Genomic DNA, 60,948 nt, shown 5'->3' on the forward strand with positions numbered 1-60,948 from the left:
CCTAGGCTCTGTGGTTTAACCCACAGCGCCACCCGCGTCCCTTAGGATGCTTTTAAAAGGGGGGAACTGGAAACTCTGTAAAGGCACCTGGGGTCACACATCCCCAGAGCTCAAAAGCTCCCCAACTTCTGATCCCATTTCTGGAGCTGGGGTGCTTACTGCTAACTTCCGACCTCGAAACCAGTGACAGCCAGACGCGGCAGGCAGAAGAGGCAGAGTCCCACCTCACAGGAGCCTCTCTGGGTTCCCAGCACCCCGACTCTTCGCCAGCACGTGCAGGAGTTGGTCAGGATGCTCTGCATGTGACGGAGAGCCCTTCCCGCTGACTCACCAAGCCCTGTCTGGCTCCCTCACCCCACAACCCACCAGGAGTTTCCCTTCCATAGCAACCGGCTGCCAGTGGCAAACAAAACTGGAGAAGAAGCAGCAGGCGGGAGAGGCAGAGTCCACCTCACTGAGCCCTCTGTACCTGACACGCCTCAGAAAGGAATGTGCGCCGCATTCTTGGCCTGTGTGTACGGGAGGAGGAGGAAGTCAAGCAGGGAGAGAATGACAGCCTCCTCCTTGCCACTTCAGGGTTCCCGCTCCCCCCAGCGCTGCTTTTCTCCACATCAGACACCGGCATAATTTCACAGGGCAATGCAATAATTATCGAAAAGCAAACAACATTCTTTTTCCTCCTTTTTTGGAAGGAAAAAAGAAAGCTGAAAATACACCGGGGAGGGCAAAAAGGCCAATTTTTTGAGTTTGGAATAGCTTGCAAAAAAATTAAAATTTGCAGCTTTTTAAAGAAACAATAAAAACCTGACCCTAACCTCCAACAGGGTTGCTAACTCTTCCTGTCATGTCTTTAAGAGCCGAAATGTTTTTCACTTTTTATCTCCATGTTCCAGGAGGATAACTTTATTTCAGAGCTTGGAACATCCAAATTGCAAAGCGGGTTAAGGATTGCCTTCCTTGAAAATGGAAATGAAACTTCAGCCACATTATTATTATTATTATTATTATTATTATTATTATTAGTTTATTATTAGTAGTAGTATTAGTATTAGTATTATTCCACCACTTACCCAAAGGTCACAGGGTGGTTTACAATACAAAACAAAAAATATATACCATAATAACAAGCAAAAATGATAAACTCTCCTTCCTTCCCTGCTCCCACAGAGTTTAAAAGGCCATACAGTGGTACCTCAGGATGCAAATGGGATCCATTCCGGAGCCCCATTCACATCATGAAGCGAACGTAACAAGCGACAACGCATCTGTGCGTGCGTGGGTCGTGTTTTGCCGCTTCTGCGCATGCGTGTGACGTCATTTTGAGCGTCTGTGCATGCGTGAGCGGCGAAACCTGGAAGTAATGCGCTCTGTTACTTCTGGGTTGCCGCAGAGGGCAACTTGAACGCGCTCAACCCGAGGTATGACTGTAGATTGTTTACTCAGCCAAAGGCCTGGGAGAAGACGAACGTTTTCACTTGGCGCTGAAAGATATGCAATGAAGGCTCCAGGAGAGCCTTCCTGGGGAGAAGAAGAAGAAGAAGAAGAAGAAGAAGAAGAAGAAGAAGAAGAAGAAGAAGAAGAAGAAGAAGAAGAAGAAGAGTTTGGATTTGATATCCCGCCTTTCACTCCCCTTCAGGAGTCTCAACGCGGCTAACATTCTCCTTTCCCTTCCTCCCCCACAACAAACACTCTGTGAGGTGAGTGGGGCTGAGAGACTTCAGAGAAGTGTGACTGGCCCAAGGTCACCCAGCAGCTGCATGTGGAGGAGCGGAGACTCGAACCCGGTTCCCCAGATTACAAGACTACCGCTCTTAACCACTGCACCACACTGGCTCTCAACCACTGCTTGTGGAGAGCATTCCACAAGCAGCGAGCCACCACAGAAAAAGGCCCCGTTCTTGTGTTGCCACCCTCTGGACCTCTCGTGGAAGAGGCACCCGAAGAAAGACCTCAGATGGTGATTACAGAGTCTGGGTTGGTTTATGGAGAGAGGCAGTCCTTGAGGTATTGGGGTCCCTAGTTGTTTTAGGAGTTTGTAGGGCAAAACCAGCACTTTGAATTGGGCCTGGAAACTAATTGGCAGCCCATGCAGTTGGACCACGATTGGTCTGGAAGTTGTGGGAGGTGCAGGGGCAGCCAGACTGGGGGAAGAGAAAGTGGCCAAGCCTCTGCCAGACACCTGCTTCTACTGGTGAAGCCTGTGTGATTTCCCACATTGGCGGCACAGGAGAGCCCCTTGGAAGATCAAATGGCAACCCTAAAAGCCCAGCTGGAGTTAGCAACTGCCAGGGACTCTGTTACTGCACTGGGACTGCCTTCCCAAACCTGTTGTCCTCCCAATGCATTGGCCTCCAAGTTCCACCAGCTAGTTTCCTGCTAGCTCTGCGGGCCTCACCCTGCCCAGCTTGCATTCTTCTCTCTTGAGGTGTTTTGGGGCCACCTCTGGCAAGTCCGCAAGATGTTTTCTGTAGAGCCACGAAACAGAGTCTAGAAAGCAAAACCAGCCATGCCAGTTAAAATATCTATATTTCAATGCAAAAGTGTTCGATGTTTGTCCCCAGCAAGAAGAAGAAGAAGTTGCAAACACTTTATTTTTGTTTGCTTTAAACGTTCACAAGTGCACTCAGTTGTTGCAGTTGCCAACAAAAGCATGACACTCTTGAGCTAAGGTGAAGCCACATGGTCTCTTTTGCTGGTTTAGCAAAAACAGAATGAACAACAATTAGGCGTCTTGCCACACCCAGCCCTGGCAAAGAGCTTCTTCCTCCATCGTTCACAGAGCTCACTCTTGGGCAATAAAACCAGTTGCAGACTAGGAAGGCGATGAGACTAGGCAGCCGGTTCTTGCAGGATCACAACCTCCCCGGCACTGATTTTAGTGCTGAGGCCCAGCTCTGGAATAATAATGCACAGAGACCACTTGGATGAATGTACAAGGACCAGCCCCATAACTGGGCAGGCAGGGGCAGCTGCCTCAGGTTGCGGCTGCTATCAGATGGGCAGAAGCCTGCTCAGATATTCCTTCTGAATGGCAGAGTTGTGTGTGCCTTTGCTGCCCTACCAAGCCAGGTTTAAGGTTCTTGCATTGCTATAGGTAAAAGGACCCCTGACCATTTGGTCCAGTCGTGGCCGACTCTGGGGTTGCAGTGCTCATCTCACTTTATTGGCCGAGGGAGCCGGCGTACAGCTTCCGGGTCATGTGGCCAGCATGACTAAGCCACTTCTGGTGAACCAGAGCAGCGCACGGAAACGCCGTTTACCTTCCCGCCGGAGTGGTACCTATTTATCTACTTGCACTTTGACGTGCTTTTGAACTGCTAGGTTGGCAGGAGCAGGGACCGAGCAACGGGAGCTCACCCCGTCGCGGGGGATTCGAACCGCCGACCTTCTGATCGGCAAGTCCTAGGCTCTGTGGTTTGACCCACAGTGCCACCCGCGTCCAATTTGAGCCCTCCAGGATACCTTAAGGACCCAAACTGAACCCTCAGAACCCAGCCTGACCACTGCTAATTGCGCACGCATCCCCTCTACCCCAGCTTTGTTCCTGGGGTCGGGTGCTGACGTCTGCCAGCCGGTCTCAGGCTGCAGAGCCCTCTCCCAGCAGAGATTCAGCATGCCTTCTCCCAACCGACTTCCGGGAGTCTCTGACAAGGTTTTGTAGCTGCTTAATTTTCTAATTTTCTGATCAGTCAGTCACACTCGTGATTTTTGCATGTTTCGATGCTGCATGTTGCCCTGATACCTTATAATATAGAGGGGGGGGCGGTACAGAAATACTTCTATAAACAAATAAATGTCTTGCCCAGTCAGCTTCTGAGAATGCAGCAGGCCGGGAGCGCCGCCTGGTCCTTCAGATTGCAAAATATCCTGGGTTGACCTTGCCTGGGCTGCACTGTCCACCGAAGTAAACAAAGGCACAGCACACACTCCAGGGACTGGAGTCAAAGGTTCTGACTCCAGTCTGGCTACTCCTATTCCGAGGGAGCAATAGAGGCTGAAGGGAGCCCTTCCTCACCCACTCACTCCACCTTACCTCTTGAATTCATTCCTGGCTGAATTCCGGAGTGACTCCTGATTTAAAGACCAGGAGGCCAGTTCGGCTAGAAATCCCTCCAAAGTCGAAATCTGCGGGACCAGAGATTTATAGAAGATTGGAAGCAGTTTATGAATTATTTGAAGAGCAACTGTAACCAACAAATTACGCCAGTAGGACTTCAAGAAGTTTTGTAAGGAGAAATATACGAAGGGTTACAAAGTAGAAAAAGATTGAATAAGATGTAAAAGTATGTTTAATTTGTGTTGAAAATGATATGTTAAAAAACTAATTATATATATATATAATATATATATAAGAAATCCCTCCAAAGTCCCTAGTCTCATAAGCCCCTTATTTACATAAGTCGTCCCAGGTTCTGATTCGATCCCGGAATGTCCCGTTTTTTCCTTAGGATGTCCCTATTTTCATCAAATAAATGTTGGAGGCTTTGGAGTTATGCGACCCCCGAGCCAAGGAGATATGTAACTAGACAACCTTTAGAAGACATCTGAAGGCAGCCCTGTATAGGGAAGAGTTTTTTTTAATATTTTTATATATGTTAGAAGCTGCCCAGAGTGGTTGGAGCAACCCAGTCAGATGGATGGGGTATTATTATTATTATTATTATTATTAGATAGGATATCCCTATTTTCATCACTGAGATGTTGGAGGATATGCAATTGTTGCTCTAAGGAGCCAGCTACGGTTCTGGGGGAAGCCATGCATTCTTCTTTAAATGTACGGAGCCCATCTCCGAAGCCTGAGGATCCAGACCTGGGTTTGGAGGCCTTTCGCCTGCCGTCCAGGGGCTCGCGCCAGGGGCTCCGGCTGCGAGGCTGAGCTCCAACGCCTCCCGTCACCACCGATTAAGCCAGCCGGGCAAGATGCGGGCAAGCAGAGGCCTCTGCACCTGCCCCAGCCAGCCAGCTGCTCTCTTCCCCTTGCCCAAAGCTCTGGCTGAGCAGCCCTTAAAGAAACAGAGCAGCTCTAGTCCACAGCAGGCTTCCCAGCACCAGCACCAGCACCACCCCGCCCTGCTTTCTACTGTATCCCTTTTGTCAGGGAAGGAAATACAGGCAGCAAGAGCAGGAAGGGCTGGCAGGAGCCACAGGCAGAGCGCAGGCATCTCCCAGTTATTCGCCACCCAACTGCTCCAGCCTTGAGGATGTTTCTACTGCCCTAATAATAATATTAATATTTTATTTATACCGTGCCCTCCCCAGCCAGAGCCGGGCTCAGGGCGGCTAACACCAGTAAAATTACAATAAAAACATAAGGGGGGGGGAAGAAAAAAACAATTTAAAATATGGGTTAAAGTACAATTTAAAATGCAGCCTCATTTTAATAGTAGCCCATTCTGTGTGTGGAGGGCAGTGCCGGATTTACATATAAAATAAACAAGCTATAGCTTAGGGCCCCACTCTCTTGGGGGGCCCCCAAAAAAAATAAAAGAGGAAAAAACTTTATGCACATTTCCAAAATATAAGATAAACAACAAATCAAATAAAACCTACATACAGTTGTGTAGGCTCCTACGATGTAAGTAACGTCCCTAAAAGTCCCTAAAACAGGGGTGACCAAACTTTTTTCAAAGAGGGCCAGATTTGATGAAGTGAACATGCATGAGGGCCAACCAGAGTTGTTAACCTTTTATTTGGAATGAAAGCTTTTTTTTTTTTTTGCAATTTTACCCCAAAGCTTTTTTTTACGATTGAAGGAGATAAACTGCCACAGGAGCCAGGCCAGATTAGGCCCCCTAATCGGACATTAGACATGCCTGCCCTAAAATATCACTAGTCTGTTCATTTCTATATACAGTGGTACATCAGGTTAAGAACTTAATTCGCTCTGGAGGTCCGTTCTTAACATGAAACTGTTCTTAACCTGAGGAAACACTTTAGCTAATGGGGCCTCCCGCTGCCGCCATGCAATTTCTGTTCTCATCCTGAAGCAAAGTTCTTAACCCAAGGTACTATTTCTGAGTTAGCGGAGTCTGTAACCTGAAGCGTCTGTGACCTGAAGAGTCTGTAGTCCGAGGTACCACTGTATAGGGCGGCTACATTCTAGACTGGTTGCATGGCAACATGTGCAAATGGCTTTACGGTGGTACCTCTGGATACAAACGGGATCTGTTCCGGAGCCCCGTTTGCATCTAGAAGCAAACGTAACCAGCGACAACACGTCTGCGCAAGCACGCGTCACTTTTCGCCGCTTCTGCGCATGCGCGTGACATCATTTTGAGCGTCTGCGCATGCGCAAGCGGCAAAACCCAGAAGTATCGCACTCTGTTACTTCTGGGTTGCCGCGGAGCGCAACTCAAACATGCTCAACCTGAAGCACGTTCAACCCGAGGTATGACTGTAGATACCTATTAGGTCCATAAATGACCACATAGCATATATAAGTCCCCCAAGTGACCCCCCCCCCCGGGCTATAGCATTAGCATCAATTAAAACAGACAGAAGCCGCTGGAACAGTTGTAGACTTGGAAGGGACCCAAGGGTCATCTAGTCCAACCCCCTGCAATGCAGGAATCTCAACTACAGCATCCACAAGAGATGGCCATCCAACCTCTGCTTAAAGACCTCCAAGGAAGGAGAGTCCACTGTTCCCCTGCAAAACAAAACGCTTACTCTCTAAAAGTTCTTCCTGATGTTTAGCTGGCACCAAAGGAACCCAGGGAACGCTCCCCTCCCGGGGGGGGGGCTTCTCTTTCAGCATTTCATCTCTGCCCCCCACCCCACCCCCTCCGTCCTGGCACGCCAGGTCTCTTCCTTGGGGTGGGGAAATGAGGGCCAATCTTTTGCTTCGGCAGTAAAAAGCTGAGCTTTGAAATTCCTCTGCAGGATGGCGAGCCTGGGTGGTGAAGAGTTTTACAAGCCCAACTTCTTTCAAAAAAAAGAAGACGGCCGCGCCCCCCGCCCCCTTGTATAACCATTAAGGGCCCCCCTTTGACGGGAGGGAGGCCAGGAAGCATCCTTGCTAATGGCTGGGGGAACAAACAGGCCTTGGTTGGGGAGGTGGGCTGGCGTGTTGCAAACTGAGGGCTATTTCCTTGCTCATTAAACAACCACAAAGACGCAGCTCAGCTGGTGGGGGGGGGGAGGTGTGATGGGGAGGGGGGGCAGGGGGCTGGGGGAGGTGGTGTTTCTCCCCCCGCCCCGCTTTTCACATGCAGAAAGCCCCCTCCCACTCCTCCCTCCCCTGGCCAAAGAGATGGGGCTTGAATTGACATCTGGCTGCTACACCCCCCCCCCAATATGATATTTAGCATTTTCAGGTTAACTGGCCGCCCAATTTTTTTCCTGTGTTAATCTTTGTGCTTATAAAGCCAGGGCTGATGCAAATGTGTTACTTCCAACTTGAACGGGTTCAGGTGGGTGTCCCTCAGCTTACTGAAGGCTGTATGTATAACAGGGACTCCTTTTGGGCATGGGGGGAGGTGCACTTCCATGGTTCCCTATTATTGTATAGAGCTCATTTTATCATAAGGGAAAACTGCTCGGACCCGGGCACAAGTGGAAGTCTGCTCATGCTTTCTTTTGCTTAGTTGTGGGCTCATTGCGGAAGGAATTTGGCACCTCTTAGAGCAATGTTTAAGTGAGCTCCTTTTCACACAAGAAGTACCCCCAAACTGCAGGAGGTGGGAATGTGTTAAAAATTCCTTGTGAAGTGACAGACAGGATGGTGAGGGCCCTATGTTTTCCCTTCTATATGCCTTTCTCACCAATCTACTCCAGTCCACCTGCATTTTGGCAAACATTGCTTGGCCAGGGAAACTGCATGGCCAACTTTGAAGGATGGCTGTGTTTCAGATTGTGATAAGAATTTTAAAGTCTTGTTCTTGTTGTTTAGTCGTTTAGTCGTGTCCGACTCTTTGTGACCCCCTGGACCAGAGCACGCCAGGCACTCCTGTCTTCCACTGCCTCCCGCAGCTTGGTCATGTTTAGCTTCGAGAACACTGTCCAACCATCTCGTCCTCTGTCGCCCCCTTCTCCTTGTGCCCTCCATCTTTCCCAACATCAGGGTCTTTTCCAGGGAGTCTTCTCTTCTCCATTAAACGTGGATCTGAGTTCTGCCGCCTCCTTTCTTGGGAAAGCTCACCAGCTCTGGCCCCAAACTGATGCAAGCTCCCAGCAGCTCACGGCATCTACCCAGCACCCTTCCTGCTGGAGAGGGGAAAGGGGTGTAAAGGTTAACAAGCCCCTTAATTGCTAATTGCTGTGAAATGGGCAGGCTGCCTCTCCCGCTCTACACTGCCAGCCGTGAGCCCAGAGGGGAGCTTGCTGGCCTGCCAGGGCCTTGAGGGAGTGGTGGTCTCTAGCGTGTTGCCAGGTCTCTTGTTGGCACTTCGTTTTGGAAGCTGGCCCTGGGGTTTGAGGGATGCCAACTGTTGCACAGGCTACAACAGCTGGATCTGGGAATTCATCCCCTCAGGGCTGCTTTCCACAGGAGTATGCTTTTATTGTTTGTTTGCTTGCTTGCTTGCTTGCTTGCTTGCTTCTATTTATTATTACATTTATATTCCATCTTCCTTCCAAGGAGCTCAAGGTGGCAGTCACTATTCTCCCCTCCCCCATTTTATGCCCACAACAACCCTGCAAGGTAGGTCGGGCGCCAGCGCTGCAGTTCCCAGCACCACCATTGTCCATTCTCCAGCTAGAGCTCCTCTGCCTCTAACAATAATTTTAGTAGTAACAAGTGGTGCTTTCCCCAACGTGAAAATGTAGAGCAGGTGCTTCTCTCCCTTGTCCCAGGCACAGAGTGGGCTGCGGAAGGATCAGGTCCAAAGGGTCAGAAACTATCCAACGGAAGTGAGCCTGTTTTTATTCTACAGGCCTCTCTGGATTCAATCAACCTCCCCCAAGCTGGTGTCCCCCAGATGTTTTGGACCTAAAACTCTCACCAGCCTCCAATAACATAGTCCACTTGGAACCACAGTTTGGGGAAGGCTGGCCTTGAAGTCTGGCACATAGCTGTCAACTTACAGATTTGAAAATTAGGGACCAGCAGCCTTGAAAATAAGGAAGCAGCAGCCTTGAAAATAAGGGAGCAGCAGCCTTGAAAATAAGGGACCTGCAGCCTCGCCTGTTCCAGGCACTCCAGTTTTCCTGTCCTCCTGCAGTCTGGTCAAACTCATGCTGGTAGCTTCGAGAACACTGTCCAACCAACTTTGTAACCAGAGGCTCAACTGAATAGAATCTGAATCACATGCACCACAAGGCCTATGCAGCCTCAACTTAAGACGGCTCCCCGGCCTGGCTTTGCACTGCAAAGTTTGCAGCAGCACGTGCAACAAAATGGCTTCCAGCATTCAAAAACCTCCTCAGCTTGCATTAACTAGCCACACACAAGGCATGCAAGCTCCACCCCCCAGTTGTTCTTAGACTCCTTATTGGGTGAGCAACACAGCCAAGCAACACAGGGAGCCTCCCTCCTCCCTGGCCGGCAGGGAGGGAGGGAGAGGAGCTGCTTCCTTTGAAATTTAAGGAACATCATTTAAGGGACATCTATCAATAAGGGACAGCAGCAGGACATGGCGCTGAAATAAGGGACAGTCCCTTCAAATAAGGGACACTTGACAGCTATGGTCTGGCAGGGTTCATTGGGTTCATTCAAATTATAGGAACTAATTTGAAGAGCATTTGGGTTTGCTTTTTCGACTGTTGTTCGCCCTGCAAGATTTCTTTTCCCCTCCATAAAGCTTCTTCTGCCTGCTTCTCCCCAACTTCTTTCTCTGGATGAGAGATCCATTTTCATCCGGGCAGAAATCATCTTCCTTGGCCCACCTCCAAGGAGGAGAAGGGGGGGGGTAGAAGAGACAAAGCAACAGATTAAATTTGAGGGTTTGAGGCAGATGTGCAAGGAGTGTGATCTGCCCCTGACAAGTCCGGGTGTGGGGAGCAAGGAGGGGGTGGAACAAAAGGCGGAAAGAAGGGTTGAATGGGATTTTTAATCTTGGCAAAGATCCGGGGTGGGGTGGGGTAGGCGGGGGTGGGGTAGAGATTTGACTGCTAGAGGCAATCACATAAACGTGTGGGGCTCAAACCGTTAAGGGTCAAAATTATTCTGCCTGGGAAGCTAGACAGATCCACCACAGACCCTGTGGCAACCGAGAGATTCTGTGCACAAGTAGCCAGCTGGAATTGCAACCAGGTCGTTCTTTTCCTCCATGTGGGTCAAAGCTGGTTTTGGAGGGGAAAACACATCAAAATACATTATTTCCTTAAAAAAACAACAGGATACGGGTTGTGGGCCATTGCTTTTTTTCCCAAGAAAAATAGGTGCCTGAACTCACCACGAAGTTGTTACAGTAAGTCGCCGTGCGACTCGGGGCAGCCCTGAACAGATGCTGATTTGACAGCAGCTGTGTTCATCAGCCGTGGAGGTGCTAAAAACTATGGCAAGCTGTCTCCCTGGCTGGTTTGGGGGTTGCCCCTGGTTCTGGTGCAGGTCAAATAAATATGCCCCTGCCTCCCTTCAATGGCTAGGGTGGATGGCTGGGGAAGCTCGGAAGGGCCCTCGTGCAAACACGCCCACATGCGAATGGTAGAGGCCTGACTGGAAAGCTTAAAGCCCGCTGCCGCTACATGGGAGACGGATTGAAGAAAAGGAAATATGAATTGGCCCCATCCCATAGCTTGACCAAGGAGCTAGGTGGAGTCATAGATCTAAAAAAGCTGCAGACTTGCAGCTTCCGTTTTGACTCAAAATGTTCGTTTTGGGCTTCTCAGAAGTACATGAAGGGAAGAAGTGGCTGGAGGGGACACCAGACTGCAATGGGACCCACCTGAGAGGTGCCAGAACTATGCTCCGGCACACTCCAGCTGGAAAAAAAAAAAGCATTGGTTGTGGCTAAGACAAGCGGTGTGCAGCACACTGGATGCACAGCAACAGGTTTGTGAATGCAGCTGGAGGCTTCATTTATGTGCTCAACTTGCTGGGGCAGCCGTTGTTTCTGGACCCCAAGACGCTGTCCCTGTCCTTGCCTGTTGGAGAGGCCTTTTAAAAACATTGCCAGAGTTCACCAGGGAATGTTAAGAGAGTTCCCTGCTCCGTGTCAGCCCTTGAGAGTTAGACAATGGTCACACAGCCAGTCACAAGAGACAGGCAAGCCAGTCGGAGTGTGGGGTTCAAGGAAGGAAGGAAGAAACCTCTCATCCCAAGCAGGAGAAGGATCACATTTTTGTTGCTGGGGTGACAAACATTGCAAGGAATGCTCTGGAGGGTGAAGTTCCCCTGCATGGAGAACTTCCTCGCCTGGAGGGTAAATTCCACAGGATGACACCACCAGCCTGAACCCAGGAAGAGATGCCCCCCTCCCTCTCCTCCTCCCCCCTAGGGCTAGAAGCTGGGAGGTGACTGTGCAAGGGAAGGCAGGCAAAGGGAAGCTGCAAGCCATGGGTGGGACTAAAGAAGACTCCTCCAGTTCTTATCCCAGCTTCCCCACAAGGATGCCCAAAGTCCTGAGCCTTTGACTTTCCAACCTAGCCCATCTCCAAAGCCTTTTCTTGTTGGTGCCTCCAGTGAGCCCCCCATGGCGTTCCCAGTATTAGCAGGCACAGGGATGGAAGAAGACTTGGATCTCTGGCAACTGAGGGCAGGCAAGGAGGGGAGGAGAGAGCAGGAAATTCTAATTGGCCAAAAAGCCCAGCCATCTCTCGGATCTGCCAAGAATGGTGGTCACAGAGAGAGGCAGTCTTTGTGGAAACAAAATTTTTTTCCTTCCAGTAGCACCTTAAAGACCAACTAAGTTAGTTCTTGGTATGAGCTTTCATGTGCATGCACACTTCTTCAGAAGAAGTGTGCATGCACATGAAAGCTCATACCAAGAACTAACTTAGTTGGTCTTTAAGGTGCCACTGGAAGGAAAAAAAAATTGTTTTGACTATGGCAGACCAACAGGGCTACCTATCTGTAACTGAGTCTTTGTGGAGGCAGTGCATGGCCTCAGATTGTCTTTGGGTGGAAACACTGAGGGTTGTTTTTTTTTTTAATATGCCTGTTGTCTTTGTCCATGGAGTTTTCTTGGCAGGGATACAGGAGTGGCTTGCCGGTTCCTGCTCCAGGTGGATCACATTTGGTCGAAACTCTCCACTATGACCTGTCCATCTTGGGTGGCTCTGCACAGCATGGCTCATAGCTTCTCTGAGTTATTCAAGCCCCTTCGCCACAGCGTCTTAAAAAGCAGAGACATCACCTTGCCGACAAAGGTCTGTATAGTTAAAGCTATGGTTTTCCCAGTACTGATATATGGAAGTGAGAGCTGGACCATAAAGAAGGCTGATCGCCAAAGAATTGATGCTTTGGAATTCTGGTGCTGGAGGAGACTCTTGAGAGTCCCATGGACTGCAAGAAGATCAAACCTCTCCATTCTGAAGGAAATCAGCCCTGAGTGCTCACTGGAAGGACAGATTGTGAAGCTGAGGCTCCAAGACTTTGGCCACCTCATGAGAAGAGAAGACTCCCTGGAAAAGACCCTGATGTTGGGAAAGATGGAGGGCACAAGGAGAAGGGGATGACAGAGGACGAGATGGTTGGACAGTGTTCTCGAAGCTACCAGCATGAGTTTGACCAAACTGCGGCAATGGAAGACAGGAGTGCCTGGCGTGCTCTGGTCCAGGGGGTCACGAAGAGACTAAACGACTAAACAACAACAACTGAGGGGTTTGGGACACCGTTGGTGAGGTGCAAGGAACAGGTCAGTAATAATTCACTCAGTGTTAGGGGACACCGTTGGTGAGGTGGTAATAACTCACTCGGTGTCAGGGAAGTTAACTCTTTATTCAAAGAAACAAACAGCTCAGGCCTAGTGAGAACGGCAACTCTTCCCAGCTGCGTACCCTCCAAGTATCCTGATATTCCAGGGACAGTCCCAGAATTACAAAAGGCAGCCCAGCTTCTAATTTGATCCCAGACTGTCCCTTCCACCCACCCACCACGCCAGCACTGCCACCGAGCTCGGGGAGGAGGAGGAGGCAGCGCTTGTCCCAAGGAACACCAAGGACAGCTGCAGCTCTTTGCTGTAGGAAACTGCCCCAATCCCTGAACACAGAGGATCACATGCATTAAAACCAAGGATGGAGGTTTCCCAGGGCGGGTAATCCTCCCTCAAGCCGCAAACTGCCTTAGGCAGACCTCTCTGGCCTTGCTGTGAGAGAAGATGAAAACACTGGGAATTGTAAAGCGCTCTGTGCGCTGAGGAAAGCAGAAGGAGGAACACAAATGACACGTTTCTCCAAAGTCACCCCGGGGACCCAGAAACAAGATCTTTGTTCGACAGAAGAAACACGTGTGACCTCTTGGCCCGACCACAGAACTGACGTACAGCACGGTGCTCTCTTTGTGTGACAGGATCGGCCCCTGGGCACTTTTTCAAAACAGGCCAGGAAGATGCCCACATCTAAAAAGGAAACGCAGGTGTCTGATGACAGCAGGAACTAAATGGCCAGTCTACATACCGCAAGACTGACCCCAGAGAGAGGGAACAGAGAGAGGGGGACGGAAACCTGACCAATTGGTTTACAACCCCCGCCCCCAGCAGTATTTATTGAGATTGTACACCCAAGTCACTGCATTTTAAATGACAACGTTTTAAAGCCCATTTGTCCGTCTGGCTATAGTTGGCTAAACCCTGCAGAAACTGAAGGTGTCCATTTATTAATGCTAATAAATAGCCTAAACGTCATGTAACTGAAACCGCGGCCTCTTTCCTGCTGGGATCCCTCTTCCTCCTCTTCCAATCTACTGTCTCCTCTGTACTGATGTCTAGACTGCAAGCGCCTCAGGGCAGGGACCTCTCCCCATATAATTTGTAAAGTGCCACACACACACACACACACGGATTATTCCTGTCTCATTTTCTTTTGCACAAACTTAAATAGCTTTCTTGTTGGTTTTTGCCCATTCCCACGCTGTACCCAGCCATTCTTTAGCAGTCGGAATTGCCGTTTGCTTCCAATGTCTGACATAGGTATCTGCGCATAGCAATGTTTAGCTTTGGGGATAAAAAACGAAAACGGAGCTAGCTTTGCTTCTGAATACCAGTTGCTGGCAATCCCAAGTTACTGTGCTCTTTATGACCTGGGTGCCTGAACACGATTCGCCACAGCTCAAGCCTCAACGGAGTCTACTTGTCATTTGTGACGGCCAGTTTGGCCAGTTCACCCAGGCAAAGCAGGACAGTGCTGGGCACTCCCCTAGCTTAAAGCAAAACACATGTCCCTTTCTGTCTACTCAGGATCCACATCTGAATTGTAGCTGCTAAAAAAATGTTTAGGGGTACTCTCATTTTCCTATTCATATTGAAATACTGCCCCTCAATGAGGCCAAACTTAGATTCACAAAATGTTTAGGAGTATGTGTACCCCTGCATCCCCCCAGGAAAAAAGCACCGTTATAATTATAATTTTATTAAACTTTCTGTTTTACAATTTAAAATACTGATTTAAACATCCTTAAAATATCAATGACTTCCCTTCTTCTCTCTCCATGTTTCATTTTGCATATCATAAATCCCTGCATACTTTACAAAAACTAAACTATTCAGTATTCCATTATTGCATCCATCAAGACTTATTTACACTGCTGAATTTATCTTAATGCTGCCCACGTTTTCAGGTGTACGCATATATTCAATAAACGTTTTCCAATCTTCTCTAAACCTATATTCTTCTTGTTCGCTTATTTAATATGTTAAGTCTGTAAGATGGGTATATTCTGTTGGCTTAAGTTGCCATTCTTCTTTAGTTAGGACCTTGCTCTTTTTCCATTTTGGGGCTAACAAAACATAGGTCCGCTGTAGCAGCATACATAAATAACCTTTTTTGACACCTGGGAATTTCAAGAAGGGATTTCTCACAGCTTTTGCGAGGCTTGTTTGGGTGAAGGATAGGGCTGCTGTATATCCAGGGGGGGGGGGGGATTTCTGAAATGTGGCATTTTGTCTTGGATCAACAATTTTGGGGTCTTCTTTTAAAAAGCTCATTAACTTTCGGGGTGTCCTGGTTTTTACTTTTTGAAATATGGCAACCCTATGCAGGAGCCCCCAGTGAATCTTCCAAGCCTCTAAGGCAGAGGTAGGCAACCTAAGGCCCGTGGGCCTTCTCAATCCGGCCCATGGATGGTCCGGGAATCAGCATGTTTTTACATGAGTAGAATGTGTGCTTTTATTTAAAATGCATCTCTGGGTTATTTGTGAGGCATAGGAATTTGTTCATTTCCCACCCTCCAAAATATAGTCTGGCCCCCCACAAGGTCTGAGAGACAGTGGCCCACGGCTGAAAAAGTTTACTAACCCCTGACCTAAGGCTTAAGGTAAAGGTAAAGGGGCCCCTGACTGTTAGGTCCAATCGTGGCTGACTCTGGGGTTGCGGCGCTCATCTCGCTTTGTTGGCCGAGGGAGTCGGCGTACAGCTTCCAGGTCATGTGGCCAGCATGACTAAGCCGCTTCTGGCAAACCAGAGCAGTGCACGGAAACGCCATTTACCTTCCCGTCGGAGTGGTACCTATTTATCTACTTGCACTTTGACGTGCTTTCGAACTGCTAGGTTGGCAGGGGCAGGGACCGAGCAACGGGAGCTCACCCCGTTGCAGGGATTCCAACCGCCAGCCTTCTGATCAGCAATTCCTAGGCTCTGTGGTTTAACCCACAGCGCCACCCATGCCGTTCTAAGGCTTAAAGGTAAAGGTACCCCTGCCCATACGGGCCAGTCGTGTCCAACTCTAGGGTTGTGCGCTCATCTCACTTAAGAGGCTGGGAAACAGCGCTGTCCGGAGACACGTCCGGGTCACGTGGCCAGCGTGACGAAGCTGCTCTGGCGAGCCGGCACCAGCGCAGCACACGGAAACGCCGTTTACCTTCCCGCTATAAAGCGGTACCTATTTATCTACTTGCACTTTAGGGGTGCTTTCAAACTCCTAGGTGGGCAGGAGCTGGGACCGAACGACGGGAGCTCACCCCGCCACGGGGATTCGATCGGCAAGTCCTAGGCACTGAGGTTTTACCCACAGCGCTACCCGTGTCCTTCTAAGGCTTAGAAGGCAGCAAATCCAGGTTGTCACAGGCGAAACTGAAAATGAACAGCAAGGAGAGGGCTGTGGAAATGGGGCTGTCCAGGAGGCAAGGCAGGGAGCAGAAGGCAAAGAGTCAGCAGCACTCCTGTCTCGGCTGACGCCCAGCCAGGCCGTTCTCAGGCTTGGGAGCCATTTCTGTGCAGCCCAAGTGATTTATCACCCACTGCCAGGGCACACTCCTCTCCAGAGGCCTGCTTGTGACCAGTTAGACCTAAGCCGTCCCTGTTAGCTTTGCCTGTTTCAAACTGGGGAGACTCCACCCTCTCCTGGGAAAAAACTGGTTCCATCCCCTGGCAGTGGCTGTTTCTTCTTCTGGTTACAAAATCTCACCATCTCTGCCTCCTGACCTACTTTCATGGGTCATGGTAAGAGGGCAACATCTTCCCAGCTGCCTGTCACCTCTTGCCAATGCAGCAGCCTCCTTTGTACAAATATCCCTGGGGCAGCAGGAACCTCTGGGGGCTTAAAGGCAACAGTTCCACTACCAGAACATTCATCAATGAGTTTGTGCAAAAGTCTGCATGTTTGGATTCAGGGCCACACTCAGCCCATTTAGAGGGCTTGATGTGAGTTGTTGTTGTTGTTGTTGTTCTATATGCCACCCATCTGACTGGTTTGCCCCACCCAGCCACACTGGGCAGCTTCCAACAAAATATTTAAAAGGTCATGCAACGTTGATCGGCCACTATAAAAGAAGCTAATGAATAAGAAAACAGCAACCTGGAAATATGAAGATCTTAAACCACAGCAATCATGCTCTCTGCCCTGGTGTTTCGGTCCCCTACGCTGGCGGAAGGGCACACTGTCAGTGGCAACAGAGAGGGCACTCTGTATGTGCTCAGAGGCACCCTCTCTTTATTTTCATTTCAAATACCCCAGGGTTGAGTCCTCCTGACATTTTAAACAGGTTCTGGGACTGAGACCTGCCTCCGGGTAAGCCCTAAGAAACACACTTAACTGGCTTCTGATGTAAATTTCAGGAAATGCTTCTGTTCAGAAGGAAGAGGGACCTTAAAAACATAAGCAGAGAGGTCACTAAGGGTGTGTGTGTGTGTGTGTGTGTGTGTGTAGTTTTTGTTGTTTACATTTGCAAATACGACCTTTCTGAATTATGTCACTCCTTAGCATCTCATGTGCATAGTGGATAATGTAACACTCTGACAGTTTTGGGCTGATTCAAATCCCAGACAAGTCTTATTTTATTCAGTCTCCAATGAGGAGAAAAAGCACAACGCCCGCCCCCCCCCCAAACCCTGCACAGCTGAGGCACCAGGGAGCCACTGAGGTCAGGCTCAAAGCGCACTAGTCGTGAGTCAGCTCCTTCCAATCCTTCAGAAGTGCTGGGTTTCACTGTGCGAGCATCAACTCGCTCTAGCTCCTTCCAGGGAAGAATGTTCCACAACATCCCTGGGTAACTTGTTCTGAGGTTGCCCAACCATTCTGACTAGGAAGTACCTTGAGACAGGCGTACCTGGCTGGGTTGTTGCACCACACGTCTCTCCCTTGGAATTCTTTTCTAACGAGAGAGAAACCTTTTGCCAAAAATGCCCTGCCCTACATCAATCCTCCCATCTGTCACCCTGGAGGTACGAGGCCGAATGACCCGCCTTTCAGCTGGGACATTGGGGACCAGAGGCGGCATCATCCTGGTCACCCTTCAAAGGCTGGTAGATCTGATCTGTGAGGCTCAGTTAAACCATAGCGAACTGTGCATCACCTGCACGTTTCCAAGCATCTCGCGCAGGACAGTTTGCCAGCCACTGGAGCTGCAGGTTACCTTCTGCAGATTGCCAGCTGCACATTCCACCGTAAGGCACCGAAATGCTTTCGAAATGGCCTTGCTTGGGGATTAACCCACAACCGCTCAAGATGCATTTAGTGCAGTTTTAACCTCCCCGCCTTCACACACACAAGGCCTTGCCTGCGGACCCTGAGGCTGGCAGCTGCTGCTTTTTGCGGCAAAAGCCAACAGCTGGAAGGAAGGAGCTGCAGTGGCTTCCTGGCATCTGCACCTTGCGTGCCGGCTGCTCTCTTCAAAACAAATTGCTGTTACGGCTCTGGCTGAACCTTTACGATCCGTTTTCCTGCTTTCTTCTGCCTGGGATGGCGTTTCGCCTGCGGGCCTCACCTGAACTTTACAGGCTCGCTTTTCCGCCTCCGTTAATATTTATAGTGGCAGAATAAATGCCACACTGGTTTATATTTTTAGAAGGGTCACCTAGAACTGGAGGGGAGGGGTACAGAGGACAGAAGGGAAACAATAATTTCTCCAAAGGGTGCAAGAAAAGCAGGCAAAGTGGTCCTTGGGGAAGAGGGTGGCAACTAGGCTTGCTGTTAAATGCCTCTTTATAATGTGCACTTAAAAAAAAAAATGCAAATAGCAGCTGTTGTGGAGCGAGCAGAGGGGCTGTTAATTAAAGGCAAACTGTAAGAAGCCAAATGGTGAAATGAGAAAGGAAAAACGATCTATATCAAGAAGGAATTAAACAGAATGCCAGAGCATTGCAAGCAGATGACCAGGGGTTTGGAGCATGGAAAAGCCAATGTATTTGGGGGTTTTTTAGTTTTAGAAAAATAATAATACCTCCCAACTGGAACACTGAAGTTGCAAGGATGTAATTTTATGTCTCATAAATGCATCAATTTATTTCTGTAGATAATTAAATGATGTGCATTGCCAGATCTTTAAACTGTTTTATGATGCAATGTTAAATGTAGTTTGATATTTTGTTTTTAAGGAGAGAAAATGGTGACTGGCGGGGCGGGAAGGTTTATTAAAATTATGCTTGGCAAGGAGTAAGTGAGCTTCCCACTCGCATCCTATTAGACTAGATTGCAGTAAGTTTGGCAGCAGATTCAGGGCAGGCAACAGGAAGTAGTGCTTCTTCACATAACCCACAGTTCCATGTTTGCACCCTGCCCCCAAGCAGCACCAGCAGCAGCAGCAGCACTTACTGGCTGGGCTAGATTTCAGAGCTGACTGTTCTCATTTCCAGCATTTATGCCTCCACCTTTCTAACAAATATTCAACGCAACTCAACTGCACGGAAGTGGAGAGGCCTGCACGTGGGTATCGGGCAGGATGGCGAAACAGAGCCTGCATGTTCAGAGGCAGTCTACCTTTGAAAAAACAACCGCTGGGGCCAAGTGATGGCAGAGTGCTGTTGCCTTCATGCCCTGACCCAGACTTCCTGGGAGCATTTGGCTGGCCACTGCGAAAAGTTAGGTGGGCAAAATGAACCACGCCCTCAATCTAACCCAGCAGTGCTCTTAATGTGTTTTTAAATCAGCCCATGCACTTCCACAATATACGTTCTACCTCAGAAAGGGGGAAGCAAAACAGGTCTTCATTTGAGCTCGTTGAATTTTTTTGAAAAGTGTTTTGAATGCCAGGGGTCCATGGCCGCCTCTGAACATGTGCAGAGTTTATTTAGTGAAAGCAGGTGTAGTACAAACTTGGGAATATAACCAGTATATGTTTTAAGTTTGGCCATGAACTGAGGGGCTGCAAGCCTCATATCTGCAATGTCAGAGTTATCTCTCACTTGAACTACTGCAATGCACTCTATGTGGGGCTACCTTTGAAGGTGACCTGGAAACTACAACTAATCCAGAATGCGGCAGCTAGACTGGTGACTAGGAGCGGCCACCGAGACCATATAACACCGGTCCTGAAAGACTCCCAGTATGTTTCCGAGCACAATTCAAAGTGTCGGTGCTGACCTTTCAAGCCCTAAACGGCCTCGGTCCAGTATAACTGAAGGAGCGCCTCCACCTCCATCGTTCTGCCTGGACACTGAGGTCCAGCATCGAGGGCCTTCTGGCGGTTCCCTCGCCGCAAGAAGCCAAGTTAGAAGGAACCAGGCAGAGGGCCTTCTCAGTAGTGGCACCCGCCCTGTGGAACGCCCTCCCACCAGATGTCAAAGAGAAAAACAACTACCAGACTTTTAGAAGACATCTGAAGGCAGTCCTGTTTAGAAAAGCTTTTAATGTTTAATAGGTTATTGTATTTTAGCCGTATTTTAGCCACATAGACTGGCTGGAGAAACCCAGCCAGATGAGCGGGGTATAAATAATAAATTATAATGATATTGTTGTTGTTGTTATGAACAGTGGTCTGCCCTACAGAGCTCTTGGAATGATAGCCAAGGATTAAATGATGAGGCTCTTTAAAACAGAAGGTCGCAGTAGGCGATCTGAGCAGGCACCCTAGCATTTGATCAAACCACCAGCTTTCCCACCTCGCTCCCCGTTGGCAGTGCTCAAAAAAGTCTGTCCTCCAGAAGTGAGCTCACTTTTTACCTTGATAAAAGTGTAGAGTTGGGATGCCAAACTTCAGACGAAAATTGTGAAAAATTCTTCCCATACCTCCCTTTGGCAAAATTCTCTGGGGAAATGATTTCTGTATTAGGTCACCCAAGAGGAAGGCGAACAAAAGAGGTTCTTTTAGAGGTGAATTGACTGATGTCATCCTGCCCGCGTGTGCCTGTTTGTGAATGAGAGAGACAGGGAGAAAAGCTATTTCTGCAGAATCCACTTGCGTGGAGAGACTCATCACAATCTCTTAAAACAGCCATTACTTGCCTCATGTGCTCCATAAATTTCAGCCTGCAACGCCCCTCAGGTAGCAGCAAGTATGTCTTTCAAAACATCCAGAGAGCACCAGGTTGGGAATGCCTGTCTGAGATCCAGCAAAGAGGCCTCTTTCAATTCTTGCCTCCTGAGTGCCGAGTCTGGATACCAGAGGCATGGAGGGAACCTGTCCCATGGCTATGGAAGGCTGACAACAGGCCCAACTCAGGGCCCAAGCACCTGTCCTTTTGGTGGCCTTTTCAGAAGTGATGCTAAGATCACGCTCACTGACTCTTCGAGAGGGTTTTGTAAGAAAGATGATTTTGAACCAACCCTAAGCTCTATCCAATCAATAGTACAAGGCCCACCTTGGGGGTCTGCATTCCTCTGATGGGTGGGGCAGAGCAACGGACATGACTCTTACCTTTGTACAGGTAAGAGTCAGGGGAGCTACGCTAAAGCAGAGGCTTCCACCATCACAGCACAAGGCAAGTGTTTTTCTCTATCTTCTTTCCAGGCAAAGCAAAGGGGCATCGTCTCAGTTCAAGGACCCATCGCAGCCAGGCAAAAGCACTTGAGGAGGGCCAAGGACATAGCCAGGATTCTTGTTAGGAGGGGCAGGCTTTTGGTGAGGGAGCCAGAACCTCAGATTTCTATTGATTTGAATAGTGTTACCTCGGGTTAAGGACGCAGGTGGGGCTGTGGCCTATAGAGCGAGATGAACGCCGCAACCCCAGAGTCAGCCATGACTGGACCTAATGGTCAGGGGTTCCTTTACCTTTGGTTAAGAACTTAATTCATTCCAGAGGTCCGTTCTTAACCTGAAACTGTTCTTAACCTGAGGTACCACTTTAGCTAATGGGGCCTGCCGCCAGTGGCGTAGCGTGGGGGGTGCAGGGGGGGCCGGCCGCACCGGGCGCAACATCTGGGGGGGGGGCGCTCGCACTCGCAGCTCTCTGCCCCTACCTGGCTCACTCACTCTCTCTCACTGCAGTGCTGGCTGTGCGAATTCGATCCAGGTCGTCGCCCACTGTGGAGGGTGCCACGCATGCGGTGCGGAGAGAGAGCGAGGGACTATCTGGGGGAGGGACAGTGCAGCGGCCGCCCAGCACAGCGCTGAGCGTGGGAGAGAACCACACCAGACCAGACCAGGCAGCAGCAAGAAGAAGCTGGCAGCGGCGGCAGGTTAGGGGGCGTAAATTACTTGTCTTGCCCCAGGTTAGGGGGCGCAAATTTGGCAGCGGCGGCAGGTTAGGGGGCGTAAATTACTTGTCTTGCCCCGGGTTAGGGGGCGCAAATTACTTGCCTTGCCCCGGGTTAGGGGGCGCAAATTACTTGCCTTGCCCCGGGTGCTGACAACCCACGCTACGCCACTGCCTCCCGCTGCCGCCGCATGATTTCTGTTCTCATCCTGAAGCAAAGTTCTTAACCCGAGGTAATATTTCTGGGTTAGCGGAGTCTGTAACCTGAAGCGTCTGTAACCCGAGGTACCACTGTATTGATTTTGACTGATTTAAGGGGGGGCAGCTGCCCCCCTTGGCTATGCCGCTCTGGGAGGGGTGTGGTCTCAGAGATGTCCTGAGGGCCAGGCAGAGAGTTCTGGAGGGCACATTTGGCCCCCAGGCTGGAAGTTCCCAAATCCTGACAGCAAGAAAATCGAAAGATTAGCTACAAAATAATTTCAAATACATTGTACCCAGGCTCAATTCAAGGTATTAGTATTAGTGCGCCTGATTATCAAATCATTTGTTGTTGTTTTTATATTTATTTATACCCTTCCTTTTACCCTGATGCCACTCAAGGTGCTTTACAGATAAAACCAAAAATTGCTAAAAACATAGAAAAACAAACATAAAAAATAGAACACACACAGATCTATCTATCTATCTATCTATCTATCTATCTATCTATCTATCTATCTATCTATCATCTATCTATCTATCTATCTATCTATCTATCTATCATCTATGCTATTTTTCTGGAAAAAGCGGTGCCAGAACTCACCATGGACCCTGAGAGCTGCTGGAACTAAGCTCTGGCGAGTTCCAGCTCAAAAAAAGTCATATATATAAATAGAGAGAGAGAGAGTTTCTATAGCCCCTTTCATCCAAGAATCACAGGGCGGTTTACAATATAAAAACACCGTAACAAACGTAAGCAATGCCCCCACTTATTTTATACACATATAAAAGATCTATTAAAACCATACAGATAATTACAGCACATCATCAGCCTTCTCATTAAAAGCAGTCAGTTCCCCAAAGCCTGTTGGAATAAGGTCTTCACCTGCTGGCAGAACAGCAGGGAGGGAACCAGTCTGGGTTCCCTAGGCAGGGAGTTCCAGTGTTGTGTCTCTGGGAGCAGCTGGCGATCATCTTCCTACCTACCTTGGTTTTAAGTTCTTCTTGAGGTGCCCTTGGTGAGTGTGGTCTGCAGATCAACCGCACATAGCAGAGCCTTCTTGGTGGCCGCACCCCAGTTATGGAACTGCCTCTTTGTGGAGATCTGGCTGCCCTCCACGTTGCTTTCGTTAAATGCACACTTTTTCAATGCAGACCTTTGAACAGAAAAGGAAAGTCTGCTGTATCTGTTTACTGTGCTAGTAATACAGCATATTTCAAATATTGAGATTGACCTTGGGCCAGTCAGCACCTGTCTGCCTTAACTACCTCACAAGGTTGCTATCGCGGGGGTTGGGGGCGGGGAGAAGCAGGAATGCCACCTTAAGCTCCTAATAGAAAAAAGTGCACTTCTCGATGCAGATGCGTAAATAAAGAAACAATATCTTTAAGGAGGCCTTGCAAGGCTCAAACTCAATGCTGATGGCCGCAAACAATGGGCTGAGGTGCTGCGCTGTCATGGAACATCAACAAATATTCCAACCATTCAGGCTGAATGGTGGGAACTGAAGAATCAATATAATTGGGGGAAACCTCATAGGCTGAGGAACAGAAGGGCCTGTGTGTCATTCTGAAAAAGAGCCTCAACTGGCCAGGAAACTTTGGAATCTGGGTCAGAGGGGCTACAAAAATTGGGGAGGGGCCCCTAGAGTCCACATACCGCTTTGCAGTAACCAGGCAAATGCTTGCATGCTGATCTTTACAGGGCTAGCCAGTGGCGTGGCGTGGGTTGTCTGCACCCAGGGCAAGGCAAGTAATTTGTGCCCCCTAACCCATGGATTTGGGACGCAGGTGGCGCTGTGGGTTAAAGCCTCAGCGCCTAGGACTTGCCGATCGAAAGGTCGGTGGTTCGAATCCCTGCGGCGGGGTGCGCTCCCGCTGCTCGGTCCCAGCGCCTGCCAACCTAGCAGTTCGAAAGCACCTCCGGGTGCAAGTAGATAAATAGGGACCGCTTACCAGCGGGAAGGTAAACGGCGTTTCCGTGTGCGGCTCTGGCTCGCCAGAGCAGCGATGTCACGCTGGCCACGTGAACCGGAAGTGTCTCCGGATAGCGCTGGCCCCTGGCCTCTTGAGTGAGATGGGCGCACAACCCCAGAGTCTGTCAAGACTGGCCCGTACGGGCAGGGGTACCTTTACCTTTACCTTTAACCCATGGATTTTAGTAGGGGCAGAGAGCTGCGAGTGCGAGCGCACCCCCCCAGATGTTGCGCCCGGTGCGGCCGGCCCCCCTGCACTCCCCACGCTACGCCACTGGGGCCAGCAATACCGCATGCCTCACAACGATTTGCTACATTATTTTGGCCATCCTTGTGGCACGATCCTGTAAATTAGGTCCCAGTTATCATACAGCATGGGATGCGGGTGGTGCTGTGGGTTAAACCACAGAGCCTAGGACTTGCCGATCAGAAGGTCGGTAGTTCGAATCCCCGCAACGGGGTGAGCTCCCGTTGCTCGGTCCCTGCCCCTGCCAACCTAGCAGTTCGAAAGCACGCCTGTGCAAGTAGATAAATAGGTACCGCTCCGGCGGGAAGGTAAACGGCGTTTCCGTGTGCTGCTCTGCTTCGCCAGAAGCGGCTTAGTCATGCTGGCCACATGACCCGGAAGCTGTACGCCGGCTCCCTCGGCCAGTAAAGCAAGATGAGCGTCGCAACCCCAGAGTCGGCCACAACTGGACCTAATGGTCAGGGGTCCCTTTACCTTTATCCTACAGCATGAAGGATTCTTTAAACAAATATATCATATGGATTTTGATGTGGCTGTTCAGTGTGTATCCAGGGAGCACCTGAGCATCGCCATCCATAAGGAAGCTCTGCCTTTCCTTACTACCTCCTGGGAGCAGAGGAGCCTGGCATGGAGGGGGGAGCTAACTTTCCAGGGGACCCCCGGGTCGAGGGTGAGTCCCGGGCCGGGGTGCGCCGGAGCCATGGAGTGCGCCCGCCCTCGCCAGGCCGCCAGGGAATGCGATCAGAGCCGAGTGGGGCGCAAGGGGCCCCAGGGACCCTTTGCGCCGCGCCCCGTCGGGCAGGAAACCGGATCAGGCCTGCGCCTGCGCCTCCTGCATCCCTCTGTCCCGGGCCGGAGAGCAGCGCGGGAGCGAGGCGAGAGGCGCGCGGCCGGCTGGGGGGGCGTGGCTCGCGTGACGTCAGCATGGGCATGAATGAACAGGGCGAGAACTTTCCCACCGGCTCCCATTGAGCTTTCCGGAGCTGCGGAGGCGACACGGCTTCTGCCCAGGCGCTTCCTCGACGGCGGCAGCGAAGCGAGCAGCCAGCCAGCCAGGCAGGAAGGCGCTGCTCCGGGCACAGCATGGGCAGCCTCCGTGGGGCCGGCGCCCCTCTCCTCGTCCCCTTCTTCCTCCTGCTCCAGGCGGCGCTCCGGGGCGCCCAGACCCGCGAAGGTGAGAAGCTCCCCCTCCCGGCCCGGGACTCTCCTTCTCTCGCTCCCCCGACGCCGCGCTCCCACCAGCCGGCTTGAGAGCCGCGCCGGGGAAGGGGAAACGAGCACGGCTGCCTGCCCTTCCCGGACCCCGAGACGGAGCGGGACAGACTGCCTCTTGGGGGCTGGCGGGCTGGGGGTCGCTTCTGCTCACCGGCATGGCAAAAAAAGGAAAAGTTTTTTCTCGCTTTGGCGAACTCCGGTGCCCCCTGCCCTTCCCAAAGTCGGTGCGTAGACGGCGCGGGTCTTTCTGTGCGCGTATTTTAAACTCCAGGTGCGGATTTAAATCTCCAGCGAGGGACGGGCAAGAAGAAGAGGGGCGCGTCCGTTTGGGGGGGGAGCGAAGCGAGGGGGCGTTTGGAGAAGCGACGAGGCCGCCGCTGGGTTTCAGAGCGGCGCGGGGAAAAGAAACGTTTCGCGCCGCACAAAGCTAATGGATGGATTTCCTTACCAAAGGGGCTGTGTGGACCCGGCACCTTGTGGTAATGGAGGAGCGTAGGTCTAGCAAAGCAGAACCTCCCGGTTCGAAAGCAGTCTATCTGCAAGTTCTCCGTGCTGGGAAACTAGCAGTGGGAAAGGGTCTGTTGTGTCTTTATGTCCTGTTTGGGGGTTTTCTACCTGGCTGTCCTGCTCGGGAACAGGAAACTGGGTGAGGTGATCCTTGGATCGGTCTTTATCCGTTTGAGGAATGGGGCGCTGGCCCCTCTTTCCTCCACGGGTTCGAACGCCGTAAGCAGAATGCGGCCTTTGGGGTCTTGAATAGCTCCTTAAACAGGCGCAGATTGTTGCAGGACATTTTTTAAAATTCCTGAGTTGGATCAATAGATAGATCTTCTTTTTTTTAAAGAGTTCCGACTTATTCCTTGGCGTGTTAGGTATTAGCTTTGGGAAGGTGCTTATTTCTGACTTGGGAAATCAAGTAAGTGCACATGGATGGACAGGGAAGAGGCTTGTGTCTGAAGAAGAGTTCTGTGGAACGCAGAAGTTTGCATATGCCTCTGCTCCAGGCCTTTGGACTCTACTATTGTACTGCCCACTGGCTAGAAGGCAGGAGAGCGAGGTTCTGATCCTGGGCCCTGCTGGTAACATTCTGGGAAATGGGGTGATTCACACACCTTGCTTACACAACTGAACCTCCACTGCTCTGGCAGGGATGGTTCATGCCAGGTTGGGCAAGGGAGGGAAATATTCTGGTTGCCACAAGAGAAGGGTGGGTCAGGGAGGGGCGCTGAATCAACACCAGGAGATTGATCACCCACAATCTCCATTTTTTTTTCAGGGTGGTGTGGGAAGCAGGGGCAGATTTCCTCTTAGAGAGAGATTTGGGGTTGTGTCTATGGGAGGCCATTTCCATTTCCTTTACTCTGATTTCTGCCGTACTGGAAATTAGGCGAGAGCTTGGTGTCTTCACGGTCTCCGTGAACAGGATCTCAGCAGCTGGAGCCATTGCTCCAACTCTCTTATGCAGTCGGTAACTCTGAACTTGGCACCCTTTTGAGCAGAATCTGGGAATTCAGGAATATTTGAGCCTGGGACTATACATTTTTGATATTTGGAACTTCAGGTTTCAAGGGGCTAATCATTTCCAGATTATCCCCTTAAAACCTGAAGTTTCAAGGGGCTAATCTGGAACCTGGTGCTGGTGTGTTCCTGAAGGTCCTTGAATTGTGTTGGACCAGTCTTTGGGCCTATCCTGCACTTGACCCAGCACCACAGTGGGGGGCAAGTCAGCAGCAAAATTCCTTCCAGGTTAAGCCCTTCCGTGGAACAAGCCCAGACTTGCCCCCAGGTGTGTACTTTTTCTGCCTGAAAGCCAGGGTTTAAATATTTGGCCCCAGGGGATCACCCCAGAGCATATTTTCAGTGGTACGTCTTGTCTCTGGAATGTGTGGAGCCCTGTTAGTCCTTGGAGCATGTGCAGAAGGCTTTTGCTAATCTCTCTAGTCACTACAACCTGATCTGGTATTGTGGGGTTGAGCTACGGGGAAGCCATGGGGTTAACTGCCCCTAATCTGGTGCTCTCCTGCTGGCATGCGCTACAACTCCCAGCAGAACGGATGGGATCTGGAGGGCACCAGATGAGGGAAGGCTGCCCTGAGAAGCAAGAAGGGCTTCTGGGGCAGGGCTGGGGATGAACCTGTGGCTGTCTGGATACTGGTGGCCAGTGGTGAGGGATTGTGGGAGTTGTAGTCCAGGTACACGTGGCAGGGCACAGCAGGATCCCCAGCTTTGGCTTATATGACCAACCATTCCGGTCCTGGTCTTTGGATATATGTCACCCCTTTTCATGAAGGGACCACACAATTTTTGCTCTCCTTCCTAAACTGTTCTTCCCAGGGAAGGGTCATAGCTCAGTGGCTTGCAGAAGGCCCTGGGTTCCTGGCAGCATCTCCAGCTAGGGCTGAGCAAGAGTCCCGGCCTGAAACCCTAGGGGGCCATTGTCAGTGTAGACAACACTGAGCGAGATGGACCAGAATTACAGCCTCCTTTAAGGTAGCTTCCTGTGTTTTCTACAAACTCTTGTGTTTATCACCTGTTCCCCTTTTGAAAGACCTGGCAGCCTGCACTACCTTTCTTCACACCTGGGCAGAGCGAAGTGGGAGGAAGCAGCAACAGTGATAATTAGAGCAGAACTCTGGAGAATGTAGCACAGGGTACTTTTAAGTCCCCCAAATGCAACGTTCAGAACCAGAGTGGGTGGGAGCTGTGAAGAGTTTGGATTTGATATCCTGCTTTATCACTACCCTAAGGAGTCTCAATAGGGACGCAGGTGGTGCTGTGGGTTAAACCACTGAGCCTAGGGCTTGCCGATCAGAAGGTCGGCGGTTCGATTCCCTGCCACGGGGTGAGCTCCTGTTGCTCGCTCCTTGCTCCTGCCAACCTAGCAGTTCAAAAGCACATCAAAGTGCAAGTAGATAAATAGGTACCTCCGGTGGGAAGGAAAACGGTGTTTCTGTACGCTGCTCTGGTTCGCCAGAAGCAGCTTAGTCATTCTGGCCACATGATCCGGAAGCTGTACGCTGGCTCCCTCGGCCAATAAAGCGAGATGAGCGCCGCAACCCCAGAGTCGTCCGTGACTGGACCTAATAGTCAGGGGTCCCTTTACCTTTAAGGAGTCTCAAAGTGGCTCATGTCATGGAGCACTCCCTGTTTACTGGACAGATCCCTCCTAGACTCCCTCCCTGGAGTTATTAGAGTCCAGCTGGCCATCAATGGGGAACCCAGGCAGAATCCCTGGGGAGATGGAGAAGGGGAGCAGTTCCATTTGGCTTGGGCAGGGAGCACTTTGGAGCTTCTGCACAAGGTATTTTCCATGCTCCCTGGTGGACCTGCTCTTTAGTAAATGGTAAGAAGCCCCCCAGGGACGCAGGTGGCGCTGTGGGTTAAAGCCTCAGCGCCTAGGACTTGCCGATCGAAAGGTCGGCGGTTCGAATCCCTGTGGCGGGGTGCGCTCCCGCTGCTCGGTCCCAGCGCCTGCCAACCTAGCAGTTCGAAAGCACCTCCGGGTGCAAGTAGATAAATAGGGACCGCTTACCAGCGGGAAGGTAAACGGCGTTTCCGTGTGCGGCTCTGGCTCGCCAGAGCAGCGATGTCACGCTGGCCACGTGACCCGGAAGTGTCTCCGGACAGCGCTGGCCCCTGGCCTCTTGAGTGAGATGGGCGCACAACCCCAGAGTCTGTCAAGACTGGCCCGTACGGGCAGGGGTACCTTTACCTTTTACCTTTAAGAAGCCCCCCACCCAGCTGGAACATCTAAAAAGGAAGTACAGCATAACATGGCATGGGGTTGATGGGTGTGCGTGCAGGGGAGGGGGGAAATTGAATGGCATATGGCTTCAAAACCCAGCAGCATGTTTGGTCAACTACTTGGAGCCACATTTTTCCCATTCGGGCCCTGCTGGTTGGTACAGTGGAACCTTGGTTTTTGAACTTACCAGTAATCTGTTCCAGAAGACCGTTTGGCTTCCAAAAAGTTTGAAAACCGAGGATCCGTGGGCTGGCTGCAGAGTCATTGGGGGAAAATGAAAAACACAGCTCAGAAGCCATTTGGCGTCTGGAAATCATTCAAAAACCGGAACGGTTACGTCAGGGGTTTTGACGTTCGGGAGCCGAAGCGTTCCAAAACAGAGGCGTTTGGGAGCCAACTGTTTGACTGTCCTTGCAAAAACAGCTTGGGAGACTCACTTGAAGTGTCCCCAGAAAAGAAGGCCTGCTGTGTCCACTCCCAAACTCAGCCGCTGACGAGGAAGAAGAGGAGAAGCCAGAGTTGGCATAAGCAGCCAGCAGCCCCCATCCAGCCACTTTGAGACGGAAGCATTGCTGACCAGAGAAATGTGGATTATGGGTTTTGAGACACAGTCGCTCCAAGCCTTTAGCCTCAAAGGCGGCAGTAGCGCTGGCTTTGCGCTCTTTTTCTTTCTTTTTTTCGCACATTCATCAGCTTCTTTTGAAAAAGCCACTGGAGGGGGGGGAGCGTCTGGTGGCGCGGAGAGGCGCTAGTGGTGCTGGAGTGAGTCAGGTTCCCCATGGGAAGGGGGTGGGTGGTGGTCCTGCCTCTTCCAAACCTGAAGAGCCCACTGGCTTGCAGGAGAAGACAGGAATGTTAATGAAGAGGCTGGATGGCCGCCTGGGCTCTCTAATTACGCCAGGGAGGGAGCCTAGCAGGGATATGTCCAGTAAACAGTTCCTCTCCAGCCCTGGGCTGCTGTGTAGCCGTCTCTTGTCAGTCTCTGGAGCTGGGAGGGGGGGCAGCCAACCCTTGTAAGTTCAGGCTTCCAAAGCAGCGGCCTGAGACACACTGCGTTCTTTTTCTCCCAAGATGCTTAAAAGTAATTGGCCTTGAATGCAAAGGGTTAATTAAATCTGGTTGCAGCTCCCAGCTTGGAACTGATGGGGAGGGGATGTGTAAATTTTCGCTTCTCTTTTTTGTGCTGCTAAACTGAAACAGCAAAATTTCACCCTTATCCAGAACATTTTCTTCGGAGCCACTGGACTGCGCGCTCTCATTACCGCACTAGGACCACGGGAAGCCGCTTTAGACAGAGTCAGACACTTGATCCGTCTCGCTTGGTATTGTCTGCACTGGCTGGCAGAGGTTTCCTTCCTTCCTGGGACTCAGTAGGGTAGCCTTCCCTCTGCCACTAAGCTCTGTCCTTTCCAAAACAATTGGTTTGGGCCTGCAGCAACCCCCTGACTTACTGTTACTGTAGGAAATTCAGTACCTCCTCTCTGCTCCATCAGCACTTTCTCAAAAGCAAGAGGTGCTGGAGGTGACGTCCACCTGGGGCATCTTTTGCCCTTAAACCTTCCTTGCAGAGCCCCAATGTGCAGGTGCGGTTTGTGGCTCTGGGGAGTCGGGCAAACGCACTTTGTGCATGCCCAGAGAAACGTTGGCATCTTCGCGACTTGAATCCTGGCAGCCCCAGAGTTCCCCCCTTGCAGTCTTAGTGGTACCATGTAGTTGGCGCTGGGTTTTTAAAGGGGCAATTGGGAGGCAATTGAGGTGTAAGAGTTTTCAGTGCTTTCTGTGCTTACTGTGTTAAGTCCAGTCTGACTGGCGGTCAGTGCCAATGGGAGCCATGGACAAAAACAGCAGGAGGGCACCAGCTTGGACAATGCTGTTCTTGCAGATCACGTTGTAATCTTTGGCTTTGGGCTCTGTGTGGATCCTGTTGCGCTCCTGACTAGCAGATTCCTGTGTACCACTTGGTCATGGATCCTCTGTCATGTATAGAATTGTGGGGCGGTTTTTCTCTCCCTCCCTTCTTCCCCATTTCCATGTGGCTAAAATACAGGCAGTCAAAAAAAAAAAAAACCAAATCCACATACTGGGGAGGGAGGGGAGAGCAAAGTTTAAAATTAACTCTGGAAGTTGGTGGGAAAGAAAAGCTGTTCCAGATGCTGCCTGCCTATTTATTTATTTATTTTTATTTGAAGTGAAGAGTCCCGGGAAACCATGCAGGATGACAGGCAGGGCAGTTGGGGTGGGGGTTGCTTGTGGGGGGAGGGAAGAGAGCATTCTTTAGCAATAAATCAAAATAGCTGAATAGGTTCCGATTAGGGAAGGGAAGGGTCGCTGTTTTTTCCTGCTTTAAGGGGGCTGGGAAAGGAGAGGCAGTGCGGTATAGCGGTTGGAGGGCTGGATCAGGGCTGGGACCCCAAGTTACCCTGCAAGGTGGTTGTGAGGATAAATTGGGTGGTGGGTCTGTGTACATCGCTTTGAGCTGGTTGGAGGAAGGGATAGCTATAAATGTCCTAAATAAATACGTTGTATGTGGTTATTAGTCCTTGGGGCTTTTAAATAAATAAAGTAAGTTTCAGTCTGATTTGAAGGCAGCGTACACTGAATGCCAGTTCCTGGGGGACAAAGAGGGAAGGGAGAGTCGCTTTCATGCCTCGGTTGTGAGTTTCCCAGAAGCGTCTCTTTGGCCACAGGATGCCGGACTAAATGGGTCCAGCAAAGCTGGCTGTGGGTAGACAAGTATTAGAAGCCTCCATTTTCCAAAGGCCTGCGATAGCTTGGAAAAACATGAGACTCTTAATCTCAGGGTCATGAGTTCGAGTCGGGCTGAAGTTTCCTGCATTGCAGGGGGTTGGACTAGATGACCCTCGTGGTCCCTTCCAACTCTGTGGTTCTATGACCTGGTGCCTAAGGCAAGGGTGGGTTGTGGTGCTCAGTGTTTGCTGGGTGCAGGACGGGCCTTTTGACCCTGGAGGGTTGCATTCTGGTGGAGTGGCCGAAGGATCTTCAGGAGCCCCCCCCCCAAAAAAAACCCTTTAGCCTGCCATGCAATGCGAGGGATACCCTGCAACCCACAGCCCTGCTCCTTGGCTTGAGGGCAGCGCAAGGAGGCAAATCCCCACCATATCAGCCCTGCAGTCAGTGCAGCAGTGCCAGTCCTGGATAGCTCGGTTGGTTAGAGCATGGTGCTGCTAACGCCAAGGTAGCAGGTTTGATCCCTCTGCTTATTCCTGCATTGCAGGGGGTTGGACTAGATGGTCCTTGAGGTCCCTTCTATGCTGTGGTTGCTCAAGTCAGGGAAAGCCGGGAACTGCAGTTTTGGGTGCTTCCTGGGAGACTCAGCTCCAGCTCTTTGCTGCCGCAGATTCCTGGGGATAGATGCTTAGACTGGTTGCTCCTCCCTTTACTGCTGGTCCAAAGTCCGAGAATCAAACTGAGTGTCCGTGAGAGCAGTGGCGTAGCGTGGGGGGTGCAGGGGGGCCGGGCGCAACATCTGGGGGTTAGGGTTAGGGGGCGCAAATCCACGGGTTAGGGGGCGCAAATTACTTGCCTTGCCCCGGGTGCTGACAACCCACGCTACGCCACTGCGTGAGAGAAGGGAAGGAAGGGCAAGAGTCCAGGGCAAAAAGAGGCAGGCAGCTCCACCCATCTCTCCCTCTCGGAGATGCACCAGGCTAGTTTTCCATGCTGGGATATGACATTAATGAGAGGTTTAGAGCTCTGGCAACCAAACCGAAGCAGCCCATCCAAAGACTGCATCTGGAAGAGATTTGTGGGGGGAAAGAATCTCTGGAGAGCGGCAGGCGCACGAAACCCCAAAAGGCTGGCAGGGTTTCTGTCTGCGGAGAGACAAGCAAAGGGCCCTTGCAGAGAGGAGGGCCAGGTAGAGCCGATTGGGGGGGGGGGCATAATTCAGTAGATACAGCACCTGCTTTGTATGCGGAAATTCCCAGGCTGAGTCCTAGTTAGAAGGATTGCAGGCTGGAAAGGACCCTAGAGAGCTGCTGCCAGAGTAGACAGCACTGGGCCAGAGTTCGTGAAAAAGGCAGCTTTGGAAGGACGGGGCACATCTGCTTTGCTTGCAGAAGGTTCCTTGGTCCAGTCCCTGTGAAAGGGTTTTGGAAAACAGGAGCCAGGATAGCTGCTGCCGGTCAGAGCAGACCATCCTGAGCTATGTACAGCGGCAATCTGACTTGCGATTGCAAAAGCTTCCTGAGTGCATGTTTGTTGCTTCAGCAGAATCCCCCCCCCCCCGAAAAAAAACCCACCAGGCCCTATTTTGGCTTCTGCAGGCCCCTTCCTCCAGCTGAACATATTTGTGAAGACTTGGGGCTTTTGTTCAGTTGCAGGTGAAATACGGTTTCTGGACTGTGCCCAGGGACTGCTCTCTGGAGATGCCTTTTCCGCCTGGCCTTGGCCAGACTGGCCTTCCAATCACTGGGGGCCACCCACCTCCCTCCCTTTCTCTTGGGAGCTCTTTGCCCTTCTGTCACAGGGCCCCCACCCTGTTCCCAAACAACCAGCCTCTGCTTTACAGCCTGAGCCGGTTACTCAGCACCTTTCTCCCCGTCAACGGGGGAAATATAGAGGCAAACCAAAGAAGGAGCTTGACTACGAGATAAGAGTGAGATTATAGGGCTTCCGGATGTCCGAGGGCAGCTTCCTGCCAGCAGACCTGGCTCACAAAACTCTTGCCCAAGGAGGCACGACCGGTGGCTATCAGGGTTTAAGAGAGCAGCGTGTGGCAACTGTCTCCATCTTTCTGCCCTGCAAAGGAGGCAGGAGCAGAGCCAGTGCCTTGGGCAGGGGCACAGGCAGGCAGCTGAAGCAGAGAAGTCAACAAGATTTCCCATCCACGGAGACGTGAAGCATGCAGAGAGATAACAGGCACCCTCCTCTGAGCAGCACTTTTTCGACTTGCAGGAGACTTTGGGATTACTTCCCCCTGCCCAGTGCTCTCCAAAGCACTCAGTTGGAGAATTACAAATCTCCTATCTTTCTCTAATCAAAGAGTTAAGGTGATACCTGCTTGGGAGGGGCGGCTTCTGTTGATCTAGGGAGATGGCAGGATTTCATTTTATTTTAAGCGTTGCACAATGGTGGATTTAGACTGGACACAAAAGCATTTATCTGAATGCCGTGAAAAGCATGCTAGTATTAAAGACAATTAACCGGGGGGAGCGGGGAGCTGTTTTGCAACCCAAAACCAAAGGAAAGAGAAATAATAAATATATTATGTGTTTGCTGCAGGTAGAGGAGAATTAAGTGGCATTTATGGCCTGTTTTCTCACAGGCGCAATAATTTGATTAGTGTAACAAGCATGGCTGCAATAAAAACATGCTTTAAAACTAAGTGGATGTAAGCCCACCAAACTGAGCACGGCAGAGAGACCCACGCGTATCTGCCTCTGCAATGCGTGTAGTTTTCTGAACTGAAAATGAAGGAAAGCACCTGCCTTGTACCAGATGGACGCATGACGTATCTTCTCAATCAGCTCCCAAAAGGAAGAGGTTGACTCTCTCCTTGCAGCCACAGGGCAGGGCAGCGAAACCCCCTTCCCTCCTTCCCCTTAGTCAGGGACAAGGTGCTGTTTTCTGGCCAACGGGGCTGCACGAGCACTTCAGATGTAGCCCCAGTGCCGGATTTACATATAAGCTAAACAAGCTATAGCTTAGGGCCCCACTTTCTTGGGGGCCCCCCAAATTTTTTTTCCCAAGTGAATTTTTATTGTTTTCCTTACATATTCTTTTCCAACAAATTGTAATAGCACCATACATTCCCTTTGACTCTGCCGAGTCGCGACCCCCCTCCCTCCCCACAACTGGTATATTTATCCTCTTTCCATCACGCACATCATTCTCATATTAGTACTATTATACATTGGAGGTATTATGTCAATCCTGCTAGTGTCTTGACCTCTTTACAATTCTTCTTTAAATATTCAATAAATTTACTCCAGTTATTTTGGTATCTTTGATCTCCTTGTTCCCGGATCCTCCCTGACAGTTTGGCAAGTTCTGCATATTCTGTCAACTTCGCCTGCCACTCCTGAATAGTTGGTATATCTTGTACTTTCCATCTTTGGGCCAGAAGGGTCCTCGCGGCAGCTGTAGCATACATGAACAAATTTTGATCTTCTATTTTAATTTCTGTTCCTATTAAGCCTAATAGAGACGCTTCCGGTCTTTTGAGGAAAGTATATCTAAATATTTTTTTGAGTTCATTATAAATTGATTCCCAATTTTTTTTTACCTTATCGCAGGTCCACCACATATGGAAATAGTCCCCATCTTCCTTTTTACATTTCCACCATTTTTTTTCTTTTTTCCTATACATTTAGGAATGTATAGGGCCCCACTTTCTTGGGGGCCCAAAAAAATTTAAACAGAAAAAACCCTGGATGTACATTTCCAAAATATAAGGTAAAAAACAAAATAAAACCTACACACAGCAACAGTGTTTTGTGTTGTGTAGGCTCCTATGATGCAAGTAATGGGCCCCGCCTGCTAGCCTGCTCCCTAAAACATCACTGGTTTGCTTATTTCTGTATATAGGGTGCCTATGTTCTGCAAGGACTGGTTGCATGGCAACATGTGCAAATGGCTTTAGATACCTATTAGGTCCGTAAATGACCACAAAGCATATATTCAACACAAAAAACAGTGACAATTTGTTGTTGACAAAGGACAGCTGGACATAGAAAGGGCCCCATTACCTTCAGTAGCTTAGGGCCTCATCGAACCTAAATCCGGCCCTGTGTAGCACTAGTGGTGAAATGGCTGTGTGAACTACGCCACTGATCTTATTTTGGGAGCTGGGAGGGTGCAGGCTGCAGGGCCCTTCCCACAAGAGCAGTAGGTGCATCCAACAGCTCAATGTTGTCCAAAGGCACGCTTTTAGCATCCATCTGTGCTGGACCATCTCCTGCCCACTTCCCAGCCCGCTTAAACTCAGGCTAGGAGCCCTGTTGGGTGGCTGGCTTAGCTGTTCAAGTTGGGACACCACAGCCACAACCAGGAGATTAAGAAACCCCTTTGTGTTACTCAACTTGACTCAGGCTCCTTAAGCGCCCTGCGGCAAAGCTGGCCTGCTGACACTGCAGAGAGTTATGTGCACCTGGGCCTGATCTGGGTAACGAGGCAGGGCAAACCCCCCCCCCCCAAAGAAGGGCAGGGACTCCCAAGCTGGCTGCGAGAAAGGAGCTCTTTGCTGCTCCAGATTCACCAAGTGCCTGGGGTTCCACACCATGGTCTCCTAAGCATTACAGTGGTACCTCGGGTTAAGAACTTAATTCGTTCCGGAGGTCCGTTCTTAACCTGAAACTGTTCTTAACCTGAAGCACCACTTTAGCTAATGGGGCCTCCTGCTACCGCTGCACCGCCGGAGCACGATTTCTGTTCTCATCCTAAAGCAAAGTTCTTAACCCGAGGTAATATTTCTGGGTTAGCGGAGTCTGTAACCTGAAGCATATATAACCTGAGGTACCACTGTATTGGGAAAGGGTTTTTTTTTTTGTGGGCTTAGACTTTAAAGACATGGCCAGTGGTATTAAATAACAGCGTCCCTGAGCATGGGCAGAGTTGCTCCTGTCACCACTGAACATCCACAGCTAGGACTTAGAGGCAGGGTTTTCACCAGTGTAAGTTGGGAGCAGCTTGGTTCTCTGAGCCCTGGAGGGGGAAAACTACCTGCCCCTCTCCTTCCATCTCTCTTCCTTTTTTTTTAAAAAAATATATATTTATTAGGTTTTACAGAAAAGAAAAGAAAATACATAACCACCACAAAAATTTTAAAAAAGTAAAAAGAGGTAAAACATAATCAAAGATACACATAAAACAGATCAAAACATTAGAATACAGAATACAGTAAAGAAAAGTTCCACCCAACCAAATACTAAACATAAAAACTCCAACTTTTAAAATCATACTTAATTAACTTCCTTTCTTGACTTCCTCACGCCTCCCTTTTTTGTGTTCCTCTTTACCCAATCCGATACAGCAAATCCTTACCCTCTTTCAAATCTCATTTCTAATTATTAAGTTCATTCTATTATGTCACCAATCTTTCCTCCTTATACTTAAGCACCTTTAAAATATTATTTACTTTCGACATAATATAACTTTAGTCTTTCCTCCTTTTCTGTTACCTTTTGCATACTTTTTAAAGCTATATCACTAATGCTATATTATTTCCAAATCCAACATTATTTTAACATTCATAAACTTTGCAGTCTTTCTGCAAATAATCTTTAAACTTCTTCCAGTCCTCTTCCACTGATTCTTCTCCCATCTCTCTTCCTTCTACTTCTTCATAGCTTAATGTGGCAGGGACTTCATAAACCTCACAAGCTCCAGCTGTTCATTGCGTAGTTTGTGATGCCACAACCAGGGATGTTTATACCCCTCCCAAACTCTAATTTTATAGGATCCAACAACAAAAATTGGGGGGGGGGAGGAGTTGGTCATGTCTCCCTTGAGAGCATGAAGCTATCTGTGAGGTTGAGAGTCCTCCATGCGATAACCGTCTTTTCCTTCCTATCCCTTTTCTCCTTAGTTGTCGTACTGGACTTTGCCAAGGCACAAGGGGATCTGGGCTGGCTCACCAATCCCTACGGCGCGGGGGTAAGTCTTGTCAGGTTTCTCCTGCTTTAAGGAAACTGCTTTGTGCAAGCAATTTCCCTGCAAAACGCAAGAGTACGCTGCCCTTTGAATGGTACCCACCCCTGTCCTTAAGATGCCTGATGGTGAGAACATCCACATGTCCAATGGATTTGTTCACAGGGCAGTGGGTTGCTAGTGGAACTGAAGCTTGGGCGCTGCTGATTACCTCACATTATAAAAGGAGGAGGAAACAGGGGTAGGCGTCTTGGGAGAAATAAACGGCAGGTATAATGACTTGGGAAATGTAGATTGAATTCTTACATCTGCTTCAGATGCTCCTTTCAAAGCAGAGGCAATATGAGCATGGAAGGAAGAGAAGAATTCCTAAGCAAACTTTGCGTTAAAAAAAACACACACCCAAGAATATTTACTTGGGATTAACATGAGTGGCTTTTAAAGATTTACTTTTATTTAGTTATTCATTAAATTTCTATCCCTCCTTCCCATAGGAGCCCAGGACAGCAAACAGGATTTTAAAAATAAATAAATGAATGAATGAATAAAAGCCATCTAATATCCTCATAGCTAAACAATTTCAAGGTTGCCAGAAACAGTATATATTTGAGCCATCGAACACTTGGGTGAATCAAAACATTTCAAATGCCTATCTTGATGTTAGTGAGAGAGGCAGGGGCACCTCACTAGAGAGGACCTTTCATAAATGAGGAGCTGCTACCAAGAAGGCCCTGTAAAGGCTCCTTGATAGTGGGCAAAGGCCATCTCTGAGTATCTGATGCTTGGAACAGTCAGTAGGGGAAATCTGTGGCCTTCGTGTCTGACTTCCCAGGACAGCAGATTAGCCATAGTTGAAAATGAAGGCGTTACATTTGCATGGCACTTGAACCACAAGTAGTCTCTGCTTGAACCTATTGTTTCAAAATCGTTTTTTTGTGGTGTGCTGCTGTTTCCAGTGGCTGTCACTGCCACAGATTATTACTTGTGCAAGAAGAAACATTTCCTCTAACGGCAGCCATTTTCTCTTCCCACCCCCAGTGGGATCTTCTCCAGAACGTCATGAACGAGTCCCTCATCTACATCTACTCGGTCTGCAACGTGATGGAAGGGGAGCAGGACAACTGGCTGAGGACCAACTGGATCTACCGCGGCGAAGCTCAGCGCATCTTCGTTGAGCTCAAGTTCACCGTCCGAGACTGCAATAGCTTCCCCAGCGCCACCGGCACATGCAAGGAGACCTTCAACCTCTTCTACGCAGAGTCAGACGTGGATTACGGCATCAACTTCCAGAAGCGCCAGTTCCGCAAGATCGACACCATTGCCCCGGACGAGATCACGGTGCGGGAGGACTTTGAGACGCGCAACGTCAAGATCAACATGGAAGTGCGCTCGGTGGGTCCCCTCACCCGAAAGGGCTTCTACTTGGCCTTCCAGGACATTGGGGCTTGTGTGGCCCTCCTGTCTGTCCGGATCTATTACAAGAAATGCCCCAAAGTCTTCCGCAACATGGCGAGCTTCCCCGAGACCATTGCTGGCGCTGACTCGCAGGCCTTGGCGAAGGTGTCGGGCGAGTGCGTCAAGGATGCCTTGGCCAACGAGGACCTGTTCATGCATTGCAACTCGGACGGGGAGTGGCTGGTGCCCATTGGCGAATGCCGCTGCCGCGAGGGCTACGAAAAGGACGGGGATAGCTGCAGAGGTAACTAGGCTTTGCTTCTTGTTTTACTCCTGCGTCACTGAACTTCCCAGGCGGCATTAGGACAAATGCCGTAAGTAAGAGCCCAGTGAAGGGAACGGAGGGTACAATTGATGTCACAATGCCCCTACTTCATCCTAGTCACCCAAAGCCCACCTGAACAAAAATGGCGCTTCCATAAAGTGTCCAGGGCATGCTCTATGACTTCTACAGATGTGAGGCAGCTGTTGCTGCTGTTCCTTGTTGCCCTCAAGTTGCTGTTTCTCTTTGCCCTTAAGTTGAGAACTTGACTTCCGGGGGGGGGGGGGCATAGTCAGCATAGCACCCACAAGGACTCTGCCCCTTACGCTCCCAGTCTTTCCAGCTATCTGACTCTGGTCAGGTGCAAACAGGCAGGTTCCACTCTGAGAAGTGCTGGATCTGTCAGGTACCAGCGGTTTCTCTCTACTGGGGCCCATGGAAATGTCAGACTTCTAATCCTTTGTCAACTCACATGAGAGCCCCAGGAAATGTGTCTTCAAGTTTCTTATAGGATGGGCTGGCTGTTCTCTTTTTCTTTCATGCCCCCACTTCAAATCTGCCTTAGCAAGCCACAGGAGTGGGGAGACGACTAACAGGAAGCCAACCCATAATGTTCCTTTTTCTCTGCAGTTCTGTCTTGTCCTGCTGCATGGTCCCAGCAGATTATTACTATTTCTCAGCCAAAGCGTTAATGTTGCTTGTTAAGTATTTCACTGCTGCTACCCCTTGGTCCATTTGTTTGGTGAAGTTTGATATTGACAAAGGCTGAAGATAAGTATTCTACACTTCTCCAGTCTCCAGTCTAGCCAGAAATGTTATGCATTCAGCATTTCTTGCCGTGTGTATGAGAGAGAGAGAAAGAGACCCCCCTTCCCCACCCCCTCAGCCCCTGATCCTAAAAGATCTCTCAATTCCAAGTTCTGGAATAGTGGCCTTTGTGCATCAGGACTTTCTCTGTTAGGCAAAGAACCTAGGAAGCTACCTAATGGCAAGTCAGATCCTTGGACCATCCATCTCTCTCAGTACTGCTGTAGCCCCTGCACTGCCCTTCTGTTTTGGGGGATTCAAAATGTGGAGAGAATCGGTTAACAGGGGAGAGTGGATCAGTAGAGAATCAAGTGGCCTCGCAAGTCAGCTCATGTCAAAGCTCATGTACATCTTGTATATAGAAGTTTCCAGGGTTGATTCCATTTTACCAAACTCCTTTTTTATACTGCCATATAGAGGAAGTGAGAGCAGCAGCCAAGTCCCCTCCACTCACACCTGTCTTGCTCTTCTGTTCCCCACCAATCCAACTGAGTGAGCCCCCTTCTTGGAAGGTGGGGAGTCGTGGGGGGCGGCAGGAGGCGGCAGCCGCCAAGAGGCTTTGCTTCAGGAATGTGCCTGGGTTTTGCAAAGAGAGAGGGAGAAGGAGATAAGAAACCTTGAAGGTTATGGAGTAATGCAGGCATCTTGCGCAAGCATTCTCTCTCCCCCATATACACTATCAGGCTCACCTGATAGAGGCTGTTATCTCACTTCCCTCCTGCATGATATCGGAGGCCAAAGGGGGAGCCAAAACATGGGGAAGGGAGCTGCTGGCTGCTCAGTTTCTTCAGATGCCCTCTCTCCAACGTCAACGAGAAGGAATTCAATTTTTCGATGGAGTGGACAGACTCCATGACTGGAGAGAGCAATGTACCCCTCGGGGGAGACATGGCTGAACAAGCCTGCATTTAAAGGGGGTGCGATTTTACCTTCTTACTCATTTTTAGACACACATGGGGTGCAGTGGGGCTCAGAGAGGTGCTAAAGAGCAACTAATCTCCATTGAGAGTGATGCTGCTTGGCCTCTGGAGATTCAGAGATAGTTTTCTTGCTGCAGGGGACTGGACGGAGGAGCTGGGGTGGACGACTGGACATTGTGTCCACTCCCTCTGTGGTTGATAACCACCTCTTGCCGGAGTTTCAGTGCCTCTGAGCTTATGCAGAACACATTTATCTTGCTGCCGCTCGCCCTGCAACCATGTGCGGGATTTCATCAAAAGCCAAGTTCCTTCTTTTTCTTTCTTTCTTTTAAAGAAAGGTGAGAGTGTTGCCTGGAAACACTCGTTTGATTTCCCATCTAGTCTGGCAGGGCGGGGAGTAGGATGTGTTGGTTTGCATTTGGAACAGAATAGAGGATTTCTCTCCTTTCCTCGATGCCATTCTACAACGGCACCCAGCACCTGCCCCGCACCCCCACACCGCCAACAGTGCTGGTTTGCAGACCCAGCCTGGTTTCCACAGTGACAGCCAATGCCTTTGTCCCACCCTCTGCATTTGTCTGGTGCTAGGGGAGATGCCGTGGGGGGCTGGCTGCATCTGGGAATCAAAAAGAAGAAAGGGTGGCCTTGGCTCCAAGAGTTATGGCGGTGGGTGGAGAGGAATAACTGCTGTTGTTCCCCCCCCCCAACTCCTTTCTGCCTTGATCTCCCTTGTTACATCCCTGCCTCTCAGCCGCACAGCTAGGAGAAGTTCCCTCCATCAGTTGTCTCTTGGGGGGAGGAACGTAGAGCCATTTCCCTCCTTCGAGAGCCAGTGTGGTGTAGTGGTTAAGAACGGTAGTCTTGTAATCTGGTGAACTGGGTTCGCTTCCCCGCTCCTCCACCTGCAGCTGCTGGGTGACCTTGGGCTAGTCACACTTCTTTGAAGTCTCTCAGCCCCACTCACCTCACAGAGTGTTTGTTGTGGGGGAGGAAGGGAAAGGAGATTGTTAGCCGCTTTGAGACTCCTTCGGGTAGCGATAAAGTGGGATATCAAATCCAAACTCCTCCTCTTCTAAGCCATTTATTCCTTGAGCGTTTTGCAGAAGCCTACCTGCCTAACCCCAGCTCCTTGGTACTCTCTCATGATGGGATAAGCTGCTCCTCTGTGGGCCCCTCTCCCTCTTTTCCAGGCTGCCCTCCCTTGTTAGCTGCCCCAGCCATGGCACAGCCCCCCTCCAGATCTCCTAATCTGGGCCTCCTTTCTGAAAGGGGGAGCACCTTCCCACCTCCCCCCCCCCCATTCCCTTCTCCAATGGCATCTCCACCTCCAGTGAGCCTCCAGCCGGGCTCAAAACATCCTTAACAGCAGCAGCAGAAGTAGACGCAGCTTCCCATCTTCTCTCCAATCCATCTGGGGAGATGTGGCAATCATACGCAGACCAAGCACCCAGCCATCTCCCACCCCCAACTAAGCCCCAAGCCTTGGACCCTTAGCAGGGGTGTCTCCAAAGACACTGGTCCTCTGTCCTATGTGAATGGGGGCATTGTTTTCCCCTGAGAGAGAGAGAGAGAGAGAGTATGTGTGCATCTGTATATGAGGCTTGGGTAGGGGCCCCGCTGGCTTATAAACTCGCCCTCATTAAACCAGACTGGCTGTTGGTGCTGTGAATGGCAAGGGTTGACATGTCCCTTTGTCCCACTCCGCCTCGCTCTCCTTGCTGTCTCCTTGCTCCTCCAGCCTTGATTCATGGCTGCTTAAATGGCTTGCCGCGCTCTCCAGATTTATCTGGCTATCTCTTGGCATCAGCGTCTGCACGATTTCAGGCGACACCCACACGCGACTCTCAGATTTCACCTGCTAAGGAATCCTGTGTAACCCCCCCAAAAAACATTAGTGCCATGGGAAGGCCTGGCCTGCTTGGCATTCCTTCTTAACTGGGTCAAGTCACACAAATGAATTAGTGATTGGGTGGCGAGCTTCCCTTCTCCTCCAATAAAGGTAAAGGGTAAAGGGACCCCTGACCATTAGGTCCAGTCGTGGCTGACTCTGGGGTTGCAGCGCTCATCTCGCTTTACTGGCCGAGGGAGCCGGCGTTCAGCTTCTGGGTCATGTGGCCAGCATGACTAAGCCGCTTCTGGCGAACCAGAGCAGCGCACGGAAACGCCGTTTACCTTCCCGCCGGAGTGGTACCTATTTATCTACTTGCACTTTGATGTGCTTTCGAACTGCTAGGTTGGCAGGAGCAGGGACCGAGCAACGGGAGCTCACCCCGTCGCAGGGAATTGAACTGCCGACCTTCTGATCGGCAAGTCCTAGGCTCTGTGGTTTAACCCACAGTGCCACCCGCATCCCTCTCCTCCAAGAGTGGTGTTTATTTTTCTCGCCCTGGCTTTTTAAACTTGGAATTTCTGGGAGGAAATAGCTCCAGCGTGCTAGGTGTTGCAAAGAGTACAGAGTAAGGCAAGCGGGTGTCGCTGCATTTGAGTTTTCTGGCACCAACGGGTATTGGGCAAGGAGGAGCCTTCAGAGTCTCTGCTTGGCGGAGACCCTGGGGGTTGCAGCAAACTGCACTGGGTGGGGGGGGGGCATTGACTTCTGCTGGCCTGGCCACCCCCCACCTGCACCCTGCCCACACGTTCCACCATTGGGCTGTAGCTGTCTCCCTCTCAAGGCCAGTCACATTCTGCAGCCGCCGCTTCCTCCAGCGGGAGGGGGGCGGGATTGGAAAAAGGAATTTGCCCTTTTGTGTAAAGATACTCTGACCTCCCATCCCTCTGGCCTCTGTGAAAAGGGAGGCCCATGGGCAGGAAACAAAGGCAGTTTATCTTCAGGAATAAACACAGATATTCTTGGCTTCCTGCACACATTCCCGCCCCCCCTCCAGCCCCCCGCCCATCACTCCTTTTTAGCTCCTGCTGGCAGGTTCTGTGCTGCCACCAGCCATCACCGTCTCTGTGTGTGTTTTGCCTCTCTCCCTGCTCTGGCCTTCAAGTAAGAGAGATTGCCAAGGAGGGTTCTATTCGCTTGGCAACTCGGGGGCTGGCTGACAATATCTCAAAAGGCCAACTGCCCACCCGCCAGAGCCTTGGCATGGCATTGTGTGCTACTGCGCTCTTGCCTATGGCACGGGGCCAGCCGAGTGGCGTCATGTTCAGAAGGTGAATTATTGAAAAAGCACCAGGGCACCTGCCAGCAAACATTCCGCTTCTTATGTTTGTATGCAATGGTCCAGCTCTCAGGACGTTTCTTTTGTATTGATGGTATTAGTCAGGCTGCGACGTTGAATGGGTTTAAAAGGTGTCCCCCTGATTGGTCTGGCAGTAGGGTTTGATTGCTTGTTTTTTAAAAAATGGGTGCCTTAATACAAGTGTTTATTTAAAACCGCCCATGGCAAGAGCCCTCTTCGGAGTCGTCCTCTCTCGCCTGCAGGAGGGGATACCTCTTCTGAGACGTGCATTCATGCATTCTTCCCCAACAGTGCATGCTTTTTGCTCCAGGACAATTGTGTTTTACCCATATGCAAACTTAACTGCCTAATTCCTGCCATTGATTGACATGCTCTTTTAAATGGGTTGCAAGCCTAGTTTTTGCAGAAACGTTGTACAGTGGTACCTCGGGTTAAGTACTTCATTCGTTCTGGAGGTCCGTTCTTAACCTGAAACTGTTCTTAACCTGAAGCACCACTTTAGCTAATGGGGCCTCCCGCTGCCGCTGCGCTGCCGGAGCATGATTTCTGTTCTCAACCTGAAGCAAAGTTCTTAACCCGAGGTACTATTTCTGGGTTAGCGGAGTCTGTAACCTGAAGCGTATGTAACCTGAGGTACCACTGTATTTTTTTATAGAGTTGGAAGGGGACCCTGAGGATTGTCTAGTCCAACCCTTGCAATGCAAGAAGATGCAGCTGTCCCATTCAGGGATTGAACCTGCAACACCACGCACTGACCAACTGAGCTATCCATAATCTATCTAAGATTTTAAAACTGTAATGTGAAATCATGGTGCAAATGATCACGAGTCATGCTGAGCTGGCCGCTGTCCCATTAAGGCCCCCTCTGGGCTATAGTTTAAAGGTAAAGGGACCCCTGACCATTAGGTCCAGTCGTGGCCAACTCTGGGGTTGCGGGGCTCATCTCGCTTTATTGGCCGAGGGAGCCGGCGTACAGCTTCCACGTCATATGGCCAGCATGACTAAGCCGCTTCTGGCGAACCAGAGCAGTGCATGAAAACGCCGTTTACCTTCCCGCTGGAGCGGTACCTATTTATCTACTTTCACTTTGACGTGCTTTCAAACTGCTAGGTTGGCAGGAGCAGGGACCAAGCAACAGGAGCTCACCCCATCGCGGAGATTCGAACTGCCGACCTTCTGATCGGCAAGTCCTAGGCTCTGGTTTAACCCACAGCGCCACCCGCGCTATAGATTAGGGGACTCCAAACTGATCAAGAAGGTGTTGCCATCTTATCCAAGTTTATTAAACAGTCATCTTCTGCGGGGAGTGGTTTTGGGCTTCTGTGGATTCTGAACTGCTGTGAGGTATCAACAGACCAGGTTGGGGGGACAGCAGCAGACACCTGCTGGGCAACATCCTCTTCCACCCCCCTCACAGCCACCACTCCCTGTTAATACTTCATACTGGGGAAGCAGCTGCCGGCACACCTGCCTGTGGAAGTCCCAGGGAGAGCCTCGACTTGCCCAATAATTGCACACGGAAGCGAGTCTTGGCCAAGGGTGGCTGCGTTTATCTTTTGTGGGCATTTAACCATTCAAACTAGAAATGTGTTCTAGACTCCTTCAGATGGCACCTGTGGGGTGGCGGTGGGGGAGGGGAGCATTCTTGGTCCCTTCCAGCCCAGACATTTACTGCCTCCTGGCACACTCTGCAAGTCCAAGCCAGCTAGGCTTAACTGCACACCTTTTAAATATTGCTTAAGTAAATCTTCTCTCTTTCTCCTCTGCGTGAGGACCAAAACCCCCAGCATTCAGGTTTAAAATGGTGCCAGCTGCCAAATTCAAAATGGAGGAAAAGGAACAACTCCAAGGGGAGTGTGGGAGGCTGTGTCAGGGCATCCTGTCTGTGGGTCATCTTGGACCCTGGTGGGTCTTGTAGGAAATATGCCTCTTACAGTTTGACTCCGCCCCCCCCCCCAAATAAAGCTACTGTTTTGATCAAGGGAAATCATAATCCCGCTCTATTCTGTCAAGGCAATAAACAATTATTTTACTTTTGAAAGGCAACTGAAAGCAGGGAAGTTTTTAATGTCTGATGCTGTATTGTTTTCAATATTCAGTTGGAAGCTGCCCAGAGTGGCTGAGGAAACCCAGCCAGATGGGCGGGGTATAAATAATAAATTATTATGATTATTATTATTATTAAAATAAAATGTTATTTATATCCCGCCCTCCCCAGCCGAAGCCGGGCTCAGAGCGGCTAACAACAATAAAAGTAACACAGTTTACATAAAATCACAATCAGTTAATTGAAATGCATTCTAAAATCAATTCATTCTAAAATCAATTCAAAATCAAATGAATGGCAACCATTGGGTTAGAGTTCTATGCATTGGTCAGGCCACACCTGGAGTTTTGTGTCCAGTTTTGAGCCCCACAATTTACGGATCATAATTGACAAGCTGGAAGGTGCGCAGAGGAGGGCAAGCAAGCATGATCAAGGGTCTGGGAACCAAGCCTTATGAGTAACGGCTGAAGGAGCTTTTTCTCCTGTAAAAGAGGAGACTGGGAAGAGATAGGAGAGCCATCTTCAAATATCTAAGGGGCTGTCACATGGAAGATGGAGCAAGCTTGTTTTCTTCTGCTCTGGAGGGTAGGACTCGAACCCAGGGCTTCAAGTTACAAGAAAGGAGATTCTGACTAAACACCAGGAAGAACTTTCTGGCAGTTAAGAGCTGTTTGGTAGTGGAACAGACTCCCACAAGAGGTGGTGGCCTCTCCTACCTTGGAGACTCTTAAGCAGAGGTTGGATGGCCATCTGTCATTGATGCTTTAGTTGAGGTTCCTTGCATTGCAGGGGGTTAGGGTCCCTTCCAACTGCAGTTCTATGATTCTATGAAATACAATTCAATGTAAGCATTGAGGCAAAAGAGATCCCCATTTCACACACACACACTAATAGGGTCTCAACTAGGAGTGAATGGTCAGGAAAGAGGTAGTGAAAAAAGTGACTTTCATGTTGGGATTCATTAGGAAAACGATCGAAAATAAAAGTGCCAACATCATAATACCGTTATTCAAATGGGTGGTGTGATAGCACGTGCAGTTCTGATAATCATACCTGAAAAAGAAAATTGTAGAGCTGGGAAAGGCTTAGGAAAGATCAGTCAAAATTATAAGAGGGCTGAACAGCTCCTCTATGAGGAAAGAAGAGGCCGTATGCAGATCTATGGTGTTTGACACTGTCTTATTGGAAATCGATACGATACGATAATCTTTATTGCCGTACCATACAGAACAACGAAATTGAAAAAGGAAAAAAATCTACATAACATTCAAAACCAACAAGCCAGCTATCCCAGCCTGGTTAGCCCCCTAAAAACTCTGATACCCCCTTTTTAAAATACAATACACTCCCCTGGAGACTCCTTACACTGTGTTTAAAACCAAAATCGCATTTGGATAGAAATGGTTTCTCAGACAGCTAGTCCTAGTCTTTATAACCCTGTACCTTCTTCCAGAAGGGATGCGGGTGGCGCTGTGGGTAAAACCTCAGCGCCTAGGACTTGCCGATCGCATGGTCGGCGGTTCGAATCCCTGCAGTGGGGTGCGCTCCCGTCGTTCGGTCCCAGCACCTGCCAACCTAGCAGTTCAAAAGCACCTTCGGGTGCAAGTAGATAAATAGGGACCGCTTACCAGCGGGAAGGTAAACAGCGTTCCGTGTGCTGTGCTGGCTCGCCAGATGCAGCTTGTCAGGCTGGCTACGTGACCCGGAAGTGTCTGCGGACAGCGCTGGCTCCCGGCGCACAACCCTAGAGTCTGGCAAGACTGGCCCGTACGGGCAGGGGTACCTTTACCTTACCTTTACCTTCTTCCAGAAGGCAGAAGCCGAAAGAGATCCTTTTTCTGGAGGGAGCAGAATTCCCTACCATAATCACCTAAGCACCCTTTTCTACACACACACACACACACACCACCTCCCTTTAGTAGCATGACAGTTTTACAGCCAGCACTTTTGTTTCTAAGCAAACTGGGAGATCGCAGACCACACACACAAGATATTGAAAGAGGTTAAGACTGGGGATGCTGTTTCTGGGAAGGCAGCTTTCAAGAACCAGACCCTCTTTTCCATTTATCAACCTGGGGGGGGGGGGGGCGTACGTCCATGTGTGTTTCTTTTTTTTAAAAAAACAGCAATCTCTTGAGTGTAAGTAAAGTTCCATCTGGGGCAGAAGTTTGAAAATGCGGGAAACCATTTCAAATAGCTAAGATTTGCTGTGTTCAGGGGGACTGTTAAGAAAATGGTATTTTGTGGCTTCTATTCTGCAGCCTCAGTTATGGCCCATCAGATTCGGGAAAGGATATTCCCCACTCCAGCCCAGCCTGGGACATTATCTCTTTGGCATCAGGGGCTGCTGTGACCAGACAGGATGGCACAGTGTTCCATTGGGAAGACCATGGCATTTTCTCCAGGCACAAAGATGCTTCTACCACTGTCTGGTTCACAGCAGGGTTTTTGAGTAGGTGGTGTTTTGAAAAATAGTTTCTCTGCATTGAATGGAATGGAGTCTCTGCCTGAGGGCCACTGGATTGGTGTGATCCTGGTAACAGTGCCCATAAGGGGGCTGTTGCTTGCAAGAAAGGAGTCCTCATGCCAGCTACTGACTTAAGGCAAAACATTGAATGCTTTCCAGACTGGAACAGGAGGCTTCCAAAGAGCTCTTCCTTTGTAGGTCCCTCAAGGAAGTGACGCGATTCCAGGGGGATTTTGAGGAGCAAACTGAGTTCCTATGGAAGAGTTTACTCATGCAGGAAATAAGTAAGAGTTGCTCGTCTCAGGCAGTGGCATAGGTAGGCCGGGGCTTTCCTCTGCACGTCCTTCCACCCTCCCCTGTAATGTGCGTTCACCATGATGCATGCACAGTCACGAAGCACACTGGAAACCTGAAGAAGAAGAAGCAGCAGCAGTAGAGGTGGCCCAATTGATGCTCACGTCAGCTTGGAGTGTGTTTTCATTTCCACTGAACAGATTAAAAGGACCTGAGTGTGCCTCTCCTCCCTTGCCAAGTATTCTTTGAAAACTAAAGTGCTTAATGATCTTTGGATTTACCTTTTTCTTAAGTTCTTGTGGAACTATCTTTCCCATTGAACACATGGGGAACTAAGATCGAACAATGACTTTGTGGTTTGATTTGAACTCGGGTCTTTCCGATAAAAGTCATCTCTCCATACACCGGTCTGTGTTGTCGGCCATGGTTAGGATCCCCAGGAGAACTAACCCAACCCTTCTTTTCTTTGCAGCTTGCTCACCTGGGTTCTTCAAAGAGGACATCTCCAACACTGCCTGCTCAAAATGTCCCTCGCACACTCTGCCGTCTTCCGAAGGTTCCACCTCGTGCCCTTGCGAGGAAGGCTATTTTCGGGCTTTGACTGATCCTGTTTCCCTGCCATGCACAAGTAAGTGGGAGATCTAAGCGGTACGATTGCCCCGTGTCCCAGGAAATGAAAAAGACTTGCTGTGTAGACAGCTATCCGCTTGGAGATTCATCAATGTCCAGAGGCAGTTTGCAAGTATTTAATGAAACCAAGCAACCTCGGATAAGCTACTGCTGTTTTATTCAGTTTGTGTCAGTCACAGGAGGGAAGGCAGGAAGCAACAAAAGCAGCAATGCGAGAGTCCTTGTGGACAATATTTGGTGAGGGGTGGGATAGATAGCTGAGATGGAGAGAAGGCCAGAGCGAGGAGAGAGGGATGGAGGATAGTTCCAGAGAAAGAGTCAAAAGTTGGAAGTGAAGGCTTAGGATTGCTGAGTTGCTGGGCTAACTGGGGAGTGGTCTACTGCCTTGCATCAAAGAGACCTGTTCATTTTTTTCATTAGGCCCTTTCCCCCCTTCATTCACAGGACCCCCTTCTGCTCCCCATGCTGTCACAGCCATAGGCTTGGGCGCCAAGGTTCAACTGCGCTGGTCCTCACCCCGGGACACGGGTGGCCGCAAGGACATCACCTACAGCGTGTCGTGTGAGCAGTGCTGGCCGGAGTCGGGAGAGTGCCGGCCCTGCGACGCTACTCTCCGGTATTCGGAAAACCCTCACAACGTGGCCGGCACTTCCCTGACCATCAGCGATTTGGAGCCACACGTTAACTACACCTTCACAGTAGAGGCCCAGAACGGGGTGTCCTCCTTCAGCCCACGGCGCAGCTATGGCGTCACCAGCATCAGCGTCAACCAGACGGGTAAGGGGGTGCAACGTCACAGCCAAGTGAAAACAATGCAGATGTGCACTCTATGGTGTGAGGTGCCATTGGCCCGCACAAGTTTCATCCTGAGAGCTATTGCCTTCCGACCCTGCTTTCCAGAAGCATAGGGCAGGTGCTGTTGGGGCAAAATGTGGTCTGATCCAAGATGGCCGCTCTTGCGATCCATGCCACTGCGCAAGGGGCATTCCCTGGTACTTGAACATGTTGGCCTTTTTCTCATACGGCAGCCACAGCAAAGAAACTTCTTGGCTGCTAAGGATGGGACTAGGGATTGCCCGGAAGAGCTGAGCCCTGGGTGTTCTGTGTTAGGTTTGCCAACCACCACTGCCTTTTAAAGCTTTTTTTTACAAAACAAAACCCCACACCTCCTTACAGGATCCCGCAGAGCCCAATGTACCATCCCAAATTTGCCCAGAGACTCTTCGGATAGCTGGATGGGAAAAGAGGAGGAGACAGCTGTGTGTGTTTTAGATAAAGGTAGCAGTGTTCAGTTGTTGAGCAAGTTTAGTTTTAGTTTTAATATGTGCATAAAGCAGCCAAGAGGTTGCAAGCAGGGCAGAGGGCCCAGTCCATAGAGTCTACTGGATCCAGAAAATAGTTTTAGCTCAGAGCTTAAGCCCTGTTAGTTAAAGCTAAACACACACAACAGCCTGTCTAAATTTGAAACTATCTGTATAGATTAGCATATGCTAATCTCATGCTAATTTGTGTCATTTGCCTTAAGTACTTGGCCACACCCTTGTTATGAAGGCAGCTGTGCAGAGTGGGATCTTGTGGTTTGTCTGTTGGACTTTATTTTGGACCTGGGTATTCATCAGTTCTGCGAATGTAATTTGAACAAACTCTGAAGTCGCAAGATGCCTCATTACAGATGAGGCTTTAAGAATTCTGTATGGATCTGGAGCTACTGGCTGGCTGGTGACTGGGGCAAATGGTTTTGGCTGGTGAGGGTGCAATCCACTGCAGCATGCCAGACTCACTCTCCTCCTTCTCCATGCTCAGAACCTCCCCGAGTGACCTCAGTGACCATGGATGGCCGCACCACAACCAGCCTAAGTCTATCCTGGACTGTCCCACCCCGGCAGCAAAGCCATGTCTGGAAGTACCAGGTCACCTACAAGAAGAAGGTATCTGTCTCTCCTTGGCACTTCTCTGCTCTTAACCTTGAGCAACGCTCCCCCTTCCCCCAGCCCATTTCACGGGGAGAAACTGAGCCATGCGAGTTTTTGTGTGTTCCTTTCCTTGCAGAAGGATGAGAACAGCTACTCTGTACTGCGCTGCGAAGGGAGCTCTGTGACCCTCCCGAAGCTCACCCCTGGGACCAAGTACTTGGTGAGCGTCCAAGCGCTGACCCAGGAGGGTCAGGGAACCAACAGCATGGAGCACGAGTTCGAGACGCTTGATGAACGTGAGTTTTGGGGAGGCAAAGCTCCTCTAGTTAATGCCGAAGCAGGGAAAGTAAATTTGGGGGTGGGGGGGCGGGACTGGAGCAAAGTCACCAGAAGAGAACACACACACACACACACACACACACACACACACTGGCAATCTGTTTCCGGATAGCAATGTTTTCCTAACCACCACCTTTTTCTTCTCTGCACCCCACAGGCTCTGACGGCACAAATACTGCTGCAGTTATTGGGGGTTCTATTGCTGGCTTTGTTGTCACAGTCGCGGTGGTGGCGCTGATTGTCGTGCTCATTCGCCGAAGGCATGTGCTATTATTATTATTATTATTATTATTATTATTATTATTATTATTCTGTTTGTTTAAGGCAGTGGGGCAACAATGGCATTTAGGAGAACTGGATGCCGGCTGTTCCTTTGTTTCCCACAGCACGCAAACAGGCAACTTACGGCAACCTGTTACCTCCAGTCTAGCAGGCTTTGCAGGGTTGGTTTTGTTGTTGTTTTTTTAAATGATACCATAATCTATTTTTCCAGAGGCAAAAGTGGAATGAGTGTACACTTCTCCCAAGTGCCTTCAGTTTTCAGAGAAATGGTTTGCAGCAAGTGAGCATTTTTGCCAGATGGCAAACTGTCTGGCCTTTTCCTTTTTTGGGGGGTCTCCTTTTTCAGAAGCAGTTAAAAAAACCTGTTGCAGGAGGTTCCAATGGCTCTTCCATTAGTACATGCAAATACAGCACTCCATGTCTAGCAACATCAGCATCCATCTGATGTCACAGTCAACCCAGGCTGAACATGCTAGGCTTTGGAGATTCCCCTCCTGGTTTATTTCTTTTTGTGTTTTTAAACTCTTTAAGATAAACCATCAAAAGTGAAAGAGGGAGTGAAACATGCTGCTGAGTCATGGTGTTCTTACACCAGCCCCATGTGCTCTCTCCTCTGGGATTTGAATTTTTAAGCCATGAATTTGCACTTTTGCATTTGTAGGCCTGCTTGCACTACATTGGTGCAACGTGCCAAAATTTGGGAGGGCAAAACCTTAGGGGGTGAGGCTTGATCAAAGAACCTGACTTGAGAAAGCATATTTCCCAGAAATCATTGGAAAGGACTGGCAAAGGTGCATTGGTGTCTTGACACAAAAATACTTTTAATAAGTTAAAAGGCCTTTGAGAAGGAATGGGGCAGAGGTTACAGAGTTTGATGCAAGGAGGTTTGTGTCTAGTGGATAAGGTATTCTGTGGGAGAAGGTGCAGATAGGATTGCCTCATAGGATCACTCAAGAAAACCCTTATTGTTGTCGTTTAGGAAAAAGAACTCAAGGGCCCGACAGACACCAGAGGATGTTTATTTCTCCAAGTCTGGTGAGTAATGGTCACTGGCCACATCAGTGCATGAGGTGGGATTTGCTGGATCTGAAACATCATACAGAACAGAATAGGGCAAAAAAAATGCAAGCTGTTTAGACCTCGAGAGTAAGCATTTATTGTTAAAGGGGTGCATTTACTGTGTCTGAACCCACATGCATGTCCAGCACTCACATGTATTCGCACACACACAAACCAACAAGAGGTTTGGGGTCTTTTGCTAGAGTTATAACATGCGTACATTTAGGAATACATGTTTGCCTCTATTCCTGCCTAAAGAAAACTCCTGGCACCTGATACTGAATTTTATTCTTGGCTGGCAATCCTAAAAGACCTCTTAAATGCCTGACAGGGAACCCAGTAATTTTTAGAGGCAAATAAACGATTTTTACATTAAGATTCTTGAGAGGCACATCAGCCTTTATTACACACAGTGTAATAAAGTTTTTCTGTTTTAGGCAGAAAAATTTAAATATTTAAGTAGGGAGCAAATCCTACCATACACCTTAATCTAAAGAGTGGAAGAATCCCTGCCTATTTGCAAAAGCGGACTCAAACTGATAGTAAGTTAAGAAATGGAGGGAGGGGGAAGAAGACTATTGGTGGCGGGGTTTGAGATGAGTAGCTAGTTTCATTGTGCTTTTGAATTTAACCCAGAATTTCCTGCCTGCTTCTCACCTCGCCCATCTTGCAAATTAAGTGTTCGACTGAAAATCATCCTAGCAGGCTGTGACTGAACTGGCCGTCTTTTTCTCTGCTCCATTGCCGGATCATAGACTAACTTAGCAGTGGGCGATGTTTGAAAAGCAGAGAGTTTAGGCATAGAACTGCTTTATAACAGCCTCTGCCAAGAGCTCCCCTTAACTGTGTTGTCCCTCTTCGTCCTACAGACCAGCTCAAGCCCCTGAAGACGTATGTGGATCCCCACACCTATGAAGACCCCAATCAGGCAGTCCTGAAGTTCACAACTGAGATTCATCCTTCGTGCATCTCCCGGCAGAAAGTCATAGGGGCAGGTAGGGGGTGCCTTGCACAATGCAGTTGGCTGATGGAGGTGGAGAGCATGTCTCTTCTCCCATGTAGTCAAAGCTAGTTTCAGAAGGAGCTTTCGGAAAGGAAAATAGTAATGCTGACTTTATTTGAAAATAGTATTAAACACTTCTACTTTTTTCTTTTTTGCCAGGTGAGTTTGGGGAAGTCTACAAGGGAACGCTGAAGAACAGCAAGAAGGAGATCCCGGTGGCCATCAAAACGTTGAAATCTGGCTACACGGAGAAGCAACGCATCGACTTCCTGAGCGAGGCCAGCATCATGGGCCAGTTTAACCACCACAACATCATCCGCCTAGAGGGAGTTGTCTCCAAATGTAAGAAGCCCTAGATAGGATTTAAGGACCTTGGTGGCTGTTACTGGTTTCCTGTTCCAAGCTACCTCTTTCTGCTGGGCCAGTTCCAAGATACCAAACTCCTGGGCAACTGCATCAGAGTTTGGAATCTACTTGGATCTCATAGGCCAATCCTCTCTCTGTTTCTCTTTCCAGATAAGCCGTTCATGATCATCACAGAATACATGGAGAATGGTGCCCTTGATAAATTCCTGCGGGTAAGTAGTATTCTGTTCATCTCTGGCCTCCTTCTCATGTATACTGTGAGTGAGAAGAGCCTGTTGGATCAGGCCAGTGGTCCATCTAGTCAGTGTGGCCAGCCATATTATGGCCATCATTGGAAGCACTAAAGCAGAGCCTGAGAGCAACAGTGCTCGCCCCTCCTGCAGTTTCTTACGCTCTGAAGCATGCTGCCTCCAACATAATGGGTTTTTATGGACTGAAAGAGCCTTTATTCTTAAAGGCAGCATGTACATATTTTAAGTCAATAGGAATAAAGCTTTTGTTTAAGAAGCTAGCATTTAGCTTGCATTGTTGTTGTTGTTTAGTCGTGTCCAACTCTTCATGCCCCCATGGACCAGAGCACGCCAGGCACTCCTGTCTTCCACTGCCTCCCGCAGTTTGGTCAAACTCATGTTAGTAGCTTTGAGAACACTGTCCAACCATCTCATCCTCTGTCGTCCCCTTCTCCTTGTGCCCTCAATCTTTCCTAACATCAGGGAGTCTTCTCTACTCATGAGCTGGCCAAAGTATTGGAGCCTCAGCTTCAGGATCTGTCCTTCCAGTGAGCACTCAGGGCTGATTTCCTTCAGTATGGAGAGGTTTGATCTTCTTGCAGTCCATGGGACTCTCAAGAGTCTCCTCCAGCACCATATTTCAAAAACATCAATTCTTTGGCGATCAGCCTTCTTTATGGTCCAGCTCTCACTTCCATACATCACTACTGGGAAAACCGTAGCTTTAACTATATGGACCTTTGTTGGCAAGGTGATGTCTCTGCTTTTTAAGATGCTGTCTAGGTTTGTCATTGCTTTTCTCCCAAGAAGCAGGCGTCTTAGCTTGCATAGCAGGTCCTAAATCCTTCCCTTTTTGTCTGAACAGGAAAAAGATGGGGAATTCTGTGTTATTCAGTTGGTGGGCATGTTGAGGGGTATTGCCTCTGGTATGAAGTACTTGGCCAGCATGAATTATGTCCACCGGGATTTGGCTGCCCGCAACATCCTTGTCGACAGCCAGCTCGTCTGCAAAGTCTCCGACTTTGGTCTCTCCCGCGTCCTGGAGGATGACCCTGACGCCACCTACACTACAAGTGTGAGTGATAACGGCTGCTGTCCTGTCATGTTAAGTTACGGTTTTGCCAGGGAAGCTGCAACGGATGGGAAAGGGGGTGCAATATGAGAGCCAGGGCTGGCATCTGGAGGAGCTGCCCATGGTATAGGAGGAAGAAATAGAGAAGCCAGAAAGGGGGTCCAAATGGGAGGAAGGAACTTCTAACTTGCTGGCAGCGGATGATCAATGGAATGCGTGTGACCAGTAGCAGGAAGTCTGCTTTACCGCTCATTATAATAGGGAGCCAGTGGGAATTAATCCAGGATCTAGGAACACCTGAAGAAAGAAGAGGAAGGAAGGAAGGAATGCTTGTTTCCCATGACTCTTAAGATGGCTGCTGGCTAAGGTCTCTGCCCTTGTTCCGGAAGGATTTGACTTCTAGTCATCAACATCTGCCACTTGGCTAAAACATGAGACCTTGCTTTTCTATCAGGAACTTCAGAAATTGCCTGAACGGAGGAAAGCACATATTTAGACAGCCTGGGAATTAGAAAGTGTTTTCTCCCCCAAATCAGTGAGTGCCTTGGGAGTCAGAGGTTCTGAGGGTTTTGGTGTGCTTGTCCCTTGCAGGGTGGGAAAATCCCGATCCGGTGGACGGCACCGGAGGCTATCTCTCATCGCAAGTTCACCTCGGCTAGTGATGTCTGGAGCTACGGAATCGTGATGTGGGAGGTGATGTCCTATGGCGAACGGCCTTACTGGGAGCTCTCCAACCACGAGGTAAGCGACTGGATGTCCTTGTGTGGGTGTGAACTATGGGTGATGCCCCTGCTGGTGACCAGATTGCTGTTGGATCCCTTGTGTTTGGAGTTTTCTGGCTAATGGAGAAGAAAGCTAATTCTAGGAGATACAGTCGAAATATATATATAAAAAAAAAAAAATTGTCCAGTAGCACCTTGGAGACCAACTTAAGTTTGTTCTTGGTATAAGTTTTTGTGTGCATGCACACTTCTTCAGATACACTGAAACAGAAGTCACCAGGCCCTTATATATAGTGGGAGGGTGGGATTTTTTGTTGACTACTGTTAACGACTAGAATTAGTCCCACAGGAAAAAGCAAGGGATAGTATTCAGGTGATTAGCATATGTAATGAGACAGGAATCCAATATCTCTATTAAGACCAGGTCTCTCCATAGTTTTCCGTTTAGTGATAAGTTGTAATTCAGCAACTTCTCTTTCAAGTCTGTTTCTGAAATTCTTTTGTAATAAGGCAGCTGCTTTGAGATCCTGTATTGAATGTCCTGGGAGATTGAAGAGTTCTCCTACTGGCTTCTCTGTCTTGTGATTCCTGATGTCAGATTTATGTCCATTTATCCTTTGGCGTAGGGTTTGGCCTGTTTGTCCAATATAGAGAGCCGAAGGTCACTGCTTGCATTTGATGGCATACACAATGTTAGAAGATGAGTAATTAAATAGCCCTGAGATGCTATGTTTGATGTTGTTGGGTCCAGTTGTGGTGTTGTCTGGGTGTATGTGGCAGCAAAGTTGGCATCTGGGTTTATTGCAGGCTCTGGTACCAGTGTCCAGTTGGTCTCTAAGGTGCTACTGGACAATATTTTTATTTTTTTATATATTTTGACTGCATCAGACCAACATGGCTACCTACCTGAATCTAGGAGATACAGCCCCAGTTCCAGAATGCAAATGGAGTTTTGTCTTGAGGTCCATTTTTTTTAAGGAAGCAATGTTATGAGGCACACGCCTCCCCCATCCCACCCTAGCTGTGCGTGGAAATGTCTTTGTCCCCAGCATGGGCTCAGTCTTATGATGTAAATTGCATCATACGTTTTGCCCAGTCACCTGTGAATCTATCCATCCGTTCTGACTGAAGTTACATAAAAAGGTGCTTATTGCTTGGATTCCTCAAAGTTTATGTCTGCAAGGCTAGGGGTGGACTTGCAATCCTGCCGGCCTTGGATGCTGGTTTTTATTCTGGGATGGTAAGACCAAAGGGGTGGTCTTTCCAAGCTGAATCCCCTTCACTGTTGTTCATTTTCCCTTCCCAAACAGGTGATGAAAGCAATTAATGAAGGTTTTCGGCTCCCAGCACCCATGGACTGTCCTTCTGCCATCTACCAGCTGATGATGAGGTGCTGGCAACAGGAGAGGAGCCACAGACCCAAATTCAATGATATCGTTAGCATCTTGGACAAGCTCATCCGTGCTCCTGAGTCACTCAAGACTTTGGCTGAGTTTGACCCTCGGTATGTGCCTCTCTTCTGGGCCTCCTGCTCTCAGAATCCCTAGATACGGTTTGGGAACTGTTGTCTCCGAACATCCCCTTCCCCTCTCCAGTCCTCTGAGACGGAAGCATGTAAGAACAGTGCCAGGAAGGGGGGAAAATTCCCAGCCCATAAGCCTCCCAAGAATTCTCCCCATCCACTTGGGCTCCCTTAGACCGAACTTTAAAGAGCCCCTTTTTTTTGTCTTTGAAGGATCTCCATTCGCCTACCCAGCACCAGTGGCTCAGAAGGGATCCCTTTCCGAACTGTGGCCGAATGGCTGGAATCCATCAAAATGCACCAATATACAGAGCACTTCGTGGCTGCTGGGTACAATGTCATTGAGAAGGTGGTTCAGATGACCAATGAGTGAGTGTGGCCACTCATCCTCCATTTTTTCACCCCCATGCCTGCTGAGAATGCTTCTCCTGTTGTTGTTTTTTCCTCATGGTCTTTCTTCTGAAGCCTTTGTTCCCCTCCTGAGAGAGGAGGTAGCTGGAGTTCAGGGTCCTCTGTGAAAAGCCAACTCAGCTGGCTGTGACCATCATGGCCCATTTGACCCCTTCCCAGTTCACAGCAGAGAATGAGGCTGTTTTCTGCTTTGACTTCCAGAGAGGAGAGATCTCCCTTCTTTTGTCACATGACTTCACTGTTAGAATCCTGTAGGATTCGTAAATTCACCTTTCCACTGTGTCGGGGCGGGGGCTTACACATTTTGTTGTTGCTGCCTCTTGTTGTTCTCCCCTCTCTCTTGGGAGAGGCTGATTCAAGCCTGCACCCTATAATTAAGCCACTTTATGAGGCCAGGAAAACGAGGAGTGGCTCGTTAAAAGCAGACGGGTGCCCAGCCTCCTTGGATCATGGCAAGGGGAGTCCACACATTCTCAGCACGGGGATTGCAGGGAACCTTTGTGTGATATTGAAGCTGTGGCTTCAATATCAACCTCGGTTTCTTTTTTAATGATACCTCTGCAAGAAAGATGGAGATACTGAGTGTCAAGTTATGCTGGTGGGAGTTAAAGGAATACACTCCGGATTTCACAATATTTCCCACTAACCGGGTCACATCTGTTTTCTTCCCGTTCCCAGGGATATCAAGAGAATTGGGGTACGTCTGCCAGGACACCAAAAGCGCATTGCCTACAGCCTCATGGGCCTGAAGGAACAGGTCAGCACCATTGGCATTCCGATCTAAGGGGGACGGATCTTGCTCTCTATTGGTAGCTTCCTTGCCTAACTTCAGCTACCCAGTGGCCGGGCCAAGAACCAATGGGCCGTTGTACTTCCTGATACATACTTGAAGTGGAGAATTCAGGAGACCTCTCTCACCAAGGATGCCGGCTGCCAAAGAAGGAGTCGGGTGCCTGCTTTTCCACTGTGCTTCCTCAGCATAGCTTTGCGTTTTATTGCCTGGCCTCGTGACTGCTCTTGTCTGCTGGAAATAGTAACGCTGCGGTGCTGGAAGTTTTCAGACGAGGCATTGGGCTGTGCCGCACGCTGACTGTGTGTCGCCAAGCAGATCTGCCAAAAGCCACATTTCATTCCTCTCCTGGCTTGGACAGATCCTGGGACTACTGGATGCCTGGTTCCATCCTTCCTGCCATCTGGCTCCCTTCTGTTTGCAGCCCTGCAACACAGAAGACCAAAGCATCTCTAGGGCTGTCCATCCCATTGCCAGTTCTGCCATCTTCTCTCCGAGAAACCTGCAGGCCCAATGCCGTATTTATTTACCTGTTTGGAAGCCAAACCTCAACTGGTTAAGACTCTGTGGAAGTGGGAGAGTTTTCTCATGCCACAGCAACATTGTTGAACGTTTTTGGACGCTGAACAGTTGCTCTGTTCAGTCACAGATGGGCTATTTCTTTGTTCTTCCTTTTTAAGAAGCCAAACGTGGTTGGATCAAGAGTAATGCTTGTGCAGAGTCCCCCCTGGCATTTGCGAGTTTCAGCTTTGAAGTGGTTGTGCCAAGGATGACCGAAAATGACTCTCCACAGAGTCATCTCAGTGTTTCCTGCTCTCTATTTATTCATCTTTTCTAACTGCTGCCCCTTCTCCCCATTCCTATAATGCACTCTTGACTTATTGACAATTGTTCTCCTTCCATATTACTTCAATTTTTAATTTATTTTTTATATTTATTGATTTTTTTAAAAAAAAAGCAAGACTTTGCTGTTAAGGGTAATCATGCACAACTTGAACAAAAATGTTTACCTTGTGTGCAGGAATATTTCTAGCTTTAATAAAATGTTTTTATTCTTGTTTTGTTGTGTATACTGCACTGTATGGAATGAAATGTGAGCACATAACTACCTTGAAGGAGCTGGCTGTTGGCCACCGTTACTAACAGGCTTCCCAACGGCATCTAGTTGGCCATTGTGAGAATGAGATGCTTGACTAGATGGGATTTCGGCCTGATGTAAGAGCCAGTTTCACTGTTAGGGCTCACGATCAGCTTCTAGAATGTTATAGGTCCACCTCTTGTGTTGAGGTTCTT

At 49.5% G+C, this 60,948-nt stretch overlaps 1 protein-coding gene across 2 annotated transcripts; it reads left to right on the top strand.

Annotated features, from left to right (window-relative positions):
* Positions 1 to 25,155: 25,155 nt before the first annotated feature.
* On the top strand, positions 25,156 to 60,713 carry EPHA2 (EPH receptor A2). Of its 2 annotated transcripts, XM_083750165.1 has the most exons (17): positions 25,156 to 25,480; positions 37,815 to 37,882; positions 38,915 to 39,575; positions 49,789 to 49,944; positions 50,391 to 50,723; positions 51,750 to 51,874; positions 51,996 to 52,155; positions 52,356 to 52,458; positions 53,460 to 53,515; positions 54,409 to 54,534; positions 54,702 to 54,884; positions 55,059 to 55,120; positions 56,004 to 56,213; positions 56,802 to 56,951; positions 58,243 to 58,436; positions 58,668 to 58,823; positions 59,544 to 60,713. In XM_083750165.1, the coding sequence occupies exons 1-17, from the start codon at positions 25,390 to 25,392 to the stop codon at positions 59,647 to 59,649; spliced, it is 2,940 nt and encodes a 979-aa protein (XP_083606291.1). In that variant the 5' UTR covers positions 25,156 to 25,389; the 3' UTR covers positions 59,650 to 60,713. The 2 variants fall into 2 exon arrangements, with proteins under 2 accessions (XP_083606291.1, XP_083606292.1); XM_083750166.1 differs by lacking the exon at positions 58,668 to 58,823 and having other exon boundaries at positions 25,222 to 25,480.
* Positions 60,714 to 60,948: the final 235 nt, after the last annotated feature.

Source organism: Podarcis gaigeae (genome assembly GCF_964106915.1).
Source record: "Podarcis gaigeae genome assembly, chromosome: 8".
Classification (NCBI taxonomy): Eukaryota; Metazoa; Chordata; class Lepidosauria; order Squamata; family Lacertidae; genus Podarcis; species Podarcis gaigeae.

Coding starts and splice junctions, on each gene's coding strand:
- EPHA2 (XM_083750165.1), top strand. CDS start 25,390: ATGGGCAGCCTCCGTGGGGCCGGCGCCCCTCTCCTCGTCCCCTTCTTC. Junction 50,724..51,749: donor CATCAGCGTCAACCAGACGG/GTAAGGGGGTGC, acceptor CTCCATGCTCAG/AACCTCCCCGAGTGACCTCA. Junction 51,875..51,995: donor AGGTCACCTACAAGAAGAAG/GTATCTGTCTCT, acceptor CTTTCCTTGCAG/AAGGATGAGAACAGCTACTC.